The sequence below is a fragment of the Hypanus sabinus genome, chromosome 7 (genome assembly GCF_030144855.1).
Source record: "Hypanus sabinus isolate sHypSab1 chromosome 7, sHypSab1.hap1, whole genome shotgun sequence".
Taxonomy (NCBI): domain Eukaryota; kingdom Metazoa; phylum Chordata; class Chondrichthyes; order Myliobatiformes; family Dasyatidae; genus Hypanus; species Hypanus sabinus.
In genome coordinates this window covers 97,606,155-97,677,002 of record NC_082712.1, presented here as the reverse complement: position 1 = coordinate 97,677,002, position 70,848 = coordinate 97,606,155, and the positions used below count along the sequence as shown (strand labels likewise).

The 70,848-nt window shown below is 54.5% G+C and overlaps 1 protein-coding gene across 5 annotated transcripts; it reads right to left on the bottom strand.

Annotated features, from left to right (window-relative positions):
* Window positions 1–33,395: 33,395 nt before the first annotated feature.
* On the bottom strand, window positions 33,396–66,524 carry LOC132397026 (thyroid receptor-interacting protein 6-like). Of its 5 annotated transcripts, none has more exons than XM_059975257.1 (10): window positions 66,323–66,524; window positions 56,491–56,694; window positions 54,821–54,969; window positions 54,084–54,203; window positions 53,163–53,651; window positions 49,901–50,021; window positions 46,687–46,856; window positions 45,050–45,228; window positions 43,119–43,239; window positions 33,396–34,205 (listed from the first exon to the last, which is right to left on the bottom strand). In XM_059975257.1, exons 2-10 carry the CDS (start codon window positions 56,681–56,683, stop codon window positions 34,074–34,076), a joined length of 1,674 nt encoding a protein of 557 aa, XP_059831240.1. In that variant the 5' UTR covers window positions 56,684–56,694; window positions 66,323–66,524; the 3' UTR covers window positions 33,396–34,073. The 5 variants fall into 5 exon arrangements, with proteins under 5 accessions (XP_059831240.1, XP_059831239.1, XP_059831242.1 ...); XM_059975256.1 differs by having other exon boundaries at window positions 66,359–66,523; XM_059975259.1 differs by lacking the exon at window positions 56,491–56,694 and having other exon boundaries at window positions 66,323–66,522.
* Between the last annotated feature and the right edge of the window lie 4,324 nt (window positions 66,525–70,848).

The following is a 70,848-nucleotide window of genomic DNA, read 5'->3' as shown; positions in this document are numbered from 1 at the left end:
AGTGGACAGAGAGGAGGAACAGGAACTCTCTCAGATCCAGGGGTCAGCGGACAGAGAGGAGGAACAGGAACCCTCTCAGATCCAGGGGTCAGTGGACAGAGAGGAGGAACAGGAACCCTTTCTGACCCAGGGGTCAGTGGACAGAGAGGAGAAACAGGAACCCTCTCAGATCCAGGGGTCAGTGGACAGGGAGGGAACAGGAACTCTCTCTGACCCAGGGGTCACTGGACAGAGAGGAGGAACAGGAACCCTCTCAGATCCAAGGGTCAGTGGACAGAGAGGAGCAACAGGAACCCTCTCTGACCCAGGGGTCAGTGGACAGAGAGGAGGAACAAGAACCCTCTCAGATCCAGGGGTCAGTGGACAGAGAGGAGGAACAGGAACTCTCTCTGACCCAGGGGTCAGTGGACAGAGAGGAGGAACAGGAACCCTCTCAGATCCAGGGGTCAGTGGACAGAGAGGAGGAACAGGAACTCTCTCTGACCCAGGGGTCAGTGGACAGAGAGGAGGAACAGGAACTCTTTCTGACCCTGGGGACAGTGGACAGAGAAGAGGAACAGGAACCCTTTCTGACACAGGGGTCAGTGGACAGAGAGGAGGAACAGGAACCCTCTCAGATCCAGGGGTCAGTGGACAGAGAGGAGGAACAGGAACTCTCTCAGATCCAGGGGTCAGTGGACAGAGAGGAGGAACAGGAACTCTTTCTGACCCTGGGGACACTGGACAGAGAAGAGGAACAGGAACCCTTTCTGACACAGGGGTCAGTGGACAGAGAGGAGGAACAGGAACCCTCTCAGATCCAGGGGTCAGTGGACAGAGAGGAGGAACAGGAACCCTCTCAGATCCAGGGGTCAGTGGAAAGAGAGGAGGAACAGGAACTCTCTCCGACCCAGGGCTCAGTGGACAGAGAGGAGGAACAGGAACCCTCTCAGATACAGGGGTCAGTGGACAGAGAGGAGGAACAGGAACCCTCTCAGATACAGGGGTCAGTGGACAGAGAGGAGGAACAGGAACCCTCTCTGACCCAGGGGTCAGTGGACAGAGAGGAGGAACAGGAACTCTCTCAGATCCAGGTGTCAGTGGACAGAGAGGAGGAACAGGAACCCTCTCTGACCCAGGGGTCAGTGGACAGAGAGAAGGAACAGGAACCCTCTCAGATCCAGGGGTCAGTGGACAGAGAGCAGGAACAGGAACCCTCTCAGATCCAGGGGTCAGTGGACAGAGAGGAAACAGGAACCCTCTCAGATCCAGGGGTCAGTGGACAGAGAGCAGGAACAAGAACCCTCTCAGATCCAGGGGTCAGTGGACAGAGAGGAAACAGGAACCCTCACAGATCCAGAGGTCAGTGGACAGAGAGGAGGAACAGGAACCCTCTCAGATCCAGGGGTCAATGGACAGAGAGGAGGAACAGGAACCCTCTCAGATCCAGGGCTCAGTGGACAGAGAGGAGGAACAGGAACCCTTTCTGACCCAGGGGTCAGTGGACAGAGAGGAGAAACAGGAACCGTCTCAGATCCAGGGGTCAGTGGACAGAGAGGAGGAACAGGAACCCTCTCAGATCCAGGGGTCAGTGGACAGAGAGGAAACAGGAACCCTCTCTGACCCAGGGGTCAGTGGACAGAGAGGAGGAACAGGAACCCTCTCAGATCCAGGGGTCAGTGGACAGAGAGGAGGAACAGGAACCCTCTCAGATCCAGGGGTCAGTGGACAGAGAGGAGGAACAGGAACCCTCTCTGACCCAGGGGTCAGTGGACAGAGAGGAGGAACAGGAACCCTCTCAGATCCAGGGGTCAGTGGACAGAGAGCAGGAACAGGAACCCTCTCAGATCCAGGGGTCAGTGGACAGAGAGGAAACAGGAACCCTCTCAGATCCAGGGGTCAGTGGACAGAGAGGAGGAACAGGAACCCCCTCAGATCCAGTGGTCAGTGGACAGAAAGGGAACAGGAACTCTCTCTGATCCAGGAGTCAGTGGACAGAGAGGAGGAACAGGAACCCTCTCAGATCCAGGGGTCAGTGGACAGAGAGGAGGAACAGGAACCCTCTCTGATCTAGGTGTCAGTGGACAGAGAGGAGGAACAGGAACCCTCTCTGATCCAGGGGTCAGTGGACAGAGAGGAGGAACAGGAACCCTCTCAGATCCAGGGGTCAGTGGACAGAGAGGAGGAACAGGAACCCTCTCAGATCCAGGGGTCAGTGGACAGAGAGGAGGAACAGGAACCCTCTCAGATCCAGGGGTCAGTGGACAGAGAGGAGGAACAGGAACGCTCTCAGATCCAGGGGTCAGTGGACAGAGAGGAGGAACAGGAACCCTCTCAGATCCAGGGGTCAGTGGACAGAGAGGAAACAGGAACCCACTCAGATCCAGGGGTCAGTGGACAGAGAGGAGGAACAGGAACTCTCTCTGACCCAGGGGTCAGTGGACAGAGAGGGGGAACAGGAACCCTCTCAGATCCAGGGGTCAGTGGACAGAGAGGAAACAGGAACCCTCTCTGACCCAGGGGTCAGTGGCCAGAGAGGAGGAACAGGAACCCTCTCAGATCCAGGGGTCAGTGGACAGAGAGGAGGAACAGGAACCCTCTCTGACCCAGGGGTCAGTGGAGAGAGAGGAGGAACAGGAACCCTCACAGATCCAGGGGTCAGTGGACAGAGAGGAGGAACAGGAACCCTCTCAGATCCAGGGGTCAGTGGACAGGGAGGAACAGGAACCCTCTCAGATCCAGGGGTCAGTGGACAGGGAGGAACAGGAACCCTCTCAGATCCAGGGGTCAGTGGACAGAGAGGAGGAACAGGAACCCTCTCAGATCCAGGGGTCAGTGGACAGGGAGGGAACAGGAACCCTCTCAGATCTAGGGGTCAGTGGACAGAGAGGAGGAACAGGAACCCTCTCAGATCCAAGGGTCAGTGGACAGAGAGGAGGAACAGGAAACCTCTCAGATCCAGGGGTCAGTGGACAGAGAGGAGGAACAGGAACCCTCTCAGATCCAGGGGTCAGTGGACAGAGAGGAGGAACAGGAACGCTCTCAGATCCAGGGGTCAGTGGACAGAGAGGAGGAACAGGAACCCTCTCAGATCCAGGGGTCAGTGGACAGAGAGGAAACAGGAACCCACTCAGATCCAGGGGTCAGTGGACAGAGAGGAGGAACAGGAACTCTCTCTGACCCAGGGGTCAGTGGACAGAGAGGGGGAACAGGAACCCTCTCAGATCCAGGGGTCAGTGGACAGAGAGGAAACAGGAACCCTCTCTGACCCAGGGGTCAGTGGCCAGAGAGGAGGAACAGGAACCCTCTCAGATCCAGGGGTCAGTGGACAGAGAGGAGGAACAGGAACCCTCTCTGACCCAGGGGTCAGTGGAGAGAGAGGAGGAACAGGAACCCTCTCAGATCCAGGGGTCAGTGGACAGAGAGGAGGAACAGGAACCCTCTCAGATCCAGGGGTCAGTGGACAGGGAGGAACAGGAACCCTCTCAGATCCAGGGGTCAGTGGACAGGGAGGAACAGGAACCCTCTCAGATCCAGGGGTCAGTGGACAGAGAGGAGGAACAGGAACCCTCTCAGATCCAGGGGTCAGTGGACAGTGAGGGAACAGGAACCCTCTCAGATCTAGGGGTCAGTGGACAGAGAGGAGGAACAGGAACCCTCTCAGATCCAAGGGTCAGTGGACAGAGAGGAGGAACAGGAACTCTCTCTGACCCAGGGGTCAGTGGATAGAGAGGAGGAACAGGAACCCTCTCAGATCCAGGGGTCTGTGGACAGAGAGGAGGAACAGGAACCGTTTCTGACCCAGGGGTCAGTGGACAGAGAGGAGGAACAGGAACTCTCTCAGATCCAGGGGTCAGTGGACAAGAGGAAACAGGAACCCACTCAGATCCAGGGGTCAGTGGACAGAGAGGAGGAACAGGAACTCTCTCTGATCCAGGGGTCAGTGGACAGAGAGGAGGAACAGGAACCCTCTCAGATCCAGGGGTCAGTGGACAGAGAGGAGGAACAGGAACCCTCTCTGATCCAGGGGTCAGTGGACAGAGAGGAGGAACAGGAACCCTCTCTGACCCAGGGGTCAGTGGACAGAGAGGAGGAACAGGAACCCTCTCAGATCCAGGGGTCAGTGGACAGAGAGGAGGAACAGGAACCCTCTCTGATCCAGGGGTCAGTGGACAGAGAGGAGGAACAGGAACCCTCTCAGATCCAGGGGTCAGTGGACAGAGAGGAGGAACAGGAACCCTCTCTGACCCAGGGGTCAGTGGACAGAGAGGAGGAACAGGAACCCTCTCAGATCCAGGGGTCAGTGGACAGAGAGGAGGAACAGGAACTCTCTCTGACCCAGGGGTCAGTGGAAAGAGAGGAGGAACAGGAACCCTCTCTGATCCATGGGTCAGTGGACAGAGAGGAGGAACAGGAACCCTCTCAGATCCAGGGGTCAGTGGACAGAGAGGAGGAACAGGAACCTTCTCTGACCCAGGGGTCAGTGGACAGAGAGGAGGAACAGGAACCCTCTCAGATCCAGGGGTCAGTGGACAGAGAGGAGGAACAGGAACCCTCTCAGATCCAGGGGTCAGTGGACAGAGAGGAGGAACAGGAACCCTCTCAGATCCAGGGGTCAGTGGACAGAGAGGAGGAACAGGAACCTTCTCTGACCCAGGGGTCAGTGGACAGAGAGGAGGAACAGGAACCCTCTCAGATCCAGGGGTCAGTGGACAGAGAGGAGGAACAGGAACCCTCTCAGATCCAGGGGTCAGTGGACAGAGAGGAGGAACAGGAACCCTCTCTGATCCAGGGGTCAGTGGACAGAGAGGAGGAACAGGAACCCTCTCTGATCCAGGGGTCAGTGGACAGAGAGGAGGAACAGGAACCCTCTCAGATCCAGGGGTCAGTGGACAGAGAGGAGGAACAGGAACCCTCTTAGATCCAGGGGTCAGTGGACAGAGAGGAGGAACAGGAACCCTCTTAGATCCAGGGGTCAGTGGACAGAGAGGAGGAACAGGAACCCTCTCAGATCCAGGAGTCAGTGGACAGAGAGGAGGAACAGGAACCCTCTCTGATCCAGGGGTCAGTGGACAGAGAGGAGAAACAGGAACCCACTCTGATCCAGGGGTCAGTGGACAGAAAGGAGGAACAGGAACCCTCTCAGATCCAGGGGTCAGTGGACAGAGAGGAGGAACAGGAACCCTCTCTGACCCAGGGGTCAGTGGACAGAGAGGCGGAACAGGAACCCTCTCAGATCCAGGGGTCAGTGGACAGAGAGGAGGAACAGGAACCCTCTCTGACCCAGGGGTCAGTGGACAGAGAGGAGGAACAGGAACCCTCTCATATCCAAGGGTCAGTGGACAGAGAGGAGGAACAGGAACTCTCTCAGATCCAGGGGTCAGTGGACAGAGAGGAGGAACAGGAACTCTCTCTGACCCAGGGGTCAGTGGACACAGAGGAGGAACAGGAACCCTCTCTGACCCAGGGGTCAGTGGACAGAGAGGCGGAACAGGAACCCTCTCAGATCCAGGGGTCAGTGGACAGAGAGGAGGAACCGGAACCCTCTCTGACCCAGGGGTCAGTGGACAGAGAGGAGGAACAGGAACCCTCTCTGACCCAGGGGTCAGTGGACAGAGAGGAGGAACAGGAACCCACTCAGATCCAGGGGTCAGTGGACAGAGAGGAGGAACAGGAACTCTCTCTGATCCAGGGGTCAGTGGACAGAGAGGAGGAACAGGAACCCTCTCAGATCCAGGGGTCAGTGGACAGAGAGGAGGAACAGGAACCCTCTCTGATCCAGGGGTCAGTGGACAGAGAGGAGGAACAGGAACCCTCTCAGATCCAGGGGTCAGTGGACAGAGAGGAGGAACAGGAACCCTCTCAGATCCAGTGGTCAGTGGACAGAGAGGAGGAACAGGAACTCTCTCTGACCCAGGGGTCAGTGGACAGAGAGGAGGAACAGGAACTTTCTCTGACCCAGGGGTCAGTGGAAAGAGAGGAGGAACAGGAACCCTCTCTGATCCAGGGGTCAGTGGACAGAGAGGAGGAACAGGAACCCTCTCAGATCCAGGGGTCAGTGGACAGAGAGGAGGAACAGGAACCCTCTCAGATCCAGGGGTCAGTGGACAGAGAGGAGGAACAGGAACTCTCTCTGACCCAGGGGTCAGTGGACAGAGAGGCGGAACAGGAACCCTCTCAGATCCAGGGGTCAGTGGACAGAGAGGAGGAACAGGAACCCTCTCAGATCCAGGGGTCAGTGGACAGAGAGGAGGAACAGGAACCCTCTCAGATCCAGGGGTCAGTGGACAGAGAGGAGGAACAGGAACCCTCTCAGATCCAGGGGTCAGTGGACAGAGAGGAGGAACAGGAACCCTCTCTGATCCAGGGGTCAGTGGACAGAGAGGAGGAACAGGAACTCTCTCTGACCCAGGGGTCAGTGGACAGAGAGGAGGAACAGGAACCCTCTCTGATCCAGGGGTCAGTGGACAGAGAGGAGGAACAGGAACCCTCTCAGATCCAGGGGTCAGTGGACAGAGAGGAGGAACAGGAACTCTCTCAGATCCAGGGGTCAGTGGACAGAGAGGAGGAACAGGAACTCTTTCTGACCCTGGGGACAGTGGACAGAGAAGAGGAACAGGAACCCTTTCTGACACAGGGGTCAGTGGACAGAGAGGAGGAACAGGAACCCTCTCAGATCCAGGGGTCAGTGGACAGAGAGGAGGAACAGGAACCCTCTCAGATCCAGGGGTCAGTGGAAAGCGAGGAGGAACAGGAACCCTCTCCGACCCAGGGCTCAGTGGACAGAGAGGAGGAACAGGAACCCTCTCAGATACAGGGGTCAGTGGACAGAGAGGAGGAACAGGAACCCTCTCAGATACAGGGGTCAGTGGACAGAGAGGAGGAACAGGAACCCTCTCTGACCCAGGGGTCAGTGGACAGAGAGGAGGAACAGGAACTCTCTCAGATCCAGGTGTCAGTGGACAGAGAGGAGGAACAGGAACCCTCTCTGACCCAGGGGTCAGTGGACAGAGAGAAGGAACAGGAACCCTCTCAGATCCAGGGGTCAGTGGACAGAGAGGAGGAACAGGAACCCTCTCTGATCCAGGGGTCAGTGGACAGAGAGGAGGAACAGGAACCCTCTCTGATCCAGGGGTCAGTGGACAGAGAGGAGGAACAGGAACCCTCTCAGATCCAGGGGTCAGTGGACAGAGAGGAGGAACAGGAACCCTCTTAGATCCAGGGGTCAGTGGACAGAGAGGAGGAACAGGAACCCTCTTAGATCCAGGGGTCAGTGGACAGAGAGGAGGAACAGGAACCCTCTCAGATCCAGGAGTCAGTGGACAGAGAGGAGGAACAGGAACCCTCTCTGATCCAGGGGTCAGTGGACAGAGAGGAGAAACAGGAACCCACTCTGATCCAGGGGTCAGTGGACAGAGAGGAGGAACAGGAACCCTCTCAGATCCAGGGGTCAGTGGACAGAGAGGAGGAACAGGAACCCTCTCTGACCCAGGGGTCAGTGGACAGAGAGGCGGAACAGGAACCCTCTCAGATCCAGGGGTCAGTGGACAGAGAGGAGGAACAGGAACCCTCTCTGACCCAGGGGTCAGTGGACAGAGAGGAGGAACAGGAACCCTCTCATATCCAAGGGTCAGTGGACAGAGAGGAGGAACAGGAACTCTCTCAGATCCAGGGGTCAGTGGACAGAGAGGAGGAACAGGAACTCTCTCTGACCCAGGGGTCAGTGGACACAGAGGAGGAACAGGAACCCTCTCTGACCCAGGGGTCAGTGGACAGAGAGGCGGAACAGGAACCCTCTCAGATCCAGGGGTCAGTGGACAGAGAGGAGGAACCGGAACCCTCTCTGACCCAGGGGTCAGTGGACAGAGAGGAGGAACAGGAACCCTCTCTGACCCAGGGGTCAGTGGACAGAGAGGAGGAACAGGAACCCACTCAGATCCAGGGGTCAGTGGACAGAGAGGAGAAACAGGAACTCTCTCTGATCCAGGGGTCAGTGGACAGAGAGGAGGAACAGGAACCCTCTCAGATCCAGGGGTCAGTGGACAGAGAGGAGGAACAGGAACCCTCTCTGATCCAGGGGTCAGTGGACAGAGAGGAGGAACAGGAACCCTCTCAGATCCAGGGGTCAGTGGACAGAGAGGAGGAACAGGAACCCTCTCAGATCCAGGGGTCAGTGGACAGAGAGGAGGAACAGGAACTCTCTCTGACCCAGGGGTCAGTGGACAGAGAGGAGGAACAGGAACTCTCTCTGACCCAGGGGTCAGTGGAAAGAGAGGAGGAACAGGAACCCTCTCTGATCCAGGGGTCAGTGGACAGAGAGGAGGAACAGGAACCCTCTCAGATCCAGGGGTCAGTGGACAGAGAGGAGGAACAGGAACCCTCTCAGATCCAGGGGTCAGTGGACAGAGAGGAGGAACAGGAACTCTCTCTGACCCAGGGGTCAGTGGACAGAGAGGCGGAACAGGAACCCTCTCAGATCCAGGGGTCAGTGGACAGAGAGGAGGAACAGGAACCCTCTCAGATCCAGGGGTCAGTGGACAGAGAGGAGGAACAGGAACCCTCTCAGATCCAGGGGTCAGTGGACAGAGAGGAGGAACAGGAACCCTCTCAGATCCAGGGGTCAGTGGACAGAGAGGAGGAACAGGAACCCTCTCTGATCCAGGGGTCAGTGGACAGAGAGGAGGAACAGGAACTCTCTCTGACCCAGGGGTCAGTGGACAGAGAGGAGGAACAGGAACCCTCTCTGATCCAGGGGTCAGTGGACAGAGAGGAGGAACAGGAACCCTCTCAGATCCAGGGGTCAGTGGACAGAGAGGAGGAACAGGAACTCTCTCAGATCCAGGGGTCAGTGGACAGAGAGGAGGAACAGGAACTCTTTCTGACCCTGGGGACAGTGGACAGAGAAGAGGAACAGGAACCCTTTCTGACACAGGGGTCAGTGGACAGAGAGGAGGAACAGGAACCCTCTCAGATCCAGGGGTCAGTGGACAGAGAGGAGGAACAGGAACCCTCTCAGATCCAGGGGTCAGTGGAAAGCGAGGAGGAACAGGAACCCTCTCCGACCCAGGGCTCAGTGGACAGAGAGGAGGAACAGGAACCCTCTCAGATACAGGGGTCAGTGGACAGAGAGGAGGAACAGGAACCCTCTCAGATACAGGGGTCAGTGGACAGAGAGGAGGAACAGGAACCCTCTCTGACCCAGGGGTCAGTGGACAGAGAGGAGGAACAGGAACTCTCTCAGATCCAGGTGTCATTGGACAGAGAGGAGGAACAGGAACCCTCTCTGACCCAGGGGTCAGTGGACAGAGAGAAGGAACAGGAACCCTCTCTGACCCAGGGGTCAGTGGACAGAGAGGAGGAACAGGAACCCTCTCTGACCCAGGGGTCAGTGGACAGAGAGAAGGAACAGGAACCCTCTCTGACCCAGGGGTCAGTGGACAGAGAGGAGGAACAGGAACCCTCTCAGATCCAGGGGTCAGTGGACAGAGAGGACGAACAGGAACCCTCTCAGATCCAGGGGTCAGTGGACAGAGAGCAGGAACAGGAACCCTCTCAGATCCAGGGGTCAGTGGACAGAGAGGAAACAGGAACCCTCTAAGATCCAGGGGTCAGTGGACAGAGAGCAGGAACAAGAACCCTCTCAGATCCAGGGGTCAGTGGACAGAGAGGAAACAGGAACCCTCACAGATCCAGAGGTCAGTGGACAGAGAGGAGGAACAGGAACCCTCTCAGGTACAGAGGTCAGTGGACAGGGAGGAGGAACAGGAACCGTCTCTGACCCAGGGGTCAGTGGACAGAGAGGAGGAACAGGAACCCTTTCAAACCAGGGGTCAGTGGACAGAGAGGAGAAACAGGAACCGTCTCAGATCCAGGGGTCAGTGGACAGAGAGGAGGAACAGGAACTCTCTCTGACCCAGGGGTCAGTGGACAGAGAGGAGGAACAGGAACTTTCTCTGACCCAGGGGTCAGTGGAAAGAGAGGAGGAACAGGAACCCTCTCTGATCCAGGGGTCAGTGGACAGAGAGGAGGAACAGGAACCCTCTCAGATCCAGGGGTCAGTGGACAGAGAGGAGGAACAGGAACCCTCTCAGATCCAGGGGTCAGTGGACAGAGAGGAGGAACAGGAACTCTCTCTGACCCAGGGGTCAGTGGACAGAGAGGCGGAACAGGAACCCTCTCAGATCCAGGGGTCAGTGGACAGAGAGGAGGAACAGGAACCCTCTCAGATCCAGGGGTCAGTGGACAGAGAGGAGGAACAGGAACCCTCTCAGATCCAGGGGTCAGTGGACAGAGAGGAGGAACAGGAACCCTCTCAGATCCAGGGGTCAGTGGACAGAGAGGAGGAACAGGAACCCTCTCTGATCCAGGGGTCAGTGGACAGAGAGGAGGAACAGGAACTCTCTCTGACCCAGGGGTCAGTGGACAGAGAGGAGGAACAGGAACCCTCTCTGATCCAGGGGTCAGTGGACAGAGAGGAGGAACAGGAACCCTCTCAGATCCAGGGGTCAGTGGACAGAGAGGAGGAACAGGAACTCTCTCAGATCCAGGGGTCAGTGGACAGAGAGGAGGAACAGGAACTCTTTCTGACCCTGGGGACAGTGGACAGAGAAGAGGAACAGGAACCCTTTCTGACACAGGGGTCAGTGGACAGAGAGGAGGAACAGGAACCCTCTCAGATCCAGGGGTCAGTGGACAGAGAGGAGGAACAGGAACCCTCTCAGATCCAGGGGTCAGTGGAAAGCGAGGAGGAACAGGAACCCTCTCCGACCCAGGGCTCAGTGGACAGAGAGGAGGAACAGGAACCCTCTCAGATACAGGGGTCAGTGGACAGAGAGGAGGAACAGGAACCCTCTCAGATACAGGGGTCAGTGGACAGAGAGGAGGAACAGGAACCCTCTCTGACCCAGGGGTCAGTGGACAGAGAGGAGGAACAGGAACTCTCTCAGATCCAGGTGTCAGTGGACAGAGAGGAGGAACAGGAACCCTCTCTGACCCAGGGGTCAGTGGACAGAGAGAAGGAACAGGAACCCTCTCAGATCCAGGGGTCAGTGGACAGAGAGGAGGAACAGGAACCCTCTCTGATCCAGGGGTCAGTGGACAGAGAGGAGGAACAGGAACCCTCTCTGATCCAGGGGTCAGTGGACAGAGAGGAGGAACAGGAACCCTCTCAGATCCAGGGGTCAGTGGACAGAGAGGAGGAACAGGAACCCTCTTAGATCCAGGGGTCAGTGGACAGAGAGGAGGAACAGGAACCCTCTTAGATCCAGGGGTCAGTGGACAGAGAGGAGGAACAGGAACCCTCTCAGATCCAGGAGTCAGTGGACAGAGAGGAGGAACAGGAACCCTCTCTGATCCAGGGGTCAGTGGACAGAGAGGAGAAACAGGAACCCACTCTGATCCAGGGGTCAGTGGACAGAGAGGAGGAACAGGAACCCTCTCAGATCCAGGGGTCAGTGGACAGAGAGGAGGAACAGGAACCCTCTCTGACCCAGGGGTCAGTGGACAGAGAGGCGGAACAGGAACCCTCTCAGATCCAGGGGTCAGTGGACAGAGAGGAGGAACAGGAACCCTCTCTGACCCAGGGGTCAGTGGACAGAGAGGAGGAACAGGAACCCTCTCATATCCAAGGGTCAGTGGACAGAGAGGAGGAACAGGAACTCTCTCAGATCCAGGGGTCAGTGGACAGAGAGGAGGAACAGGAACTCTCTCTGACCCAGGGGTCAGTGGACACAGAGGAGGAACAGGAACCCTCTCTGACCCAGGGGTCAGTGGACAGAGAGGCGGAACAGGAACCCTCTCAGATCCAGGGGTCAGTGGACAGAGAGGAGGAACCGGAACCCTCTCTGACCCAGGGGTCAGTGGACAGAGAGGAGGAACAGGAACCCTCTCTGACCCAGGGGTCAGTGGACAGAGAGGAGGAACAGGAACCCACTCAGATCCAGGGGTCAGTGGACAGAGAGGAGAAACAGGAACTCTCTCTGATCCAGGGGTCAGTGGACAGAGAGGAGGAACAGGAACCCTCTCAGATCCAGGGGTCAGTGGACAGAGAGGAGGAACAGGAACCCTCTCTGATCCAGGGGTCAGTGGACAGAGAGGAGGAACAGGAACCCTCTCAGATCCAGGGGTCAGTGGACAGAGAGGAGGAACAGGAACCCTCTCAGATCCAGGGGTCAGTGGACAGAGAGGAGGAACAGGAACTCTCTCTGACCCAGGGGTCAGTGGACAGAGAGGAGGAACAGGAACTCTCTCTGACCCAGGGGTCAGTGGAAAGAGAGGAGGAACAGGAACCCTCTCTGATCCAGGGGTCAGTGGACAGAGAGGAGGAACAGGAACCCTCTCAGATCCAGGGGTCAGTGGACAGAGAGGAGGAACAGGAACCCTCTCAGATCCAGGGGTCAGTGGACAGAGAGGAGGAACAGGAACTCTCTCTGACCCAGGGGTCAGTGGACAGAGAGGCGGAACAGGAACCCTCTCAGATCCAGGGGTCAGTGGACAGAGAGGAGGAACAGGAACCCTCTCAGATCCAGGGGTCAGTGGACAGAGAGGAGGAACAGGAACCCTCTCAGATCCAGGGGTCAGTGGACAGAGAGGAGGAACAGGAACCCTCTCAGATCCAGGGGTCAGTGGACAGAGAGGAGGAACAGGAACCCTCTCTGATCCAGGGGTCAGTGGACAGAGAGGAGGAACAGGAACTCTCTCTGACCCAGGGGTCAGTGGACAGAGAGGAGGAACAGGAACCCTCTCTGATCCAGGGGTCAGTGGACAGAGAGGAGGAACAGGAACCCTCTCAGATCCAGGGGTCAGTGGACAGAGAGGAGGAATAGGAACTCTCTCAGATCCAGGGGTCAGTGGACAGAGAGGAGGAACAGGAACTCTTTCTGACCCTGGGGACAGTGGACAGAGAAGAGGAACAGGAACCCTTTCTGACACAGGGGTCAGTGGACAGAGAGGAGGAACAGGAACCCTCTCAGATCCAGGGGTCAGTGGACAGAGAGGAGGAACAGGAACCCTCTCAGATCCAGGGGTCAGTGGAAAGCGAGGAGGAACAGGAACCCTCTCCGACCCAGGGCTCAGTGGACAGAGAGGAGGAACAGGAACCCTCTCAGATACAGGGGTCAGTGGACAGAGAGGAGGAACAGGAACCCTCTCAGATACAGGGGTCAGTGGACAGAGAGGAGGAACAGGAACCCTCTCTGACCCAGGGGTCAGTGGACAGAGAGGAGGAACAGGAACTCTCTCAGATCCAGGTGTCATTGGACAGAGAGGAGGAACAGGAACCCTCTCTGACCCAGGGGTCAGTGGACAGAGAGAAGGAACAGGAACCCTCTCTGACCCAGGGGTCAGTGGACAGAGAGGAGGAACAGGAACCCTCTCTGACCCAGGGGTCAGTGGACAGAGAGAAGGAACAGGAACCCTCTCTGACCCAGGGGTCAGTGGACAGAGAGGAGGAACAGGAACCCTCTCAGATCCAGGGGTCAGTGGACAGAGAGGACGAACAGGAACCCTCTCAGATCCAGGGGTCAGTGGACAGAGAGCAGGAACAGGAACCCTCTCAGATCCAGGGGTCAGTGGACAGAGAGGAAACAGGAACCCTCTAAGATCCAGGGGTCAGTGGACAGAGAGCAGGAACAAGAACCCTCTCAGATCCAGGGGTCAGTGGACAGAGAGGAAACAGGAACCCTCACAGATCCAGAGGTCAGTGGACAGAGAGGAGGAACAGGAACCCTCTCAGGTACAGAGGTCAGTGGACAGGGAGGAGGAACAGGAACCGTCTCTGACCCAGGGGTCAGTGGACAGAGAGGAGGAACAGGAACCCTTTCAAACCAGGGGTCAGTGGACAGAGAGGAGAAACAGGAACCGTCTCAGATCCAGGGGTCAGTGGACAGAGAGGAGGAACAGGAACCCTCTCAGATCCAGGGGTCAGTGGACAGAGAGGAAACAGGAACCCTCTCAGATCCAGGGGTCAGTGGACAGAGAGGAGGAACAGGAACCCTCTCAGATCCAGGGGTCAGTGGACAGAGAGGAGGAACAGGAACCCTTTCTGACCCAGGGGTCAGTGGACAGAGAGGAGAAACAGGAACCCTCTCAGATCCAGGGGTCAGTGGACAGGGAGGGAACAGGAACTCTCTCTGACCCAGGGGTCACTGGACAGAGAGGAGGAACAGGAACCCTCTCAGATCCAAGGGTCAGTGGACAGAGAGGAGCAACAGGAACCCTCTCTGACCCAGGGGTCAGTGGACAGAGAGGAGGAACAAGAACCCTCTCAGATCCAGGGGTCAGTGGACAGAGAGGAGGAACAGGAACTCTCTCTGACCCAGGGGTCAGTGGACAGAGAGGAGGAACAGGAACCCTCTCAGATCCAGGGGTCAGTGGACAGAGAGGAGGAACAGGAACTCTCTCTGACCCAGGGGTCAGTGGACAGAGAGGAGGAACAGGAACTCTTTCTGACCCTGGGGACAGTGGACAGAGAAGAGGAACAGGAACCCTTTCTGACACAGGGGTCAGTGGACAGAGAGGAGGAACAGGAACCCTCTCAGATCCAGGGGTCAGTGGACAGAGAGGAGGAACAGGAACTCTCTCAGATCCAGGGGTCAGTGGACAGAGAGGAGGAACAGGAACTCTTTCTGACCCTGGGGACAGTGGACAGAGAAGAGGAACAGGAACCCTTTCTGACACAGGGGTCAGTGGACAGAGAGGAGGAACAGGAACCCTCTCAGATCCAGGGGTCAGTGGACAGAGAGGAGGAACAGGAACCCTCTCAGATCCAGGGGTCAGTGGACAGAGAGGAGGAACAGGAACTCTCTCCGACCCAGGGCTCAGTGGACAGAGAGGAGGAACAGGAACCCTCTCAGATACAGGGGTCAGTGGACAGAGAGGAGGAACAGGAACCCTCTCAGATACAGGGGTCAGTGGACAGAGAGGAGGAACAGGAACCCTCTCTGACCCAGGGGTCAGTGGACAGAGAGGAGGAACAGGAACTCTCTCAGATCCAGGTGTCAGTGGACAGAGAGGAGGAACAGGAACCCTCTCTGACCCAGGGGTCAGTGGACAGAGAGAAGGAACAGGAACCCTCTCTGACCCAGGGGTCAGTGGACAGAGAGGAGGAACAGGAACCCTCTCTGACCCAGGGGTCAGTGGACAGAGAGGAGGAAGAAGAACCCTCTCAGATCCAGGGGTCAGTGGACAGAGAGGACGAACAGGAACCCTCTCAGATCCAGGGGTCAGTGGACAGAGAGCAGGAACAGGAACCCTCTCAGATCCAGGGGTCAGTGGACAGAGAGGAAACAGGAACCCTCTCAGATCCAGGGGTCAGTGGACAGAGAGCAGGAACAAGAACCCTCTCAGATCCAGGGGTCAGTGGACAGAGAGGAAACAGGAACCCTCACAGATCCAGAGGTCAGTGGACAGAGAGGAGGAACAGGAACCCTCTCAGATCCAGGGGTCAATGGACAGAGAGGAGGAACAGGAACCCTCTCAGATCCAGGGCTCAGTGGACAGAGAGGAGGAACAGGAACCCTTTCTGACCCAGGGGTCAGTGGACAGAGAGGAGAAACAGGAACCGTCTCAGATCCAGGGGTCAGTGGACAGAGAGGAGGAACAGGAACCCTCTCAGATCCAGGGGTCAGTGGACAGAGAGGAAACAGGAACTCTCTCAGATCCAGGGGTCAGTGGACAGAGAGGAGGAACAGGAACTCTCTCTGACCCAGGGGTCAGTGGACACAGAGGAGGAACAGGAACCCTCTCTGACCCAGGGGTCAGTGGACAGAGAGGCGGAACAGGAACCCTCTCAGATCCAGGGGTCAGTGGACAGAGAGGAGGAACCGGAACCCTCTCTGACCCAGGGGTCAGTGGACAGAGAGGAGGAACAGGAACCCTCTCTGACCCAGGGGTCAGTGGACAGAGAGGAGGAACAGGAACCCACTCAGATCCAAGGGTCAGTGGACAGAGAGGAGGAACAGGAACTCTCTCTGATCCAGGGGTCAGTGGACAGAGAGGAGGAACAGGAACCCTCTCAGATCCAGGGGTCAGTGGACAGAGAGGAGGAACAGGAACCCTCTCTGATCCAGGGGTCAGTGGACAGAGAGGAGGAACAGGAACCCTCTCAGATCCAGGGGTCAGTGGACAGAGAGGAGGAACAGGAACCCTCTCAGATCCAGGGGTCAGTGGACAGAGAGGAGGAACAGGAACTCTCTCTGACCCAGGGGTCAGTGGACAGAGAGGAGGAACAGGAACTCTCTCTGACCCAGGGGTCAGTGGAAAGAGAGGAGGACCAGGAACCCTCTCTGATCCAGGGGTCAGTGGACAGAGAGGAGGAACAGGAACCCTCTCAGATCCAGGGGTCAGTGGACAGAGAGGAGGAACAGGAACCCTCTCAGATCCAGGGGTCAGTGGACAGAGAGGAGGAACAGGAACTCTCTCTGACCCAGGGGTCAGTGGACAGAGAGGCGGAACAGGAACCCTCTCAGATCCAGGGGTCAGTGGACAGAGAGGAGGAACAGGAACCCTCTCAGATCCAGGGGTCAGTGGACAGAGAGGAGGAACAGGAACCCTCTCAGATCCAGGGGTCAGTGGACAGAGAGGAGGAACAGGAACCCTCTCAGATCCAGGGGTCAGTGGACAGAGAGGAGGAACAGGAACCCTCTCTGATCCAGGGGTCAGTGGACAGAGAGGAGGAACAGGAACTCTCTCTGACCCAGGGGTCAGTGGACAGAGAGGAGGAACAGGAACCCTCTCTGATCCAGGGGTCAGTGGACAGAGAGGAGGAACAGGAACCCTCTCAGATCCAGGGGTCAGTGGACAGAGAGGAGGAACAGGAACTCACTCAGATCCAGGGGTCAGTGGACAGAGAGGAGGAACAGGAACCCTCTCAGATCCAGGGGTCAGTGGACAGAGAGGAGGAACAGGAACCCTTTCTGACCCAGGGGTCAGTGGACAGAGAGGAGAAACAGGAACCCTCTCAGATCCAGGGGTCAGTGGACAGGGAGGGAACAGGAACTCTCTCTGACCCAGGGGTCACTGGACAGAGAGGAGGAACAGGAACCCTCTCAGATCCAAGGGTCAGTGGACAGAGAGGAGCAACAGGAACCCTCTCTGACCCAGGGGTCAGTGGACAGAGAGGAGGAACAAGAACCCTCTCAGATCCAGGGGTCAGTGGACAGAGAGGAGGAACAGGAACTCTCTCTGACCCAGGGGTCAGTGGACAGAGAGGAGGAACAGGAACCCTCTCAGATCCAGGGGTCAGTGGACAGAGAGGAGGAACAGGAACTCTCTCTGACCCAGGGGTCAGTGGACAGAGAGGAGGAACAGGAACTCTTTCTGACCCTGGGGACAGTGGACAGAGAAGAGGAACAGGAACCCTTTCTGACACAGGGGTCAGTGGACAGAGAGGAGGAACAGGAACCCTCTCAGATCCAGGGGTCAGTGGACAGAGAGGAGGAACAGGAACTCTCTCAGATCCAGGGGTCAGTGGACAGAGAGGAGGAACAGGAACTCTTTCTGACCCTGGGGACACTGGACAGAGAAGAGGAACAGGAACCCTTTCTGACACAGGGGTCAGTGGACAGAGAGGAGGAACAGGAACCCTCTCAGATCCAGGGGTCAGTGGACAGAGAGGAGGAACAGGAACCCTCTCAGATCCAGGGGTCAGTGGACAGAGAGGAGGAACAGGAACTCTCTCCGACCCAGGGCTCAGTGGACAGAGAGGAGGAACAGGAACCCTCTCAGATACAGGGGTCAGTGGACAGAGAGGAGGAACAGGAACCCTCTCAGATACAGGGGTCAGTGGACAGAGAGGAGGAACAGGAACCCTCTCTGACCCAGGGGTCAGTGGACAGAGAGGAGGAACAGGAACTCTCTCAGATCCAGGTGTCAGTGGACAGAGAGGAGGAACAGGAACCCTCTCTGACCCAGGGGTCAGTGGACAGAGAGAAGGAACAGGAACCCTCTCTGACCCAGGGGTCAGTGGACAGAGAGGAGGAACAGGAACCCTCTCTGACCCAGGGGTCAGTGGACAGAGAGGAGGAAGAAGAACCCTCTCAGATCCAGGGGTCAGTGGACAGAGAGGACGAACAGGAACCCTCTCAGATCCAGGGGTCAGTGGACAGAGAGCAGGAACAGGAACCCTCTCAGATCCAGGGGTCAGTGGACAGAGAGGAAACAGGAACCCTCTCAGATCCAGGGGTCAGTGGACAGAGAGCAGGAACAAGAACCCTCTCAGATCCAGGGGTCAGTGGACAGAGAGGAAACAGGAACCCTCACAGATCCAGAGGTCAGTGGACAGAGAGGAGGAACAGGAACCCTCTCAGATCCAGGGGTCAATGGACAGAGAGGAGGAACAGGAACCCTCTCAGATCCAGGGCTCAGTGGACAGAGAGGAGGAACAGGAACCCTTTCTGACCCAGGGGTCAGTGGACAGAGAGGAGAAACAGGAACCGTCTCAGATCCAGGGGTCAGTGGACAGAGAGGAGGAACAGGAACCCTCTCAGATCCAGGGGTCAGTGGACAGAGAGGAAACAGGAACCCTCTCTGACCCAGGGGTCAGTGGACAGAGAGGAGGAACAGGAACCCTCTCAGATCCAGGGGTCAGTGGACAGAGAGGAGGAACAGGAACCCTCTCAGATCCAGGGGTCAGTGGACAGAGAGGAGGAACAGGAACCCTCTCTGACCCAGGGGTCAGTGGACAGAGAGGAGGAACAGGAACCCTCTCAGATCCAGGGGTCAGTGGACAGAGAGCAGGAACAGGAACCCTCTCAGATCCAGGGGTCAGTGGACAGAGAGGAAACAGGAACCCTCTCAGATCCAGGGGTCAGTGGACAGAGAGGAGGAACAGGAACCCCCTCAGATCCAGGGGTCAGTGGACAGAGAGGGAACAGGAACTCTCTCTGATCCAGGAGTCAGTGGACAGAGAGGAGGAACAGGAACCCTCTCAGATCCAGGGGTCAGTGGACAGAGAGGAGGAACAGGAACCCTCTCTGATCTAGGTGTCAGTGGACAGAGAGGAGGAACAGGAACCCTCTCTGATCCAGGGGTCAGTGGACAGAGAGGAGGAACAGGAACCCTCTCAGATCCAGGGGTCAGTGGACAGAGAGGAGGAACAGGAACCCTCTCAGATCCAGGGGTCAGTGGACAGAGAGGAGGAACAGGAACCCTCTCAGATACAGGGGTCAGTGGACAGAGAGGAGGAACAGGAACCCTCTCAGATACAGGGGTCAGTGGACAGAGAGGAGGAACAGGAACCCTCTCTGACCCAGGGGTCAGTGGACAGAGAGGAGGAACAGGAACTCTCTCAGATCCAGGTGTCAGTGGACAGAGAGGAGGAACAGGAACCCTCTCTGACCCAGGGGTCAGTGGACAGAGAGAAGGAACAGGAACCCTCTCTGATCCAGGGGTCAGTGGACAGAGAGGAGGAACAGGAACCCTCTCAGATCCAGGGGTCAGTGGACAGAGAGGACGAACAGGAACCCTCTCAGATCCAGGGGTCAGTGGACAGAGAGCAGGAACAGGAACCCTCTCAGATCCAGGGGTCAGTGGACAGAGAGGAAACAGGAACCCTCTCAGATCCAGGGGTCAGTGGACAGAGAGCAGGAACAAGAACCCTCTCAGATCCAGGGGTCAGTGGACAGAGAGGAAACAGGAACCCTCACAGATCCAGAGGTCAGTGGACAGAGAGGAGGAACAGGAACCCTCTCAGATACAGGGGTCAGTGGACAGGGAGGAGGAACAGGAACCGTCTCTGACCCAGGGGTCAGTGGACAGAGAGGAGGAACAGGAACCCTCTCAGATCCAGGGGTCAATGGACAGAGAGGAGGAACAGGAACCCTCTCAGATCCAGGGGTCAGTGGACAGAGAGGAGGAACAGGAACCCTTTCAAACCAGGGGTCAGTGGACAGAGAGGAGAAACAGGAACCATCTCAGATCCAGGGGTCAGTGGACAGAGAGGAGGAACAGGAACCCTCTCAGATCCAGGGGTCAGTGGACAGAGAGGAGGAACAGGAACTCTCTCTGACCCAGGGGTCAGTGGACAGAGAGGAGGAACAGGAACCCTCTCAGATCCAGGGGTCAGTGGACAGAGAGGAGGAACAGGAACCCTCTCAGATCCAGGGGTCAGTGGACAGAGAGGAGGAACAGGAACCCTTTCTGACCCAGGGGTCAGTGGACAGAGAGGAGAAACAGGAACCCTCTCAGATCCAGGGGTCAGTGGACAGGGAGGGAACAGGAACTCTCTCTGACCCAGGGGTCACTGGACAGAGAGGAGGAACAGGAACCCTCTCAGATCCAAGGGTCAGTGGACAGAGAGGAGCAACAGGAACCCTCTCTGACCCAGGGGTCAGTGGACAGAGAGGAGGAACAAAAACCCTCTCAGATCCAGGGGTCAGTGGACAGAGAGGAGGAACAGGAACTCTCTCTGACCCAGGGGTCAGTGGACAGAGAGGAGGAACAGGAACCCTCTCAGATCCAGGGGTCAGTGGACAGAGAGGAGGAACAGGAACTCTCTCTGACCCAGGGGTCAGTGGACAGAGAGGAGGAACAGGAACTCTTTCTGACCCTGGGGACAGTGGACAGAGAAGAGGAACAGGAACCCTTTCTGACACAGGGGTCAGTGGACAGAGAGGAGGAACAGGAACCCTCTCAGATCCAGGGGTCAGTGGACAGAGAGGAGGAACAGGAACTCTCTCAGATCCAGGGGTCAGTGGACAGAGAGGAGGAACAGGAACTCTTTCTGACCCTGGGGACAGTGGACAGAGAAGAGGAACAGGAACCCTTTCTGACACAGGGGTCAGTGGACAGAGAGGAGGAACAGGAACCCTCTCAGATCCAGGGGTCAGTGGACAGAGAGGAGGAACAGGAACCCTCTCAGATCCAGGGGTCAGTGGACAGAGAGGAGGAACAGGAACTCTCTCCGACCCAGGGCTCAGTGGACAGAGAGGAGGAACAGGAACCCTCTCAGATACAGGGGTCAGTGGACAGAGAGGAGGAACAGGAACCCTCTCAGATACAGGGGTCAGTGGACAGAGAGGAGGAACAGGAACCCTCTCTGACCCAGGGGTCAGTGGACAGAGAGGAGGAACAGGAACTCTCTCAGATCCAGGTGTCAGTGGACAGAGAGGAGGAACAGGAACCCTCTCTGACCCAGGGGTCAGTGGACAGAGAGAAGGAACAGGAACCCTCTGTGACCCAGGGGTCAGTGGACAGAGAGGAGGAACAGGAACCCTCTCTGACCCAGGGGTCAGTGGACAGAGAGGAGGAAGAAGAACCCTCTCAGATCCAGGGGTCAGTGGACAGAGAGGAGGAACAGGAACCCCCTCAGATCCAGGGGTCAGTGGACAGAGAGGAGGAACAGGAACCCTCTCAGATCCAGGGGTCAGTGGACAGAGAGGAAACAGGAACCCTCTCAGATCCAGGGGTCAGTGGACAGAGAGCAGGAACAGGAACCCTCTCAGATCCAGGGGTCAATGGACAGAGAGGAGGAACAGGAACCCTCTCAGATCCAGGGGTCAGTGGACAGAGAGGAGGAAGAGGAACCCTTTCTGACCCAGGGGTCAGTGGACAGAGAGGAGAAACAGGAACCGTCTCAGATCCAGGGGTCAGTGGACAGAGAGGAAACAGGAACCCTCTCTGATCCAGGGGTCAGTGGACAGAGAGGAGGAACAAGAACCCTCTCAGATCCAGGGGTCAGTGGACAGAGAGGAGGAACAGGAACCCTCTCAGATCCAGGGGTCAGTGGACAGAGAGCAGGAACAGGAACCCTCTCAGATCCAGGGGTCAGTGGACAGAGAGGAAACAGGAACCCTCTCAGATCCAGGGGTCAGTGGACAGAGAGGAGGAACAGGAACCCCCTCAGATCCAGGGGTCAGTGGACAGAGAGGGAACAGGAACTCTCTCTGATCCAGGAGTCAGTGGACAGAGAGGAGGAACAGGAACCCTCTCAGATCCAGGGGTCAGTGGACAGAGAGGAGGAACAGGAACCCTCTCAGATCCAGGGGTCAGTGGACAGAGAGGAGGAACAGGAACCCTCTCAGATACAGTGGTCAGTGGACAGAGAGGGAACAGGAACTCTCTCTGACTCAGGGGCTGTGGACAGGGATGGGGAGCAGGATTCCCCTCCAACCCAGTGGTCAGTGGACAGAGAGGGAACAGGAACTCTCTCTGACCCAGGGGCGGTGGACAGAGAGGGAACAGGAACTCTCTCTGACTCAGGGGCGGTGGACAGGGATGGGGAGCAGGATTCCCCTCCGACCCAGTGGTCAGTGGACAGAGAGGGAACAGGAACTCTCTTTGACCCAGTGGTCAGTGGACAGAGAGGGAACAGGAACTCTCTCTGACTCAGGGGCGATGGACAGGGATGGGGAGCAGGATTCCCCTCCGTCCCAGTGGTCAGTGGACAGAGAGGGAACAGGCTCTCTCTCTGACTCAGGGGCGATGGACAGGGATGGGGAGCAGGAACGGTTTTGTTCTTTTAAAAACATTGTATATTTGAATAGAAAATTGGTTAATATTTTAGCTTTTCAGAGATGGAAACAGTTGATCTTTTAGCTCTGGTCAGACAGTTTTGTATAGAGGGGAATAAGCAGCTGATGAATCTTTGCACTGAGACCTTTCATCAGGACTATGAAGAAGTCAGTCAGGGTCCTGATGAAGCAATTCAGCCCGAAGTGTTCAAGGTAAAATGTATTTTCATTGAACTCCTATGATACTATATGCTAACGAGAAAGATTTCCTTGCAGGTATTTACTGGAAAGTATGCGTAAGTAAATCTCCATGAGGACCACGGGCTTGCTGTGGTCTGGGGGCTTGCCTGCTGCAATGACCTGGAGAGCCTTGTTGTCTGGAGTCAGGGCTTTGTGCTTGGGCTCTTGATGGGGTCACCCATGCCAAACAGGTCAAAGGGCAGAGGTCCACTGGTCCTCTAGCTTCAGGGTCACAACCCTGACTGCTCAAACAAAGCTTTTATGGAAACAGCACTGAAGAATCCTTCCACATCTGAGTGAGACTGTATTCCTCAATCTCATAGTAGTGAGAACCGAGAGGAAGCTACCGACATGATGAAGGAAGTCCTGGTCAGACGGAGGAGCTTCATTGCTGCCTTAATTACCAGTGGTGTAACAGGCAGTGGGTAAGTAAGTTTACATTAGTAAAGATGGACAAACAACCAATGTGTGAAAGAAGACGAATTGTACAAAAAATCCCATCCTAATCTGTTCATTTCCTCTAGCATTTTGCCTAAATTGGCCTATAAGGATCTTAGTAAGGTGTTTGACAAGATTCCCCTTGGTAGTCTCATTATGAAAGTCGGAAAGCACAGAATCCAGGGAATCTTAGCTGCATGGATTCAGAATTGTCTTGCCAACACTTGAGACAGAGGTTGTAAATGGAGAGTATTCTGCCTGGGAGTCAGTGACCAGAGGGATCTGTTCTGGGACCCCTGTTCTTTGTGATTTTTATGAATGATTTGGATGAGGAAGTTGAAGGGTGCGTTAGTGAGTTTGCTGATGACACAAAGGTTGGTGGAGTTTTGGATGTGTAGGTTATCGAAGGTTATAACAGAACATTGTTATGATGCAGAAATGGGCTGAGTAGAGGCAGATGGAGTTCAATCTGGAAAAGTGTGAAGTGATTCAAACTGACAGCAGAGCACAGGATAAATGGAATGCTTCCTTACAGTGTGAAGAAACAGAGGGTATCCTAGGGTCCACATTCATAGATCCCTCAAAGTTCCTGTGCAAGTTGATAGGGTGGTTAAGAAGGCATATGGTATGTTGGCCTTTGTTACTCAGGGGATTGCGTTCAATAGCCGCAGTTCCATAAATCTCTGGTTAGATCGCCCTATGGAGTTAGTTCTGGTTGCCTTGTTATAGTAAGGATGTGGAAGCTTTAGAGAGGGTGCAGAGATTTACCAGGGTTAGAGAGCAAGTCTTGTGATGGGTTGAGTGAGCTAGGGCTTTTCTCTTTGGAGTGAAGGAGGATGAAGGGTAACTTGATAGATGTGTACAAGACGATAAGAGATGTCGATTGAGTGGACAGGCAGAGAATTTTTCCCAGGGTGGAAATGGCTAATATAAGAGGGCATAATTTAATTGATTCGAGGAAGTATGGGGGTGGGTGCAGGTACATTTTTTTTAAACACAGAGAAGTTGGTGGTGGTAGTGGCAGATACATTAGGGGCATGTAGGAGATCCTTAGGCACACAGATAATCAGAAAATGGAGTGACGAGTTAGATTGAATTTTCTTTTTTTTTTGACTGACATACAGTGTACGAGCTTTTGTAACTATATGTGCTGTGTGTGACTGGTAATACTGTATTTTGCACTTTGGTCCTAGAGGAACGCAGTTTCATCTAAGACATATGAGTAGAATTAGACCATTTGGCCCATCGAGTCTGCTCCTCCATTCAATCTTGGCTGATCTTTTTATCACCTCCTCAGCCCCACTCCCCGGTCTTCTCCCCATAACTTTTGATTCCATGTCCAATAAGAATCTATCAAGTTCTGCCTTAAATACACGCAATGACCTGGCCTGTGGTAATAAATTCCACAAATTCACCACCCTCTGGCCAAAGAAATTTCTCTGCATGGACGCCCCTCTATCCTGAAGCTGAACCCTCTTGTCTGGAGTCTCTCATCATGGGAAACATCCTTTCCACATCTACTCTGTCTAGGCCTTTCAACATTCAAAAGGTTTCAGTGAGATTCCCCCCCCCCCCCATCTTTCTAAATTCCAGTGAGTACAGACCCAGAGCCATCAAACGTTCCTCGTATGATAACCCTTTCATTCCCAGAATCATCCTTGTGAACCTCCTCTGGACCCTCTCCAATGCCAGCACATCTTTCCTTAGAGGAGGAGCCCAAAACTGTTCACAATACTCAAGGTGGGGCCTCACCAATGCCTTATAAAGCCTCAACATCACATCCCTGCTCTTGTATTCTAGACCTCTAGAAATGAATGCTGACATTGCATTTGCCTTCCTCACCACCGACTCAACCTGCAAGTTAACCTTGGGACTCCAAAGTCCCTTTACATCTCAGATTTTGGATTTTCTCCTCATTTAGAAAAAAGTCATAGAAACATAGAAAAGCTACAGCACAATACAGGCCCTTCGGCCCACAAAGTTGTGCCGAACATGTCTGTACCTTAGAAATTACTAGGGTTACCTCTAGCCCTCTAGTTTTCTAAGCTCCAGGTACTTATCCATTAGTCTCTTAAAAGACCCTATTGTATCCGCCTCCACCACCGTTGCCAGCAGCCCATTCCACGCACTCACCACTTTCTGAGTAAAAAACTTACCCCTGACATCTCCTCTGTACCTACTCCCCAGCACCTTAAACCTGTGTCCTCTTGTGGCAACCATTTCAGCCCTGGGAAAAAGCCTCTGACTATCCTCACAATCAATGCATCTCATCATCTTATACACCTCTATCAGGTCACCTCTCATCCTCCGTCGCTCCAAGGAGAAAAGGCCAAGTTCACTCAACCTATTCTCATAAGGCATGCTCCCCAATCCAGGCAACATCCTTGTAAATCTCCTCTGCACCCTTTCTATGGCTTCCTACATCTGCACATTTATTTCTTCTACCAAAGTGCATGACCATGCATTTTCCAACATTGTATTTCATTTGCCACTCTCTTGCCCATTCTCCTAATCTGTCTGTCCTTCTGCAGCCGTCCTGCTTCCTCAGTCTAGTGATCTGAAGGTCGCTAGTTCGAGCCTTGGCTGAGGCTGCATGTGTGTCCTTGAGCAAGGCACCACCACACATTGCTCTGCGATGACACCGGTGCCAAGCTCCTAATACCATCAGTGGCGTGGAGAGGGGAGACTTGCAGCTTGGGCAACTGCCGGTCTTCCACAAAAAAAACCTTGCCCAGGCTTGTGCCCTGAAAACTTTCCAAGGTGCAAATCTATGGTCTATCGAGACTAACGGAGGCCTACTACCTGTTTCCTCAACACTACCTGCCCCTCCACCAATCTTCATATCATCCGCAAACTTGGCAACAAAGCCATCTAATCCATCATCCATTGATACGACAGCATAAAAGCAAATGGTCCCAACACGGACCCCTATGGAACACCACTAGTCACTGGCAGCCAACCAGAAAACGATCATTCTATTCCTGCTACCAATCAGCCGATGCTCTAACCATGTAATACCATGGAAACTTAACTTGGAAAGCAGCCTCGTGTGTGGCACCTTGTCAAAGGCCTTCTGAAAGTCCAAATATACAACATCCACTACATCCTTTATCTATCCTACTTACAATCTCCTCGAAGGATTCCAACAGGTTTGTGAGGCAAGGCAAACTGTGGAAATTTATGGTCCACTTCCCAGCTACTGTTGGGAGACCTGTATATAACTGCCATCAGGGTTCTTTTACCTTTGCAGTTTCTTAACTCAACTCACAAGGATTCAACATCTTCTGATCCATCATCACATCTTTCTACTGATTTGATGCCATTCTTTACCAGTAGAGCCACGCCACCCCCTCTGCCGACCTTCCCATCCCTCTGATATAACGTATAACCTTAGACATTAAGCTCCCAACTACAACCATCGTTCAGCCACAATATTATACCTGACAATCTGTAATATTCCAACAAGATAGTCGTGCAGTTTGTGACTGAATGAAAATTAATCTTGAATTTGAGCTCAGGTTAAAAGCTGGGTGCAACATCATGGGCTTAAGGGTCTGTACTATGCGGTACTGTTTTATGTTCTTTCTCCACCATTTACAAATAACTGGTGTTTAATATTTTAGCTTTGCCGGAAGTGATGGTTTAAATTCTGAACATGAGATTCTGCAGAAGCTGCAAGCCCAAAGGAACACACACAAAGTGCCTGAGGAACTCAGCAGGCCAGGCAGCCTATACGGAAATGAACATTTCGGGCCGAGATCCTTTTTCAGGACTGGAAAGGAAGGGGGAACATGTCAGAATAAAACAGTGAGGGAAGGGAAGGGGGACCAATGATAGGTGAAGCAGGGTGAGTGGGAAAGGTCAAAGGCTGGAGTGGAAGGATTCTGATGGGAGAGTGGACCATAGGAGAAAGGGAAGGAGGAGGGGATCCAGGGGGAGGTGAGAAGAGGTAAGAATCCAAAATGGGGGAGGGGATAGGGTTCTTTTTTACCAGAACAAACTGATATTCATGTAATTAGATTGGGGGGTATCGACGGCTCCTCAGTAGAGATCGTTAAGAGCACCAAATTTCTTGGTGTTCACCTGGTGGAGAATCTCACCTGGTCCCTCAACACCAGCTCCATAGCAAAGAAAGCCCAGCAGCATCTCTACTTTCTGCGAAGGCTGAGAAAAGTCCATCTTCCACCCCACCATCCTCACCACATTCTACAGGGGTTGTATTGAGAGCATCCTGAGCAGCTGCATCACTGCCTGGTTCAGAAGTTGCACCATCTCGGATTGCAAGACCCTGCAGTGGATAGTGAGGTCAGCTGAGAAGATCATCGGGGTCTCTCTTCCCACCATCACGGACATTTACACTACACGCTGCATCCGCAAAGCAAACAGCATTATGAAGGACCCCACGCACCCCTCATACAAACTCTTCTCCCTCCTGCCGTCTGGAAAAAGGCACCAAAGCGTTCGGGCTCTCATGACCAGACTATGTAACAGTTTCTTCCCCCAAGCCATCAGACTCCTCAATACCCAGAGCCTGGACTGACACCTTACTGCCCTATTGTCCTGTTTATTATTTATTGTAATGCCTGCACTGTTTTGTGCACTTTATGCAGTCCTGGGTAGGTCTGTAGTTCAGTGTAGTTTTTGTGTTGCTTCATGCAACACCATGGTCCTGAAAAACATTCTCTCATTTTTACTGTGTACTGTACCAGCAGTTATGGTCGAAATGACAATAAAAAGTGACTTGACTTGACTTGATCCTTATGGAATAAGAGGAATCCATGGACCAACATGTCAGAACAGGGATGAGATTTGTAATTAAAATGTTCGGCCACTGAGAAGTTCCACTTCTGGCAGATGGAGCAGAGGTGCTCGATTAATCACCCCCCCTCCAATTTACAACTCATGGAGGCCGCATTGGGGTACTGGGTACAATAGACTACCCCAGCAGATTCTCAGGGGAAGCGTTGCCTCACCTGGGAGGGCAGTTTGGAGCCCTGGAAGGAGGTGAATGGTAAGGTGTAACACTTTGGCCACTTACAGGGATAAGTGCGGGTTGGGGGGGGGGGGAGGAGATTATTGGGGAGAGAAGAATGGACAAGGAAATCGCAGAGGGAGCTATACTTGTGGGGGGGGGGGAGGTAAAGATTCGTTTGGTGGTAGATTCATGGCTTAAACATTTGGATTTGCAAACAGTGGGGGTGGGTAGCGAGGTATTTTGTGGGCTTGGTTAAGGTGTTAGGTGAGAGTTTGCAACCCAAGGGAGACGGGCTGAAGGTCCAGACTCGGAGCACAAGTTTCTCCTGCGGCGGGTGGGGTTGGGCGTGCAAGTTGTGAATCTAGAGTGATGCCTGCCTCCCGGACACTGTGTAGCTTAACCAAGCCGATATAATCCCTCCTTCCCTCCCATCCAACACCCTCCTCCTCTGCTCTTTCTGAAATCCAAGGGACAGTCTCTGAACTCTCTCGCCACAGCCGCTGCCCGACCTGCTGAGCATGAACTAAAACTAGAACGACAAGAGACCGTTCAGGGCCCCAAAAGGTCCTTCCAGGGGAGGCGACAGACACTTCGCCTGCGGGTCTGCTGGGATCATCCGGTGCTCATGGTGCGGCCTCCTGTATGTTGGTGAGATGCAGATTGGGAGACCGCTTCGCTCAGACCTACGGACGGAGGTCCGCCAGAAAAAAGTGGGATCTTTCGGTGGTGCCCCCCTTCACCATTCCCATTTCCCTCTCTCACCCTTTCTCCCACCTGCCCATCCCCTCCCTCTGGTTCTCCACCCCTTCCCTTTCTTCCGTGCTCCTCTGTACTGTTGTTCGTCCTTCGGAGTCGAAGGCGACCACGACTTCTGTCCGGTGGAGGGTTTGTGACTGGTGAGGCCACTCCGGGCCCTGACAGCTCGCCCACCTGCGGGACACATGAGGGTAGGATCTGCAGTGGAAGTGGAGGTGGTTCGAGCCCTGCGCGCGGCACGTTTCCTCTGAGCCTCTGCGGTGCGTCTGATTTCTGCTGCATATGCTCCTTTAGTGGTCCTGCTCCACCAGGTTGGGCGGTCCAGAGCAAGCGAGTCCCAGCGACTGGGATTGATGTTGAGGTCTTTGAGGCAGTCTCTGAAACGTTCCTTCTGCCCTCCAACTGGGCGCTTGCCCTGGCTCAGCTCTCCATACAGCAGCTGTTTTGGTAGTCGACTGTCAGACATCCTGACGACGTGGCCAGCCTATCTGGCTTGGGCTTTCTGTAGGAGGGTGTAGACGCTGTGGGTGCTAGCCCGCTCCGGGACCTCCGTGTCTGGGACTTTCGTACGTGGAGAAGTCTGCGGAGGCAGCTCAAGTGGAAGGGGTTGAGCTGTTTAGCGTGTCTGCTGTAGACAGTCCGGGTCTCGCTGGCATAGAGGAGGGTGGTGAGAACCACTGCTCGGTAGACCTTCAGCTTGGTGGTAAGGCTGAGTCCTTTCCACTCCCATACATTCTCACGGAGTCTCCCAAAGGCGGCACTGTTGCTGGTCTCTGCATCTATGTTCACCGCTCGTGATAGAGTACTGCCCAGATAAGTAAAGCTGTCGACTGCCAGTAGCTTCTGCCCCTTTACTGTGATGCATGGTTCCTGGTAGGGCTTTCCGGGTGCGGGCTGGTACATAACTTCGGTCTTTTTGGTGCTGATTGTAAGTCCGAAGTTGTCACAGGCTCGTGAGAGGCAGTCCATTTCTCGTTGCATCTTCTGCTCTGTGCTGGCGTTGGGGGTGCAATCATCAGCGAATAAGAGGTCTCTGACGACGGTCTCCTTTACCTTTGTAACAGCCTGTAGATGCCAGAGGTTGAATAGCCCACCGCCAGTCCTGTATCTGACGTGTATACCATCCTGACAATCGCGGAAGGCATCAGTCAGCATAGCAGAGAAGACCATGCTAAAGAGCGTAGGGGCAAGAACGCATCCTTGCTTCACACCGTTCGTCACTGGGAAGGCTTCTGACTCGTCACCATCATCCCCCTTAATCTCTTTCACCAATCCTTTTCCAGCTATTTACTTCATCCCTCCCCCTCTCCCGGTTTCACCTATCACCTACTAGCTTGTACTTCTTCCTCCCCTCCCGGTCCCGAAGAAGCGCCTCGGCGCAAAACGTCGACTGTCTATTCATTTCCACTGACCTGCTGAGCTCCTCCAGCGTTGTTTTGAGTGTTACTACCGCACTGCGAAGACTAGTGAGGTATGAACCCGAATCGTGAAGCTTTGCATCCGTAAAGAGCAGCAGAGTGTGACCCTATCACAGTGCCAGCGACCCGGCTTCAATTCTGCCACCGTCTGTGGGGTTCGCGCCTCCTCCCTCTGGCCGCTCCAAAGATCAATGTTTAGTAAGCTCTCACAGTCAGCACAGAAACAGGCCTTCAGCCCATCTAGTCCGTACTGAAAACCTGCACCGGGACCACAGCCCTCCATATCCCTCCCATCCAAGGTTCGCTTAAACGTTGACATCGAGCTCGCAGGCACCGCTTGTGCTGGCGGCTCATTCCACTCTCAAGAACGTTCCCCTCATGTTCTGCTTAAACATTTCACCTTTCACCCTTAGCGCATGATGTACTCCCACCCAGCCTTAGTGGGGGGGGGGGGGGAGAACCCTGCTTGCATTTACCCTATCCATAGCACCCATAATTTCTATCAAATGTCCCCTCATTGTCCTCCGTTCCAGACAATAAAGTCCAAACCAATTCAATCTTATTCAAACACAAAATGCTGGCAGAACTCAGCAGGTCAGACAGTATCCATGGGAGGAGGTAGTGAAGACGTTTCGGGCGGAAACCCTTCATCAGGAGTATATCAGGAGGACGGTGGCAATCTTATATAACTCGGTCCTCCAGTCCCGGCAGCATCCTCGTAAATTTCCTCCGTACCCTTTCAACTTCATTCACATCTTTCCCGTGGCTGGGTGACCAAAACCTGTTACGTCGCCGCCGGAAGCCCTGTACTGTGCTACCGCTGCAAAGCAAAATTCGTAAAATGTATGTAACATTAGTATAAAATGTCAATTACTTCTGTCTCTGCCATCAGAAAACAACGAATTTCACGCCCTCTGAGACGGTGATCATTTGGACTCCACCCCGCCAGGTGAGTGAGGCTCCTTATCCCAGCGGTGGACGCCACTGCAGTCCTCTCGGTGCCTGGAGGGCGAACGTGAATCTTTCCACCCCCTCCGTCCCCGGAACCGCCCCATCTGCGCGGGGCAGGGATTCACTCTGCCCACCTGGCGGCGTGGCGTGCCCGCACACCCGCGGAAATCCCCGGCCGCCGGCGAGAAGCGTCTCTCGTGTCCTTTAACGGGCTTTTTATCAAAATGTATAGTTACCGTGTTACGCTCTTTTTATATAAACATTACACATTTGAACAGAAGTTAGTTAATATTTTAGCCTTTTATCGGGACTCTGGTGAAACGTCGTGTTTATTCTGCACAAATGGCGCCTGACCTGCCGAGTTCCTCCGGCAGTTTGCGTGTTACTGCGGATTTCCAGCATCGAGAGTGGATATTTTCTACCTACTTCCTCCGGCGAAGGGCGGTGGCACGCAGGGTCTCGGCCTAGACACCCGTGACTGCTGGTACCCGCACGGGCGGGCACTTTCAAAACCGAGATAGCACCGCCGGCGCAGAGAGGGACCGGGTTCTGGAGTGTTCCCACCCACGGCTGTTCCTGTCAGCACAGGGGAGAATGGAGGGGAAAGGCAGAGACACACACGGGGAGAGGGGATGGAGGAAGGGGTGGTGAGGTTGGGGAGCGGAGACAGGGTAAGGGGGGAGGGGAGATGGGGAGAGAGGAGGAGTGGGGAGACAGGAGAGGGGAGGGGGCAGAATCCAAAACCTCATCCACGCTGGTCTCTTCGCCCTGTCCAGAGGTCTTTTAAACGTATTTTATTGAGACACAGTATGGAACAGGCCAGCAGCCCGATTTAATCCTAGCCTAATCACAGGACAACCTACTGACCAGTACTGTACACCTTTGGACTGTGGGAGGAAACCAGATTATCCAGGGGGACTGGGAGATTCTTACAGACAGTGGCAGGAATCGAACCCTGGTCACTGGCACTATGCACCCGTGCCACCTACTACCTCAACCACTTCCCTTACAAAAACTGACCCTCAAGTAGTTTATTTTTAAAAATCACTTCCCTTTCACCTTAAACCTGTGCCTTCTCGTTCCCGATTCTCTCAGCATGAGGGAAAGACTGCACGCACTCACCCTGTCTGTGCTCCTTGGGATATTATACAGCCCTACAAAGTCACTCCTACACTTAAAGAGTTAATGCCCCAAGTCTGCCAAAAATCTCGGCTCTCAAATCCCAGCAACATCCTCGTAAATGCCTCCCCCACGCACTGCTCTGTTGTGCCATTAGCATCATACCGTGGCATATTACACTACGTGATCTATGCACCTGTATGCACTAGTACTCCCACTGCTGCCTGTAAGGAGTTTGTACGTTCTCCCCCTGCCCACTGCGTGCTCCGGTTCCCTCCCACAGTCCAAGGACGCACCGGTTGGTAGGTTAATTGGTCATTGTGAATTGTCCCGTGATTACGCTCAAGATTGCTGGGCGGCATGGGTCAAAAAAGCAAAAGGGCCTATTCCATATTATATCTCAATAATTAAATCTGCGGAATACTTCTATTTTCAATGTGTTAGTATTATTTTATGTGATGTTTTGCACCTTGGCCCCAGAGGAACGATGTTTCATTTAGCTGAAGGACAATAACCTTGGCTTTTCTCATCTTCATACACAGTCTGCCAGTGTGGCCTCACCACTGACTTGTACAACTGCAACTCAGGGCCCTGATTGTGACGGCCAGGCTCAGGGAACCACCTACCTGGTCCCCACTCAGTGCCTTGGGCATGCGACACTTCCCCGGGTGTAAGTCATACCCCGGTTCAGCAAGGTGCAGCATTGACTTCTGGCCCCAGGAACCCAGGGAAGGCGGAGAGAGCACAGGCCGCTCGCTGGCCGTGTCAGAGAGTCGGCCAAGTGTGCTCCAGCGAGGAGGAAGGAACCGCCACACAGCGAAAAGCTCGTCTTCTTTACGGTCACGCAGCGAGTCGAACACCTGTGCTTCGAGTTTTTATTACTGATCAGTGATTCAGAGGGTCACACACACACCCAGGGATTGAGCCAGGCTCTGGCCCTGGCACAGGGCAACCCACCACCCCGTCACCATCACCCACACACCTCTCCCCAGTGGCATGGGCCAACAGTGAAGGTCCACTCACCCTCAACAGGAGGGAGGGAGAAGTTCGGGTTGAGGAGGGTTGTAGGGAGGTGGGGGGGGGGGGGAGAGTGGAGGCATGTCCAGTGATCTGAAGACCCCCTTTCCTGGGGTGGGGGAATGGTCCACGGTCTGGAGTATCCAATATGCAGCCTTTTCCTCAGCCCCATGCACCAGACCTCTGACACGAGCTGGTAGGGTTGGGGAAGGAAGCGCTGGTGGGAGGCAGGGGCAAACACCCCTCTGCAGAGGGGCAATGACTGGGCATTCTCTTGGGGAGGGGGTGGGGGTGAGGAATTGCCTCAGCTCAGCTGGTGGGACAGAGGTGTGTTCCGAGAGCCCAGAGTACACGGGATGTTCTGGGATAAGTTTGTTGGGACATGCTTGGCTGGAACAGGTCGGGGGGGAGCAGAGGGCATTGTTCCCACTGCCCCGGGCGAGCAAGGCATCCCGGGGCAGGTTCAGGTGGGTAGGAGGGGGTTGTATTGGGACCCCCCGAGCTTGTGGAATGTCCTGAGCTGGGTTGAGTGGGGCAAATATGGAGGAGGGGGCAGATTAGGGTGGGTCAGGTGCGGTGGGGTATTGTTTCAGGAGCCCCGAGGGAGTACGGCATCCGAGGACAGGTCAGGTAGGGAGGGCTATGACGACCCAGGACAGCAAGGAGGAGGAGTGTTCTGGGAGCACTCGGGATGTCCCGGGGCAGAACCCCGAGCGTTCTGGACATTCCCCGTCAGCAGTCGGTGGTGACGTTGGCCGACAGGTGTTGGATCCGCCGGGCACTGCAGCTCTTGCAGAGAACGTGCCCATCCAGGGGATAACAGCCGCAGCCCTCGCCCTCAGAGGACAGGACAAATCCGCAGTCCTGGGGGTGGCGGAGAGAAACAGAGTAGAGAGAATGTCAGTAAGGGAGGGGTCCTCTCATTCCCTTTCCTTCCACCATGCCCCACCTCACGTCTACACAGCAAGATCTCGGCACGCTCGAGTAAGAGGAGCGCTCCGCGGACGTCCAATCAGCGGCAGGAGCACAGCAGGGCCAGTGGCGGGAGTGGGAGTGCCAGGCGTCTGCTCTGGGTAACCTTCTGTTACGGTCCCTTTTTCCCTCTTACTGTACTTGTGTAGTTTAAATGGCCGTTGTGTGTTCTTCATGCTGGATGCTGGGAGTCCTGGATGACTGTCTCCAGGGAACTCCGTCTGCAGCTCCTTGAAGACCGTGTTAGGGATCTGGAGCAGCAGTGGGGTGGCCTTCAGCTTGTACGGGAGAGGGAGGAGCTCATGGCTCTGCTAGTCTAGGCTGCGGGAGGTGGGTAGCTGGGTGACTGTCAGGAAGAAGGGAAATGGGAACGGGCACCCTGTGGCCATCCCCCTCAATAAGTATGCCATTCTGGAACACCACAGGGACCGGGTTACTGGCACTGAGCAAGGGTCTGTGGCGCAGAAGGGAAAGAGGGGGGCGGTAGTGAGAGGGGACTTGATACAGTAGTGAGGGGAACAGACAGGAGATTCTCTGGGTGTGAACGGGACACTAGGATGGTACGTTGCCTCCCAGGTGCCAGGGTCAGGGACATCTCTGATCACATCCACAACATTTTGGAGGGGGAATATTTTGCAGCCGAATATCTCGGTACATATTGGTACCAATGAGGTCCTGAAAAGAGCTTTGAGAGAGCTAGTTAGAAAACTGAGAAGCAGGACCTCCCAGGTAGTAATTTCTGGATTGCTGCCTGTGCCACGGGCCTGCGAAGGTAGAAACAGGATGATTTGGCAGGTAAGTATGTGCTGAGAAGCTGGTGCAGGGGCAGGGCTTCAGGTTCCTGTTTCACTGGAATCCCTTCTGGGGAAGGCATGAACTCTTTTAAGTGACAGGTTGCACCTGTACCTGAGGGGGGGCAAATATTCTCATGTCAGGTTTGTTAGAGCTGTTGGGGAGGGTTTAAACTGATTTGGTGGGGGGATTGGAACTGGAATGAAGGGGCTCAGGATAGGACAGACGGTAAAAAGCAAAGATACTGTGCAGTCAGACTGTCAGGAAGGGCAGGCATCGATGACAGGACATAATTGCAGCCAGCAGGGTGCATTTCACTGCATTAGGGATGTAGAATCAAAAAGTGCAGCAAATACAGTACGCAAGCTGTGATATCTCAATGCATGGAGTGTAAGAAATGAGGTGGATGATCTTGTTGCACTGTTGCAGATTGCTGGGTATGATGAATCGTGGCTGAAGGATGGTTGTAGTTGGGATCTGAATGTCCAAGGTTACACATTATATCGGAGGGATGGGAAGGTCGGCAGAGAGGGTGGTGTGGCTCTGCTGGTAAAGAATGGAATCAAGTCAGTAGAAAGATGTGACACAGCATCAGAAGATGTTGAACCCTTGTGGGTTGAGTTAAGAAACTGCAAGGGTAAAAGGACCCCGATGGCAGTTGTATACAGGCCTCCCAACAGTGGCTGGAATGTGGACCACAGATTACAACGGGAAACAGAAACGGTGTGTCAAAATGGCAATGTTATGATAGTCATGGGAGATTTCAACATGCAGGTCGATTGGGAAAAATCAGGTTGGTGATGGATCTCAAGACAGTGAGTTTGTTGAATCAAGACGTACAAACAAGCTGGAGGAACTCAGCAGGTCGGGCAGCGTCTGTGGAGATGACACATAAACACGTACAAACAAGCTGGAGGAACTCAGCAGGTCGGGCAGCGTCCGTGGAAACGAGCAGTCAACGTTTCGGGCCGAGACCCTTCGTCAGGACTGGAGAAGGAGGGGGCAGGGGCCCTATAAAGAAGGTGGGAGGAGGGTGGAAGGTGCCAGGTGAAAAACCAAAAAGAGGAAAGATCAGGGGGGGAGGGGAAGCAGGATAGGCAGGAGAGGTGAAGAATGAATGAAAGGGGAAAGCACTATGGGTAGTAGAAGGAGGCAAAAATCATGGGAGAGGTGATAGACAGCTGGAAGATGAGGCAGAGTGAAAGTGGGATGGGGAAAGGGGGAGGGAGGGGATTACCGGAAGTTGGAGAATTCAATGTTCTGGGCTGGAGACTACCCAGACAGTATATGAAGTGTTGCTCCTACAACCAGAGTTTGGCCTCGTCATGGTAGAGTTGAAGTGGGTGACAACCGGGAGATCCTGTTACGGTGGATGGAGCGGAGGTGCTCGATGAAGTAGTCCCCCAATCTGTGTCGGGTCTTACCATTGTCTCCCGTACCATCACTGCCCTATCAACTCCGGAGACCTTCCATCCTCAGCCAAAGAACTCATAATTCCCACACCCTGCACTGCTCGGTTTTACCTCCTCCCCAAGATCCACAAGCCTGACTGTCCAGGTAGGTCCATAGTTTCGGCCTGTTCCTGCCCCACCAAACTTGTATCTGTCTACCTCGACTCCATTTTGTCACCCATAGTTCAGTCCCTCCCCACCTACATCTGGGATACATCCCCTGCCCTCCACCTCTTCAATAACTTCCAGTTCCCCGGTCCCGACCGCTTCATTTTCACCAAAGATGTCCAATCCTTGTACACTTCAATTCCCCATCAAGAAGGCCTCAAAGCCCTCCGCTACTATCTGGACAATAGACCTCACCAGTTCCCCAACACCACCACACTCCTCCGGTTGGTGGAACTGGTACTCACACTTAATAACTTCTCTTTCGGCTCTTCCCACTTTCTCCAAACCAAGGGTGTAGCTATGGGTACTCGCATGGGCCCCAGCTATGCCTGCCTCTTCATTGGTTATGTGGAACAGTCTATTCTCCAAATCTACACTGTACTGCTCCCCAACTTTTCCTCCGCTACATCGACAACTACGTTGGTGCTGCTTCCTGCACCCATGCTGAGCTTGTCAATTTCATCGACTTTGTCTCTTACTTCCAATCAGCCCTCAAATTCACTTGGTCCATCTTGGACACTTCTCTCCCCTTTCTCGATCTCTCGGTCTCCATCTCTGGAGACAGACTGTCCACTGACATCTTCTATAAACCCACTGACTCCCATAACTACCACGACTATACCTCTTCCCACCCTGCCACATGCAAAAATGCTATTCCCTATTCCAAGTTCCTCTGTCTCTGTCGCATCTGCTCCCAGGATGAGGCTTTCCGTTCCAGGACATCACAAATGTCCTCTTTCTTTATGGATTGTGGCTTCCCTTCTGCCGTCATCACTGATGCCCTCACCCGCATCTCCTCCATTTCCCGCACTTCAGCCCTCACCCCATCCTCCTGTCACCACAGGGACTGTCCCCCTTGTCCTCACCTACCACCCCAACAGCCTCCGGATCCAGCACATTATCCTCCGCAACTTTCACCACCTTCAACAGGACCCCACCACTAAGCACATCTTTCCCTCTCTACCCTTCTCAGCTTTTCGCAGGGATTATTCCCTCCGCGACTGCCTGGTCCACACGTCCCTCCCCACAGATCTCCCACCTGGCACTTATCCCTGCAAGCGTAAGTGCTACACCTGTCCCTACACCTCATCTCTTACCACCATTCAGGGCCCCAAACAGTCCTTCCAGGTGAGGCAACACTTCACTTGTGAGTCTGTTGGGGTCATCTATTGCATCTGGTGCTCCCGGTACGGCCTCCTCTACATCGGCGAGACCCGACGCAGATTGGGGGACCACCTCACTGAGCACCTCCACTCCGTCCGCCACAACAGACAGGATCTCTCGGTTGCCACCCACTTCAACTCTGCTTCACATTCCCATTCAGATATGTCCATTTATGGCCTCCTCTACTGCCATGATGAGGCCAAACTCAGGTTGGAGGAGCAACACCTCATATACCGTCTGGGTAGTCTCCAGCCCCTTGGTATGAACATCGAATTCTCCAACTTCTGGTAATTCCCTCCCTCTCCCTTCCCCTATCCCAGTTTCACTGCCTCCTCCTCCAACTGCCTATCACCTCTCTCATGATTCTGCCTTCTTCTACTACCCATAGTGCTTACCCCTTTCATTCATTCTTCACCTCTCCCCTACCCCTTGATCTTTCCTCTGACTGGTTTTTCACCTGGCACCTTCTACCCTCTCCCCACCTTCTTTATACGGCCCCTGCCCTCTCCTTCTTCAGTCCTGATGAAAGGTCTCGGCCCGAAATGTTGACTGCTCATTTCAACGGATGCTGCCCGACCTGCTGAGTTCCTCCAGCGTGTTTGTACATGTTGATTTGACCACAGCACCTGCAGTGTACTTTGAGTTTGTTGAATGCCCATGGGAAGGCTTTTTAAAGCAGAGTGCCATTGAGTCTACAAAGGGATTAGAAATACTGAATTGTGTGTTATGTAATGTACTGGATACGAGTGAGCCCAAATTAAACTTTGATACAGAGAAAGTCTGAAGTAGCAGTATTTCAGTGGAGCAAGGGAAATTACAGAGCTATGAGAGAGGAGTTGGCCAAAGTAAACTGGAAGGAGATGCTGGCAAGGATGACAGCAGAGCAGCAATGGTGTGAGTTTCTGGGCAAAATGAGGAAGGTGCAGGATAGATGTATTCCAAAAAATCAAAGAAATACACAAAAGACAAAATAGTAAAACCGTGGCTGACAAGTCAAAGTTTATGTAAAAGCAAGAGAGGCCATACAACACCAAAAATTAGCAGAGAGGTAGAAGATTGGGAAGCTTTTAAAAACCTACAGAGAGCAAATAAAAGAATCATTGAGGGAAAAGATGAAATATGAAAACAATATCAAAGTTGAAAGTAAAGTATGTAAAACATAAAAGAGTGTGTGGATCTATAACTGTAACCAGAGCTGTGCCTGTCATGTGACAGCACTGCCCTCACCTGGTCGGAGGTCACACCACCTGCCAGTCAACATTTCGCCCCTCCTAACTAATCAATGCACATTTAAACATTGGCCACCTTAATTGGATTAACCTGTCTAGCACCAAGCCGTTGGCCCCCTGACCTAAAAAGGGTGCTACATGTGCTTGGCTCGCTCTCTTTTTGCCACCCGTGGTCACCCTGCTTCAGTCCAGGCTGAAGACTGCAGAACAGCGCTGGAGACACGTGGTAAGGTGTTCATTGAATAGGGTTGTGGGAGCGTTTATTGTTGTCCCTTTAGCAAAGAGCAGTGATTATCCTTGGCCAAAGGGGGCAAGTATTGTAGTTACTTTTCCCTTGCTCGTATGTGTACCTGTACTCTGTCCCCACACCGTTTTCCTGTGTATTGTACTGCAGACCTTACTTTTCCCATGCTCCTCTATTCTAAGTGCGTTTGTACGAATACCATAGCTGCTTGTGTTGTTCCCAAGCCTTTTCTCCCCTTGTGAATAAACTCATTATTAAAACTGTGTCCAGAGCTCTTGCCTTTGAGACCCAAAGAATCTTACTCATTTCCATCACAACAACAACCGCTTGAAATGAGGCTGGAGAAATAATAATGGGGGGGGGAAGGAGATAGCAGATAAACTAAATGAGTATTGTGCATCCATCTTCACTGTGGAAGACACTAGCAGTGTGCCAGATGTTGAAGGATGTGAGGGAAGAGAAGTGGGTGCAGTTACTGTTACAAGAGAGAAGGTGCTCAAAAAGCTGAAAGACCCAAGGGTACACAAGTCACTTGGGCCGGAGGAACTGCACCCTAGGGTTCAGAAAGAGATAGCGGTAGAGATTGTGGAGGTATTAGTAATGGTCTTTCAAAAATCATTGAACTTTGGCATGGTGGCAAGGGACTGGAAAATTGCAAATGTCACTCCACTCTTTAAGAAAGGAGGAAGCCAGCAGAAAGGAAATTATAGACCAGTTAGCCTGACCTCAGTGGTTGGAGTCAATTGCTAAGGATGAGGTTATGGAGTATTTGATGACACAGGACAAGATAGTACAAAGTCAGCATGGTTTCCTTCAGGGAAAATCCTGCCTGACGAACCTGTTGGAATTCTTTGAGGAGATTACAAGTAGGATAGATAAAGGGGATGCAGTGGATGTTGTATATTTGGACTTTCAGAAGGCCTTTGACAAGGTGCCACACATGAGGCTGCTGACCAAGTTACGAGCCCATAGTGTTACAGGAAAGTTACTAACACGGTTACAGCATTGGCTGATTGGTAGGAGGCAGCGAGTGGGAATTAAAGGATCCTTTTCTGGTTGGCTGCCAGTTACTGGTGGTGTTCTGCGGGGGTCAGTGTTGGGACTGTTGCTTTTTATGCTGAATATAAGTGATTTATATGATGGAATAGATGGCTTTGTTGCCAAGTTTGTAGATGATATGAAGATTGCTGGAGGGGCAAGTAGTGTTGAGGAAACAGGAAGGCTGCAGAAGGACTTAAACAGATTAGGAGAATGGGCAAGAAACTGGCAAATGAAATACAATATTGGAAAATGCAATAGCAGAAATAAATGTACAGACTATTTTCTAAACAAGGGAGAAAATCCAAAAATCTGAGTTGCAAAGCAACTTGGGAGTCATTGTGTAAAACACCCTAAAGGTTAACTTGTAGGTTGAGTTGGTGGTGAGGAAGGCAAATGCCATGTTAGCATTCATTTCAAGAGGACCAGAATAAAGAGCAGGGATCTTTATAAGGTGAGGTTTTATAAGGCACTAGTGAAGCCTCACCTCGAGTACTGTGAACATTTTCCGCCCCTCATCTTAGAGAAGATGTGCTGGCATTGGAGAGGGTCCAGAGGAGGTTCACAAGGATGATTCCAGGAATGAAAGGGTTACCATACAAGGAATGTTTGATGGCTCTGGGTCTGTACTGCTGGAATTTTGAAGGATGAGGGGGAATCTCTTTGAATGGTGAAAGGTCTTGATAGAGTGGAGGTGGAGAGAGAATGTTTGCTATGGTGGGAGAGTCTAAGACTAGAGGACAGTCTCGGAATAGAGGGGTGTCCTTTTAGAACGGAGAAAGTGGAGAATCTATGGAATTCTTTGCCACAGGCAGCTGTGGAGGCCAAGTCTTTATGTATATTTAAGGCAGAGGTTGATAGATTCTTGATTGGTCAGGGCATGAAGCGATACAGGGATGAGGCTGGGGAATGGGGCTGAGGGAGAAATGGATCAGCCTGATGAAATGGTGGAGCCGACTTGATGGGCCAAAATGGCCTAATTCTCTTATATGTCCTCATGGTCTTATATCACCCAATATCTGCATAAAAACAACTTTACCCTCACATTCCCCTTAAAACTCCTCCCTTGCACATTAACTCAACCCCTCCCGCCCCCGCCATTATTGGGATCAGTCCGCTCGCAATTGCATATGGTCTAATCCGAGCATTGTAAACCTGCAACATTCTGTCCCAACAAGGACACAGCAGTACCGTGGGCATGTAACACCAGCGATCACCATTCAATAGCCACTTTCCCCGTCACCATACGAGTTTCCTCCCACTCTCTACAGCCGTACGGAGGGCGTGTTACGCTGGTACCAGGAGCTTGGTGACCCCTACGGGCTGCACCCAGCACATCCTCGGATCGTCTTGCAAACAACAGATTTCAATGTACACGTGACAAGTGAATGTTTAAAGCACGTGCGCTCGCTGGGGAGAGCGTGTGAGCTCCACACAGAGAGCACCAGGGTGGGGATACGAGGCAGTGGATCTACCTGCTGGGAGGGAGGTGGGAGGAGTTCAACAAATGCCACTCACACAGACACCCGGATAGTCCCCCACCCGACAAGACCTCCTGCTTGACACCGAGATCGGCTTTGCCAGGTTGTTTGGGAGTCCCTCACTCCACTTTCACGATGCAGAGGGCAACAAGGGACAGCAGACAGGGCCCACAGACACACCTGTCTAACTCCGGCCCAGGACAGGATCTCCACCACCATGGAATATCTGTTAACCCAACAACTTTTTCCTGTGGTCCCATATCCACTCTCATCTCTCTCTCTCTTTTTAAAAATACACTTGAAAAAGCCTTTTCTATCCACTTTGATATTGTTTGCTAGCTTGCTTTCATCTTTTCCTTCCTAATGATTCTTATAGTTACTCTCTGTAGAGAGTTAAGAGCTTCCCAACCCTGTCTTCCCACTAATTTTTGCTTTGTTGTATGCCCTCTCTATTGCTTTTACATTAGCTTTGACTTCCCTGTCAGCCACGGTTGTACTATTTTACCATTTCAGTATTTCTTCACTTTTGGAATACACATGTCCTGCATTCATTTTTCCCAGAAACTCACGCCATTGCTGCTCCGCTGACATCCCAGTCAGCATTTCCTTCCAATTCACTTTGGCCAACTCCCCCCTCATAACACTGTAATTTTCTTTACCGCAATACTGTTAGGTCAGGCCTTCGATGAGACTCAGGAGCAGAATTAGGCCCATCGAGTCTGCGCTACCATCATGGTGATTTATTATCCCTCTGAACCCACTCTCCGGCCTTCATCCCATGACCTTTTACACCCTTACCAATCATGTAAATATCCACAGTGATCTGGCCTCCACAATCATCCATGGTCATCAATTCTACAGATGGCTGAAGAATTTCCTCCTCATCCCTGTTCTAAAGGGGTGACTTTTCATTCTGAGGCTGTGCCCTCTGGCCGTAGACTCCCTCACCACTGGAGACAACCTCTCCACATCCACTCATCTAGGCCTTTCAATATTCCCTAGTTTCAATGCAATCCCCCTCATTCTTCTAAACCTCAGCAAGTACAGGCCCAGAGCCAAATGAGCTTCACGAATTAACCCTTTCACTCCCAGGGTTTTGGATTCCGAATGGCAAGTATCTGAGGGAAAGTCCGCCCGGCTCCTTCCTCAGGAACGGGTTCTAGACTCGACCCTCAGCAGGTTGTACCGTCCGTACGATGCCACATCGGCCCACCCCAGCCCGGCGAGCCTCTCCTCACCTCACACTTGTAACAGTTGACGTGAAAGCTGCGATCCAGGGCCACGATCCGCACCGTCTCCTCCTGACCCGCCTCGGGCATGATTGGCTTGGCGCACACAGAGCAGCGCGGGGCAAACTTCCTGCCAGGGACAGCAGAACGTCAGTCCGGGAGTTCGGAAAACTCAACCCCCCAGCCAGATGTGTCAGACTCAGCACATCGCTTTGGGGAAACACACAAATCCAGGCAGGAACAGGAGGCATTCACACAAACCATAGACCAAATGGCCTCCCAGGCAAAGACCTGCGAACATTCAAGCAAGTTGTAACAGGACCCCACTCACAGCAGCACAGTGTCTGACCCCGGGAGTGTGTGATGGGACGGTGTGGAGGGAGCTTCACTCTGTGTCTGACCCCGGGAGTGTGTGATGGGACGGTGTGGAGGGAGATTCACTCTGTGTCTGACCCCGGGAGTGTGAGATGGGACGGTGTGGAGGGAGCTTCACTCTGTGTCTGACCGCGGGAGTGTGTGATGGGACGGTGTGGAGGGAGGGTCACTCTGTGTCTGACCCCGGGAGTGTGTGATGGGACTGTGTGGAGGGAGATTCACTCTGTGTCTGACCCCGGGAGTGTGTGATGGGACGGTGTGGAGGGAGATTCACTCTGTGTCTGACCCCGGGAGTGTGTGATGGGACGGTGTGGAGGGAGGGTCACTCTGTGTCTGACCCCGGGAGAGTGTGATGGGACGTTGTGGAGGGAGCTTTACTCATGTCTGGCCCTATGAGTATGTGACAGAAACATACAAAACCTACAGCACAATACAGGCCCTTCAGCCCACAAAGTTGTGCCCAACATGTCCCTACATTAGAAATTACGAGACTAACTCATAGCCCTCTATTTTTCTAAGCTCCATGTACCCATGCAGGAGTCTCTTAAAAGACCCTATCGTATCTGCCTCCACCACCGTTGCTGGCAGCCCATTCCGCACACCCACCACTCTCTGTGTAAAAATCTTACCCCTGACATCTCCCCAGTACCCTAAACCCATGTCCTCTTATGGCAACCATTTCAGCCCTGGGAAAAAGCCTCTGACTATCCACAAGATCAATGCCTCTCAACATTTTATACACCTCTATCAGGTCACCTCTCATCTTCCATCACTCCAAGGAGAAAACCTATTCTCATAAGGCACGCTCCCCAATCCAGGCAACATCCTTGTAAATCTCCTCTGCAGCCCTTCTATGGTTTCCACATCCTTCTTGTCGCGAGTCGACCAGAACTGAGCACAGTACTCCAAGTGGAGTCTGACCAGGGTCCTATATAGCTGCAACATTACCTCTTGGCTCCGAAGCTCAATCCCACATTTGATGAAGGCCAATGCACCTTGTGCCTTCTTAACCACAGAGTCAACCAGCTTTGTGTGTCCCATGGACTTGGACACCAAGATCCCTCCGATCCTCCACACTGCCAAGAATCCTACCATTAATACTATATTCTGCCATCATATTTGACCTACCAAAATGAACCACCTCACACTTATCTGGGTTGAACTCCATCTGCTACTTCTCAGCCCAGTTTTGCATCCGATCAATGTCCCACTGCAACCTCTAACAGCCCTCCACATTATCCACAACACCCCCAACCTTTATGTCATCAGCAAATTTACTAATCTAACCCTCCACTTCCTCATCCAGGTCATTTATAAAAATCACAAACAGAAGGGGTCCCAGAACAGATCCCTGAGGCACACCATTGGTCACCGACCTCCATGCAGAATATGACCCATCTACAACCACTCTTTGCTTCTGTGGGCAAGTCAGTTCTGGATCCACAAAGCAAAGTCCCCTTGGATCCCATGCCTCTCAGTAAGCCTGGTATGGGGCACCTATCAAATGGCTTGCGGAAGTGGACGGTGTCGAGGGAGGTTCAGTCTGTGTCTGGCCCAGCACTTACATGTGGAAGTCCTCGATGCAGTGGATCTGACTGGTGGCGTCCACGGTGAAGGGAATGCCGTCGAGACAGCGGTGACAGACCACGCAGGTGAAACACTGGGGGTGGTATGCCCGGCCCATCGCCCGCAGGATCCGGTCCATGATGGCCTTGGAGCACACCGAGCATTGCTCCAGGGTGTTCTGTGACAGGACACGGAGACAGCATTACAAACATCCACGACAGACGTCCGTCTCTCTGGGACGCATCTCTGGTTTGTGATCCACTCCCAACGGGCATGACCCACCCAGTCACACCCCCCCCCCGCACCGCAGGATCCTGACGCAGACGATGCCAATTCCCGGGGTGGCACGTTAGCGGAACACAATACATGATTCCCATCGCTGTCTGTGAGGGGGCTTGCACGCTCTCCCTGTGACCACGCGAGTTTCCCTCGAGTACCCGAGCCCTCAGAGGCTCCGTGGATCCTCGATCCAACCAGCTGCAGGACAAGTCTCTGAGCACTCTGTTTCTGCTCATCTGACTGCTCCCCCGTCTAGAGAACATCGCATGGACTTGTCAGGAGTCCTGGGGTTGGGGCTAGGGCGACGGTGGGGGCATGTGTGGGGAGGGACCAGCTGGACAGACTGCTGGAGGGACTCAGCAAGTCAGGCAGCAGCTATGGAGGGGAATGAAGAGTCGAGGTTTCAGGCCAAGACCCTTCACCAAGGCTGGAGAGGAGGGGGGCAAGAAACAAGAATGAGGAGGAGGGTGGGTGGGGAAGGAGTACAAGCTGGCAGGAGATAGGTGAGGGGAAGGAACTGATGAAGTAACAAGCTGGAATGTGATAGGTGGATGAAATCAAGGGCTGAAGAAGGAGCAACCTGATAGGAGAGGAGAGCAGACCATGGGAGAAAGGGAAGGAGGAGGGGGCCCAGAAGGAGAGAGAGATAACCAGGGGAGAGGAGAACCAGAGAGGGGAATGGAAAGAGATGGCGGGACAGGGGGTAAAACTACTGGAAGGCAGAGAAATTAACGCTCGTGTTATCAGGTTGGAGGCTGCCAGACAGAACACGAAGAACCGCCCCTCCACGCTGGGAGTGGCTTCATCGTGGCAGCAGTGGCAGACATGTCGGAATGGGAATGGGAAATGGAATTGAAATCTGCGGAGACCAGGAACTCCTGCCTTTCATAACAGACAGAGCACAGTCTGTGTCAGGTCTTACTGACGTAGAGAAGGCCGCAAGGGGAGCACAGTCGATGACTTGCAGGTGAAGTCGAGGGCCCTCAGGTGGAACACTGGAGGGAGATAAGTGGGGAAGGACGAGTGGCTGAGGGAGTCACGGAGAGAGTAATCCCTACAGAAAGCAGAGAATGTGGGAGGGAGGGAGGGAAGGTCTCGGGCGCCTGATGGTGTTGACAGCCCCCTGCCCACATCCATTCCCCATTGTTTAAAAGCCCAGACGACACGGGTTCCATATTCGGCGACCCAGTCATCAGCCGGCGGCTGGGGTGGACCAACTCCCGAGGGGAGGATCAGGGAGCAAGTCCAGTGGGAATCAGAAGGTTGGCGATTCTCACCGGCCTCACTGTGTCACTGATGGCCGGGCAGTGCGGGTCAGAGCAAACGGGAGGCGGCCACAGCCGACGAGCCTACTCACAATGTAACAGGACTCGCAGTACGACCTCCTGTCCACGGCATAGAACGGCCGCCCTCGCAAACGGCAGCGGCAGGTCATACAGGTGAAACACTCCACGTGAAACACCTGGTCCATGGCCACACAGCCCGTCCCGTCGCCCACCACGTTCTCTCCGCACCGCGCACACCGTCCTGTCAGAGGCAAACAGGCTTCAGTCCTGGAGGGAGCTTCACTGTGTCTGATCCCGGGGGTGTGTGATGAGACAGTGTGGAGGGAGATTCACTCTGTGTCTGACCCCAGGAGTGTGTGATGGAACGGTGTGGAGGGAGATTCACTCTGTGTCTGACCCCGGGAGTGTGTGATGGGACGGTGTGGAGGGAGATTCACTCTCTGTCTGACCTCGGGAGTGTGTGATGGGACGGTGTGGAGGGAGATTCACTCTGTGTCTGACCCCGGGAGTGTGTGATGGGACGGTGTGGAGGGAGATTCACTCTGTGTCTGACCCCGGGAGTGTGTGATGGGACAGTGTGGAGGGAGATTCACTCTGTGTCTGACCCCCGTTTTTTTTTATTTTACAAAATCCTTTATTACAAATATCGGTGCTATACAATATATACAAAACAGAGGCAAACACAATTACTGCACTACAAATAGACAATAGACATTACACCAGAATGTTGCCATCCCTATCCACGATGGCATTTACACCTCGCGGAGCCCAACTGTCTCGAAACTCCTCCAAGGCTGCTGTGGACTGCGCGTGTTCTTTTTCAATAGTTACCCGGGCACGAAACATACCCCCTAAACATCGCCAGGCAGTCTGCCCGGGGAGATCCTCCCGCCACCCGTTTCCAAGACCCACGGATGGCGGATTTCGCCAGCCCCAGGAGCAAGTTGACTAGGACATCCTCATCCCTCCATGCCCCCTTCCTTACTGGATGTCCATATATAAACAGGGTGGGACTAAAATGCAGCCAGAAGGCGAGAAGCAGCCCACGCAAATATGCAAAAAGAGGCTGCAGCCTCACACACTCCATGTACATGTGGTACACGGTCTCCTCCAGCCCGCAGAAGTGGCATGCGGGTGGGAAGTCCATGTACAAACTGAAAAACTTATTGCAGTGCACCGCTCTATGCAGTACCCTCCAGCCTAGATCCCCCAGGTGCATGGGAAGAACCCCGGCATAAAGGGACTTCCAGTGGGGACCCTCCTCACCTCTGGGTGGAAGGACTGACCGCCATGGCGTGTCGGGACGGTGTACAAGGGCAAGGAAGTGGAGGATGTGGAGTAGCAGCCCATACAGATACCTCCTACTTGCATCCCTGAATGGGACTGTGGGTATCGATGAGAGACGGCTCAAGTTGTGTGGACACGGCTCCCAGAGAAGATTGCGGGGTCTGGGCCCGACCAGCAGCTCGGCCTGAGTCGGTCCACACAACTGAGCCGCACCGACAGCCACTGAGGTAGGGCAAGGGTCGGCCAGGACCCTGCGCTCTGCCTGAGGAGGGGATTCCCGGCCTGAGGCGACCATGTTCCAGACTCTCAGTAGGTCCTGATAGAAGCCGGGCAGACTCTGCAAAGCCGTACAGCTGACGCCCGCCGGTGGTAGCCGCATGTCTTTGTGAAGACAGCAGCCCCTCCGGAGGAAGAAAGTCGCCAACACGTGCCACCTGGGAGGGTGCTCGGCGTACAGGAATCTCTGCAGAGTCCTGAGGCGGAGAGCCGCCAGCTGCGTTCGAACGCACACCAGCGATTGTCTGCCCTCTCCCACTGGGAGACTCAAGACCGCTGCAGAGACCCAGTGTTTCCTGTTGCCCCAGAAGAAGTCCACTAATTTCCTCTGCAGTCTTGCAACAAACGGGGCAGGAGGGGCCAAGGTGACCATCCGATACCACAACATGGAGGCCACCAGCTGGTTTATGACCACCACCCTGCCTCGATAGGAAAGCAACCTGAGAAGGCCTGACCAGCGCCCCAGCCGGTCCATGACTTTCGTCTCCAGGTCCTGCCAGTTCGCCAGCCAGGTCTCCCCAGAAGGACTCAGGTAGACTCCCAGATAGAGGAGACGCCTAGTACTCCACTCAGAAGCTCTCATCTCCTCTGGCAGGGAGTCCACCTGCCACTGACCCACTAAGAGTCCGGAACATTTCGCCCAGTTGATCCTGGCGGAGGATGCCGCTGAGAAAACGTCTTGGCACTCGCGCATCTTCCGCAGGTCATTAGGATCTGTCATCATGAGGAGTACATCATCAGCGTAGGCCGAGAGGACGACCTCCATGTCCGGTTCACGCAGAACCAGACCTGTCAGTCTTCGCCTTAGGAGGCTCAGGAATGGCTCGACACAGATCGCGTACAATTGACCGGACATGGGGCATCCCTGACGTACTCCTCTCCTGAAGGGAATGGGCGCTGCCAGTGATCCATTGACCTTAACAAGGCACTCTGCGGCAGAGTAGAGGAGCCGAACTCGGGCCACAAAAGTGACCCCGGGAGTGTGTGATTGAACGGTGTGGAGGGAGATTCACTCTCTGTCTGACCCCGGGAGTGTGAGATGGGACAGTGTGGAGGGAGCTTCACTCTGTGTCTGACCCCGGGAGTGTGAGATGGGACAGTGTGGAGGGAGGGTCACTCTGTGTCTGACCCCGGGAGTATGTGATGGGACGGTGTGGAGGGAGGGTCACTCTGTGTCTGACCCTGGGAGTGTGTGATGGGACGGTGTGGAGAGAGATTCACTCTGTGTCTGACCCCGGGAGTGTGTGATGGGACAGTGTGGAGGGAGATTCACTCTCTGTCTGACCCCGGGAGTGTGTGATGGGACGGTGTGGAGGGAGATTCACTCTCTGTCTGACCCCGGGAGTGTGAGATGGGACGGTGTAGAGGGAGATTCACTCTGTGTCTGACCCCGGGAGTGTGTGAGGGACGGTGTGGAGGGAGATTCACTCTGTGTCTGACCCTGGGACTGTGTGATGGGACAGTGTGGAGGGAGATTCACTCTGTGTCTGACCCTGGGACTGTGTGATGGGACAGTGTGGAGGGAGATTCACTCTGTGTCTGACCCTGGGACTGTGTGATGGGACAGTGTGGAGGGAGTTTCACTCTGTGTCTGACACCAGGAGTGTGTGATGGGACAGTGTGGAGGGAGTTTCACTCTGTGTCTGACACCAGGAGTGTGTGATGGGATGGTGTGGAGGGAACTACCCACTCGCTCCCCCCTCCCCCCGGAAGGGAACTCACCAAAATACTCTTCGGACGGCGGATTGTTCATGTCGTGGACCAGTTTCTTGGTGATTCGATCGAGTTCCTCCTCTGGCCGGCTGATCTGCTGCTGAGTTCCGCCAGGAACTGCGTAGGAGGCCTGCAGAGAGCAGAGGGTGACTCCCTGTGTCCTCCCTCTCCCACCCTCGGGCACACTCTTCCCCCAAACCTGGCTCCCTCTTCTGCAAGGCCTTGGGAAAGCTCATCCCCCATCCCAGTCACTCTGCTCCGTTCCCGTCTGAGCTCCATCCACCAGGCTTGTCACCCCCTCCTCCTGTTCCTCAAACACCCGAGGAAACTTCCTGTCCCCGCCGACCCTCACCCGTCAGCTTCTTCCCCTCGGCCATCCGGTTTACGGTCAGCCTCAGAATCAGGTTTCACATCGCCGGCATATGCTGTGGGATTAATTGTGTGTGTGGCGGCAGTACAGTGCATACACAATTATAGAAAAAACTGTCAATATACACCAGGTGCAAAAATGGAAATTAAAAAATGTACTGAAATACATCTGCTCAATGGCCAATCAGCAATGGGAGGGCTGAGGGGAAGAAGCCGTTCCTGAATCACTGAGTGCGTGCCTTCAGGCTCCTGTACCTCCTTCTCTACAGTAACAAAAAGAAGAAGTCCTGGGTGGTGGGGTCCTTAATGACAGATGCCGCCTTTTTGAGGCACCGCTCCTTGAATCTGTCCTGGATACAACAGAGTCTGGCACCCATGATGGAGCTGACTGAATTTACAACTCTCTGCAGCTAATTTCAATTCTGTGCAGTATCCGCCCCCCCCCCCCCCCCCCCCCCCCCGGACGTGAAACAACCAGTTAAGAATGGTCTGTAGAAATCTGCAAATATCTGCGACAAACCAAATCTCCTCAAACTCCTAATGAATTCTATCCGCTGTTGTGTCTCCTTTGTAGCTGGATCGATATGTTGGGTCCAGGATAGATCATCAGAAATGTCAACGCGCAGTCATTTGAAATTGTCATGAATATCGTCTCACTGCTTCGGCACTATATCCTGTCCTTTTAATATATTCTATGCACTGCACTGCTGCCACAAGACAACAGATTTCACGATTTGCAGAGATAATAAACCAGTTTCTGACTCTTATCGGGATGCATCACGGCCTGTACGGCAACTTCTCTACCCGTGACCACAGCTCGGTCCGTCACTGAAACCAGCCTCTGCTCCACACTCCTCACTGCCTTGTTAAAGCAGCCAGCAGAATCAGACCCCACCCACCCAGGAAACCCTCCTCTCCCCCCAGTGGAACAGAACATACAGAGGCACACACCAGCAAGCTCCAGGGCAGTTTCCACCCCGACGATAGCAGGTTCTTCAGCCGACCGCTCAGAGATTAAATGATGGAACTTTTGATCTCGCAATCTGCCTTGATGTGGCCCTGCTCTCTCTCTCTCGAAGTGTAACACTTTATTCTGCATCATTTCCCCTTTTTAGTACCTTAAAGTACAGATGAATGGAAAGATCTACACGGAAGACAAAGCCTTTCATTGTACTTCGCTACACACAACAGTAAGAAACTGATTTTAACCAGTTCACCAATTAACTAAAACCCGTGCATCCTAGTTATCAAGTCACAGAGCACTACAGCACAGGAACATGTCTTTCGGCCCATCTAGTCTGTGCTGACCCATTATCCTGCCTCGTCTGGTCGAGCTGCACTACATTCTCTGCCAAGAGAAACGGATACTTCGAAGGAATCCATCATGGGTAAACCCCGCCCCACCATTAAGCACGAAACGCTGTCACAGGAAAGCAGCATCCATCGTCGGGACCCCCACCACCCAGGCCAGGCTCTCTTCTCACTGCTGCCATCAGGAGGGTGGTACAGGAGCCTCAGGGCCCACACTAGGGTCAGGAACAGTTACTACCCCTCAACCATCAGGCTCTCAACCAAAAGGAAATAACTTCACTTTCCCCATCACTGAATTGCTCCCACAACTTGTGGACTCACTTTTCAAGGGTTCTTCATCTCATGTTCTCGATATTATTGTTTATTTATTATTCTTTCTTTTTGTATTTGCACAGTTTGTTGTCTTCTGCACTCTGGCTGAACACCCAGGCTGGGTGGTCGTTCATCGATTCTGCCATGGTTATTATTTGATAGGTTTACTGAGGATGCCCCCAGGAAAGCGAATCTCAGGACTGTACATGGTGACATATGTACCTTGATAATAAACTTAGTTTGAATTAATCTGTCTGGAGAGCACCGAACCAGAAGTTTCTCACTGCATCTTGGTACACCTGACAATTGTTTTACTATTATTCTTGTTATTAGACCAATAATCAATTTGATCCTAGTAACCACGCTCTTCTGGCAGCCATTACGTCAGCCCAAAGCTCCAGCATCCCCCCGCTGGTCCTGGAGATCCACGAGATAACCCCAGGGATGAAAGGGTTTACGTACGAGGAGTGTTTGATGGCTCTGGGCCTGTGTTCACTGGAGCTTAAAAGGATGGGGTGGGTTGGGGGGAAATCTCATTGAAACCTATTGAATATTGAAAGGGAAGACAGAATGGACAAGGAGATGTTTCTATCAGTAGGATAGTCTCCGATCCAAGCGCATGGCCTCAGAATAAAGGGACGTCCCTCGAGAACAGAGATGAGCAGGAATATCATCAGTTGGAGAGAGGTGAATCTGTGGAATTCATTGCCAGACAACTGTGGAGGCCAAGTCACTGGCATACTTAAGGCAGAGATTAATAGACTCCCGAGTGTTAAGCGGGTTAAGGGTTACAGGGAGAAGGCGGAAGAATGGGTTTCAGAAATCAGAAACCAGAGTGGAACGTGTTGCTGGGGTGACAGTACAGGCTGATACACTAGGGGCATTTAAGGTAGACAGATGAAGGGGAAGGAGGGAAGGGTTCGATTGATCTTGGAGTGGATCAAAAGGCCAGCACAACATTGTGGGCTGAAGGCTGAACACTCTGCTCTTCTATGACCTATGTTTGAGTGCCAATGTTTGAGTGTGGCACCCGTTCTGGAACAGAGGCCGAGGCCTACAACTGACAGCACGTGTGCCCTCACTTCCATGAGCACCAATTCTAAATGTTACTTTTATTGCTTCTTTTTGTACTTTGGGTGTTTAACGGTCTTTTTAAAAAAAGAAAACAGGGTTCTAATGTGTCTCTGTTTTGTGCTGCCTGCAAGGAGACAAAACTCAAGGTTGTACATTGCATACAAACTTTGATATCTCAGCCCCCCCCCCCCCCCATGCTCCTTACCTTAGCTGGATGTCCAGCAGAGGGAGGGGCAGGTGCAGGTGGCAGCTCCTCGCCGTAGGCCCCCTTCTTACCAGCGAGGTGGGAGGGGTGCCCTGGCACCCTGTAGGAGGGGAGGTCGGTCCTGCGCAGTGCCTGCACCCCCTCGGGTCCACGCCGGGGGTCCGGCCCCGTGGGGTAGTGTGCGGGGGTGGGGAACCAGCCAGAGGAGGTAGTCTCGGGGGCGGAGGCCTGACGAGGCGGCTGGGCATAGGTGGGCACAGGCTGTGCCACCCTCACCTGGACGTGCGGCGGCGGCCCAGCCGAGGTGGAGGTGGAGTAGGGGGCGGCCACCGGCTGGGGGAGGGAGCGGGGGGCGCGGGTTGCCGCGGCAACTGCCGGCTGACCTAGCGGTCTGTAGGGAGGGGTGTGCTTGGGCGGAGCAGGGGGAGGGACAGGGGCGGTGGTGGGGGGCGGCTGGGATGTGAAGGGGGCTGGGCCACTGTCGTAGTTCTGGAAAACACGGAGAGTCTGTAAGTTGTGGACCCAGCCACGTGACTTCCCTCTGACCCATCACCACGCTATCCCCCTCCGACCCTCCAACAGTCATCGCCGACCCCGTGATTCAACCCCAGTCACCTCTGACCTGTGACTCGAACCCAGTCACCTCCAACCCCGTGATTTGACCCATCACCTCTGACCCCGTGACTCGAACCCAGTCACCTCCGACCCCGTGACTCAAACCCAGTCATCCCATGAACGCCACCTCTGACCTCTCAGCACCCCATGACCCGAGCTCAGTCACCCTGACCCTACAACCCAGCTACAGTGAACCCCCGACCTCAATCCCAGACACCCCTCTGACCTCACAACTCCATGAACCCGTGACCCCAGGCTCACACCAACTCGACCCCGTTGACCCAGCTGAAGCACCACCTCTCTCACCTGCCGGGGCCTGGGCCCGAAGGGGGAGTTATTCTGCATGTCAGCCAGCATGCTGGTAAGGCAGTCTATCTCCGCATCGATACTAGAGGGCCGGTTCATCACCTTCTCCCGGGGTCGTGTCTGTGGGAAGACCAGAGGAGGGGGGGTCACACACAGCAAATGGATGGGGGTCTGGGCTTTGACGTTACCGTAGTGACAGGGGTGATGGGACGCTACGCACTTACAGGAACAAATCAGAGGGCAGGGATCCTGCAGGAAAGTGATTTATCCCTCCAACAACACCTGGCCTCTCCCCATCTACGGGACAGGAGTGTGACGGGACATTATCCACCGACTCTGACCCCAGGAGTGTGTGATGGGACGGTGTGGAGGGAGATTCACTCTGTGTCTGACCCCAGGAGTGTGTGATGGGACGGTGTGGAGGGAGATTCACTCTGTGTCTGACCCCGGGAGTGTGTGACGGGACGGTGTGGAGGGAGATTCACTCTGTGTCTGACCCCGGGAGTGAGTGATGGGACGGTGTGGAGGGAGGGTCACTCTGTCTGTAAGTGTGATGGGACGGTGCGGATGGAGGGTCACTCTGGTCCGGGTGGGGGCTGCTCCTCCTCTTGCGAGGTGCCCACTGTCCGGGACAGAACAGCCCCCACTTGTTCAGCACCACATCCACCCCCTCCCTCCACACCAGCCAACCGGAATTCTGCCGGAAGTGGAGCTGGGCGTTGCCAGCGTATACTCACCTGGATCTCAGGTGCCGCCTGTGGCTGCGTTTGGTTCCAGGGGGCGAGGGTCCCGTCTTCCCTCCCTGCTGGGTAGCGATGGTCTCCGGCCACAACCAGCGATGGGCGTGACAGCCGGGGGTCGTCCGAGCAGCTGGCAGGTACCGGCCCTGGGGGGGGTGCAAAGGAGGCAGTGACAGAAACGAGAGGAGCACCCCCTCTTCCTTGAGGGTTGGGGTGGGGGTAGTCGGTAACATCCTCGCGCCATGGTTCAAGGTCAGACTTCCCTACGTTTGGAGGGTGGGAGGGGAAGGGCTGAGGGCCCTACCTGACTTTGTCCCGTCTCCAGATGCTGCTGGAGGATCTGGTCAATCAGGAAAAGTGTGAGGTGATTCACCTTGGGAAGGCAGGGACCATGTTAACGGCAGTGTGGGGGTACAGAGGGGTTACGAGGTACATGTCCAAAAATCCCTCACGCAAGCTGATGGGATGTTTATGAAGGTGTGTTGGTCTTCATCAGTCAGGGGGTCGCGTCCAAGAGCCGCGAGGTAACGTTGCATCTCTATGAAGGTCTGGTTCGACAACACTCGGGAGTATCGTGTTCAGTTCCGCTCCCTCATTACAGGAAGGATGTGGAGAGGGTGCAGAGGAGATTTACCAGGATGCTGCCTGGATTAGAAAGCGTGTCTGATGAGGAGAGTTTGAGTGAGCCAGAGTTCTTCCCCTTTGGATAGCAGGAGGAGAGGTGACACGATAGAGGCGTACAAGAAGATAAGAGCTTTGATAGAGACTTTTCCCCAGGGTGGAAATGGCTAATAATTGAGGCAGAAACATTTAAGAGACTCTTAGGTAGGAAGAAAAAATAAAGGGCAATTTGGGAGGGAAGGGTTGAATTGATCCTGAAGTGGTTAAAGGGTTGGCACAACATTGTGGGCCGAATGGCCTGTACTGTTGTGTGTTCCATTCGCCCAGGGCCTGCGTTCACCTGGATGAACATGTCCCTGTCCGGACACCTGGGGGATACCCAGCCCTGAGGCCAGGAGTTGGGAGAAAGGGGCCTGTCGCGGGACAGTGGCTTGTAGCCACCCCATCCTTTGGGTCAGTGGGGTGAGTAGAAGTGACTATTACTGATATTTTACACTGTGGACAAATCCTGGGGGTGGGGGGGGTAGAAAACAGGAGATGGACGGGGGCTTTTGCCTCTCTTGAACCCACAGCCCTTGTCCAGGAGGCCCATGGCAGAGACTGGCGGCACATCCCCTTCCCCTGGGGCGGAAAGTGAGCGAGGGGGAAGATGGATCCTCATTCCCTCCAGCCCCTTCCTCCAGGGGTCCTGACAGGGCCCCCCCAGCCCCACCCAACTCATAGGGGCCCGAATTCTCCCATTCCCTGGAGTTCCCACACCAAGCATGCCCACAAGCCTACCCTCCAGATACCCTCCCTTCCCACCAGACTGTAGCCCCCCTCCCCATTTATCTGTCTGGGACAGGTAATACTCCCCCCACCTCGTAGGATCCCTCCCCCCTCCCCACTATATTCCACCTGCCCGAGGACAGGGTTATTACCCCTCTCCAGGCACTTCTCCCCCTCCTAGCCCCTCCCTTGTTTTGGCACCTCTGTAATACCCCTCCTGAGGGACCCTCCCCACAGCTCCTCTCCCATCTCCCTGGCAATTCCCGCCCGTTTGGTACCTGTCTGAGGGGAGGGGTACCGTGCCCTCCCCGGCCCAGCGCTCAGCCCCCCGTTCTGCTCCAGCGCCGGGCCGGTGTTACGGAGGGGGGAGGTGAGGCCCAGCCGTTGCTGCTGTCCGAAGGCGAGGGGGGGGCCGGGGCCCTCTGCCGCACTGCCACTGGTCCTGGGGGAGTGCCAGGTGGGGCCCGACATCGCCGGAGACTCTGTGTGCGGGGTGGGGAGGGAGAGCAAATTAAAACCAGCAAGGTGGGGGGGGTGGATGGTGAGGAGAGCAGTGGGGAGGGGTGACGAGGGGAAATGGAAGAAGAAAGGGGGCAGAGGGGAAGGGGGAGGTGGATAATATAAAGAGAACCAACAAGATGACGGATCTGAGATGATCCTCCCATCCCCCAGCCTCTCTCTCCCTCCCTCCCTCCCCTTTCAGGCTCACGGATGGGAGGGGTGCTGGGGAGAAAGAATAATCAGAGACACGTGCGGACATTTCCCACCCAGCCCGGGACGTTCTGTGTACTGACACAGGGTCCCAGAGGGAGCAGCCATTCTGGGAACACAGAGCCACAGTTTTACCTAATATAGCAGCCGGGGAAGGCAGCCTCCACTCCGAGCTGTTCTCAAGCAACAGGAACCAGGTGGATGGAAGTGCGGAACCTGGCAATCAGAAGTCACGATTTCGCTCTCTAACCTGCAACCCGTGTGCCAGATCTCACTGGGGAAAGGCCATTCAACTCCTCCTTACAGGGGACAGCAGGAGATCACTGGAAGTAGCGGGCAGGGTCCCAACTCCACTCGTTCTCAGGTCCCAGCTGCCCGGAAGCAAAGCAATCCCTGACAGACCGGCACTCGGTCAGGGGAGGGAGCCGGTGGAGTTCGGACAGCGAATACAGGTCACTTGGCCTATCCGGCCTGCTCTGCCTCAATCACATACCATTTGTGTCTTTTTTTAAAAAAACTTAACTCCATTCTCTTGCTTCCTACAAAAAAGTAGTGGCAAGGCCCAGTCCGTCGAGGGAAAGCCCTGCCCACCGTTGAGCATGTTTACGTGGAGCTTTGTGGCTGGCAAGCAGCGGCAAGGCCGTAATGTGGCTCAGGACCCACACCACCAGGTTATTAACAATACCAAGTTATTACCCCAAAGGGGGCAACTTCCCTCAGCTTTACTTGCCCAGTCTTTGAAATGTTCCCACCACCTAGGTACTCAGTTTCAACGATTCTCCAGCTCACATTCTCCGTAATTATTGCTTTTGAACTTATTATTATTTCCTTTTGTATTTACACAGCTTGCCTTTTGCACATTAGCACTGCTGGCCCATCCTGCTGGGGGCAGTCTTTCATTGTGTGTCTTGTATTGACTGTGAATGCCCACAGGAAAATGAATCTCGGGGTAGTATGTGGAGATACACATGTACTTTGATTAATTTACTCTGAACTCTGAGCTTTTCTCCCCATTACCCCTAACCCTCCCCCCCCCCCACACCAATCAAGAACCTGTCCACCTCTGCCTTAATGACTAGGCCCCAAAATCCATCTGTGGGAATGACTTCACTCTCCGGCTGAAGAAATCCCTCCTCATCTCTCTACAGTGCCACGAAGGAACAAAGGCTGGGAAAAAGCTGTTTCCTGAGAGTCCGCTGGGATTGTGAGCAGCTGACACAGAGTTTTGAAAACCCGGAAGGTTCACAGGAAAGCAGGGTTCAGGGTTCTGCCCGGGCTGAGTCTGTGCCTGGCTTTGTGAAGGCAGCAGCAACCCCCACCCCAGGGAAAGCACGTTGCCAGCATGTGCCACCTGGGGAGCCCAGCGAGCGGGGTCCTGAGACGGAGAGGCACCCAAAGTGTACGGACACACACCAGGGAGTTCTGCAGAGACCCAGTGATTCGTGCTGCCCCAGAAGACCGCTAACTTCTGCATCGTTGTGGCAAAGGCAGTGGGTGGGGTCACACTGATCACTTGGCACCATAACATGGAGGCCGCCCGCTGGTTGATGAACACCACCCTGCCTCGGTAGGAAAGCACCGCGAGGAGGCCCTGACAGCGCCCCAACTCTCTTATCCAGCCGTGGCCAGGCCTCCCCAGAGGGACCCTGGTGGAGGGGATGAACAGTCCTCCCCCCACTGACCCACGAACAATCCAGAACGTTTTGCCAGGCCAAGGCCATTGCCAAGAAAAACTCCCGGCACTCGCGCATTCCCCACAAAACACTGGGATTAGTCACCATAAGAGCAGTTGGTTAGCATTGGCAGAGAGGACAAAAATCAGATGTCACGAGTCAGTCAGATGTTTGTGTCTGACCCTCTTTGTTACAAATATCGGTGCTATACAATCTATACAAAACAGTGGCAAACGCAATTACTTCACTACAAATAGATATTACACCGGAATGTTGCCATCTCTATCCATGATGGCATTTACACCCCACGGGGCCCATCGGTCTCGAAGCTCCTCTAAGGTTGCCATGGACTGCACGTGTTCTTTTTCAATATTTACCCGGGCATGAACATACCCCCTAAACATTGCCAGGCAGTCTGCCCGGGGAGATCCTCCCACCACCCGTCTCCAAGACCCATGGATGGTGGAATTTGCCAGCCCCAGGAGCAAGCTAACAAGGACATCCTCATCCCTCCATGCCCTCCTCCTTACTGGATGACCATATATAAATAGGGTGGGGCTAAAGTGCAACCAGAAGGCGAGAAGCAGCCCACGCAAGTACGCAAAAGGGGCTGCAGCCTCACACACTCCAGGTACATGTGGTACATGGTCTCCTCCAGCCCACAGAAGTGGCATGCGGGTGGGAGATCTGTGTACAAACTAAAGAACTTATTGCAGGGCACCGCTCTATGCAGCACCCTCCAGCTGAAATCCCCCAGGTGCACAGGAAGAACCCCCTCGTAAAGGGACTTCCAGTGGGGTGGAAAGACCGACCGCCATGGCGTGTGGGACGGTGTACAAGGGCAGGGAAGTGGAGGATGTGGAGTAGCAGCCCATACAGATACCTCCTACTTGCATCCCTGAATGGGACTGTGGGTATCGATGAGAGACGGCTCAAGTTGTGTGGATACGGCTCCCGGAGAAGATTGCGGGGTCTGGGCCCGACCAGCAGCTCGGCCTGAGTCGGTCCACACAACTGAGCCGCACCGACAGCCACTGAGGTAGGGCAAGGGTCGGCCAGGACCCCGCCCTCCGCCTGAGGAGGGGATTCCCGGCCTGAGGCGACCACGTTCTAGACTCTCAGTAGGTCCTGATAGAAGCCGGGCAGACTCTACAAAGCCGTACGGCTGATGCCCGCCGATGGTAGCCGCATGTCTTCATGAAGACAGCAGCCCCTCCGGAGGAAGAAAGTCGCCAACACGTGCCACCTGGGAGGGTGCTCGGCGTACAGGAATCTCTGCAGAGTCCCGAGGCGGAGAGCCGCCAGCTGCGTTCGAACGCACACCGGCGACTGTCTGCCCTCTCCCACTGGGAGCCTCAAGACCGTTGCAGAGACCCAGTGTTTCCTGTTGCCCCAGAAGAAGTCCAATAACTTCCTCTGCAGTCTTGCAACAAACGGGGCAGGAGGGGCCAAGGTGACCATCCGGTACCACAACATGGAGGCCACCAGCTGGTTTATGACCACCACCCTGCCTCGATAGGAAAGCACCCTGAGAAGGCCTGACCAGCGCCCCAGCCGGGCCATGACTTTCATCTCCAGGTCCTGCCAGTTCGCCAGCCAGGTCTCCCCAGAAGGACTCAGGTAGACTCCCAGATAGAGGAGACGCCGAGTGCTCCACTCAAAAGCTCTCATCTCCTCCGGCAGGGAGTCCACCTGCCACTGACCCATGAAGAGTCCGGAACATTTCGCCCAGTTGATCCTGGCGGAGGATGCCGCTGAGAAAACGTCTTGGCACTCGCGCATCCTCCGCAGGTCATTGGGATCTGTCATCATGAGGAGTACAGCATCGGCATAGGCCGAGGGGCCAACCTCCATGTCCGGCTCATGCAGGACCAGACCTGTCAGCCTTCGTCGTAGGAGGCTCAGGAATGGCTCGACACAGATTGCGTACAATTGACCGGACCTATGATGGTCACTGACCTGACGTACTCCTCTCCTGAAGGGAATGGGCACTGCCAGTGATCCATTGACCTTAACAAGGCACTCTGCAGCAGAGTATAGGAGCCGAATTTGGGCCACAAAGTGTGGTCCGAGCCCAAAGGCCTGCAGAGTGCCCACCAGGAAACTGTGGTCTACCCGGTCAAATGCCTTCTCCTGGTCAAGAGAAAGAAACGCTGCCGGGGACCCAGTCTCCTGGTGCAGGTGGATCAGGTCCCGTACTAGGTGGACATTGTCCTGGATGGAGCGGCCCGGGACTGTGTAAGATTGGTCAGGATGAATCACCTGTCTCAGTACTGAAACAAGACGGTTGGCCATTGCCCGGGCGAAGAGCTTGTAGTCCACACACAAGAAGGAGACCGAGCGCCAGTTCTTTAGCAGGCGGAGGTCTCCCTTCTTGGGCAGTAGGACCACAACAGCTCTTCACCATGAGGGGGGCATTTCCCTGGTGGCTAGGCTCTCCCCTAGAACAAAGCTGTAATCAACCCCCAGGACATCCCAAAAAGCCTGATAAAACTCTACACTCAGACCATCTAAGCCAGGGGATTTACCCCTCCGGAGTTGCCGAAGGGCAGTAGACAGCTCCTCCTGAGTCAGGGGAGCGTCCAGTGCTCTGGGCTGACCTTTGGTAAATCTTCCCAGACCTTTTTGCACGCCTCTGTATTCGACGGATCTGGTGAGAATAAGGACCGACAGAAAGTGCGGACTTCTTCGATAATTTCGTCAGGGTCCGTGGTGGAGGAGCCATCAGCAGCCAGTAGCTCCACCAGCTGCTTTTGAACTCCCCGCCTCTTCTCCAACGAGTAGAAGGGTGAGCCGCGGTCCAAATCTTGCAGCATTTGGATCCGTGACCTCACATACCCACCTTGGGACTGCTGAAGCTGCAGATTCCCTAGTGCGATCTTCTCCTAGTATTCCTGCCACAGCTGTTGGTCTCCAGCGGTCGGACCAAGACGGGACTCTAGGTCAAGCAACGCTCTCTCAAGCCGCTCAATCTCAGAGCCCCGCCTCTTTGTCGACCCCCTAGTGTACTCCCGACATAAAAACCGAGATCCCACCACAGCCGTAGGGAGCAGAACTCCGTCTCTCTCTCTCTCTCTCCAGGTGACCCAGAACGAATCCTGGAATCGGCTGTCCTCCAGCAACCGGTTGTTAAAGTGCCAATACCCAGACCCCACCCGAGGCTGCACAGGAGTAAATTCCATCCACACAAGGTGATGATCTGAGCACGACACTGACCGCATGGAGGATGCTGACACGTGGGAGATGTAAGCCCGAGAGATATACAGGCGGTCTATCCGGGAACCCCCCTCTCTAGATCTTCTGGAGAAGGCGCTAGAGTCAGGGTGGAGATTCTGCCAGCTGTCCACCAAGTCAAAGGAGCCGACTAGCTCCTTTAACTTTTTTGTCGATGCTGGGTCGCGTCGGATGCCCGAGTGGTCCTCCACAGCTAGGGTAAGTTTCATGTTATTTCTGACCTTCCTTGCCCCAAGCGTGCTAGTGCGGGAAGCAGGTCCTTGTTGGGGATGAAAGGCTTTACGTGACCGAGGACGATGCGTTGTGTGGGAGCTGTCACCAGCTCCATCTCTAAAAAAAAATGTTTTCCACTGTGATCCCCCTACTGAGAGCCCGATGCACCAACTCATCACTCCTCAGATAAAACACCGCCTTCCCGAACTCTTTCTCAGTGGCCAAAACACCATCTCTCCCCAACAAGTCCTCCATAGCCTCCGCACACTTTTCCAGCGTAGTTCCAGGACGCAAAATACATTGCACCCCGCATTCCACTTTCTCCGACCGAAACGGCGTTGTCCAAGGCTGGAGAGGCAGCCGCCTTTGCATAACTCTCCGAAGGCCTGCGACTCCCTGTAGACCGGTCCGGCATGTTGCTTCTATATCCAAATCGAGAATGATACGGTGGTGCTGGTTATAAAGTCTCGGAGTGAGTTGAGTAACTGGCGGGAAAAGTTTGTACTCAACAGCACCTTGCTGGCTCAGTGCCAGAAATTCCAACGCCAGGAAAGGCTCCGTTAGTCCTGCAGAACTTCCAGGCCATGAGAGGTCGAGACATCTCAAACGATGCTTCGGCTCCTACACCAAATGCAAGTCACGACGATAAAGATGGAAGGAGGTTGTTCCGATGTCAGTGGGGCAACAACGGCGTTTGTCTCCGGTTTTTGGCGAGTTGCCAGTGGCTACAGCTGGGTGCTACACAGTTCGCCCAGTCCAAACTGGCAAAAAAAACTCCAAACGAAGCTTCCACACTAAACCAGCCGCTCACTTAGATGTTCAAGAGACATTTCAAACCAACTCCAATGTAACTCACAACCTTAAACTGCAGTTTTCCCTCGATTTCTCCCAGCGCATTCAGAACAGCTCCACTCTGTGTCTGACCCCGGGAGAGTGTGATGGGACGGTGTGGAGGGAGATTCACTCTGTGTCTGACCCCGGGAGTGTGTGATGGGACGGTGTGGAGGGAGGGTCACTCTGTGTCTGACCCCGGGAGTGTGTGATGGGATGGTGTGGAGGGAGATTCACTCTGTGTCTGACCCCGGGAGTGTGTGATGGGACGGTGTGGAGGGAGATTCACTCTGTGTCTGACCCCGGGAGTGTGTGATGGGACGGTGTGGAGGGAGGGTCACTCTGTGTCTGACCCCGGGAGTGTGTGATGGGATGGTGTGGAGGGAGATTCACTCTGTGTCTGACCCCGGGAGTCTGTGATGGGATGGTGTGGAGGGAGGGTCACTCTGTGTCTGACCCCAGGTGTGTGTGATGGGACGGTGTGGAGGGAAGGTCACTCTGTGTCTGACCCCGGGAGTGTGTGATGGGACAGTGTGGAGTGAGATTCACTCTGTGTCTGACCCCGGGAGTGTGTGATGGGACAGTGTAGAGGGAGATTCACTCTGTGTCTGACCCCGGGAGTGTGTGATGGGACGGTGTGGAGGGAGATTCACTCTGTGTCTGACCCCGGGAGTGTGAGATGGGACAGTGTGGTGGGAGATTTACTCTGTGTCTGACCCCGGGAGTGTGTGATCGGACAGTGTGGAGGGAGATTCACTCTGTCTCTGACCCCGGGAGTGTGTGATGGGACGGTGTGGAGGGAGATTCACTCTGTGTCTGACCCCGGGAGTGTGTGATGGGATGGTGTGGAGGGAGATTCACCCCGTGTCTGACCCTGGGAGTGTGTGATGGGACGGTGTGGAGGGAGATTCACTCTGTGTATGTCACCTTCCTGTCAGCTTGAACCAGTCTGTCCATTCTCCTCTGCCCTCTCCCATTGAGAAGGTATTTTCACCCACAGAACTCACCAGATGAGTTTTTTGTTTTGGTCGCCATTGTCTGTAGTTTAGTACTGAAGATGCCAGGCGCTAAGCTGTTTCTGAGGTGATCAAACCTCCCCGCGAGGCGCCAACAACAATTCCACAGTCTCTCTCTGATATTTCGTCTGAACAACTCAACCTCCTCTTCTTGTAAAGTTTAATGGCGGCTGACAGACCAACATAAAGTTCATTACCACCACCCAAGTTGGCATGTGAAGCAAAGACAGGAAGCAAACCCCCCAAAAGAACTCAAATAATATGAAGTAGTCCAATGCTTTTCAGAAAGTCAAATTCTCAATCACATACATTACGATGACAATTATATTCTAACAAACTTTCAATGTTAAACTGTGTCTATCCCAAAGATCTCAATTTAGGTGTTTCCTTTGTACCTCACAGGATCAGCATTCAAACAACATATGCTGCACCGCTTCTTGACATGTGCACACCCTACAAATACCCGTATCATGCATATTAATTCTGAACAAAGAATTATTCAACCTAGAAAGTCCATGCGTGCTATAATTTCTTCCGTACTTTCATACCCATCTCCCAGTTGAGTTACCACCATCCTCTGAATTTTATATAAATTAGCTCCTTTCTTGTCCTTATCCCAACTTTGTTGCCACCGTGATTGAATAGAGTTTTTAATTATGGTTTTCATCTCCCCCCTTACGCAAAGGCTCCACTACATTTCCATCCTTAACTTTAAGTAATTGCTTGGGAAGAATATCTGCCATCGCATCTCCTTCAACCCAAACACGGACAGGAACCCATATGAAATGTATACACAGGCCTGGACCCTGCAACCTCAATAGATGTTGTCCAGTCTCAAGAAGAATGTCTGCCCTACAATTTGAAGTAGCTGTTTTAATAGATGTCAAGACCAAGAGTGAATCAGAGCACAGAAGTAGATAATCAGGGCATTCTTCTCCGACCCCTAGGGGGTACACTGGGACTATATTCCACATCGAACAACCCAATACTTTGTACCCAGTCATTCCCCGTCCACTGAAAACCAAAGACTTTACAAATGAACTGCTCCCAACACCTCGATATTGGATGACCCAATATCTGGTCGTTTGTGTGAAGCTGATAAACCATTGGTGACTGTGATCTGTGTAGGTATAAAGGCAACTCACCCATTTCACCAGTCACGTCTGACCAGCACCATTTTAAGTTCAAACAATGTAAATCTGGCATTCAGGCAGGAACTGGAACATTCATTTTGCTCAGCAATCTGAGGACTGCTGGCCAAAACCATTTCTCTAAAAAAAACCTCACTTCTTTACTTAAATTGGCCAAACTACATACTGACATATGTTTTTGTTAATAATTCTGCTTTCTCAGAGTCAGTAACTGCAACCCTCTCCCCGCCGTACAATGCATTACGTCTTCCAACTGTCCCACTTTCTGAATCAGCTGAACCTCTTGACCATGCCTGCCCTGGGTAACTGCCAACTGACTGGCGGATACATGACGAGAGGGTGCACGGGGGTACACAATGAGAGGAGATATGGATGGGTGTCGGTACCCTGGAAGATTGCCAACACTGGACTGGTGAGCACAACGTTTTACAGTACAGGCGACCCAGGTTCAATTCCTGCTGCTGTCCGTAAGGAGTTTGCACGTTCTCCCCGTGATTGCGTGGGCTGCCTCCCACCACAGAGTCATTGCCAGCAGTGCAGCTCCGTAGTGGGGGTGGGTGGGTGCTATCTCAATAAATTAAAATATAGAGTTCACAATAGGTGATTTGGGGGGGGGGGGTTGCTTTTCTGAGTTTATCCCAAGTCTGTCACTTTTTCCACTCTGGAACAGAGAAGCAAGGCCCTTCAGCCCATTGGGGCAAGGCTGACCCATTAACTAACGGGACATTACAGTAACATCTCCCATTTTGGGGGAGGGGTGTTAGCAAAAATGATCCTAAGACACGGGGGGGGGGGGGGGATGTTGGCTTCAAGATACCGAAGTGAAGGATATTTCTGAGCAGGGATACAGGGCGAAGCTACAAATGGGAAAGACGATCGGAGGGAGGAGATGGGGTAAGAGTGCGTTGGGGGTGCAGTCAGCTTTCGTGTAACAGACGTGTGGATCTGGTGCGGGAGGAGGGCGAGCAGGTAGGGTTGGGTGTAGAGGGTGGGGAGGTGGGAGAAGAGGTGCAGGAGGGCTGAAGAGGGCAAGGGAGGTGGAAAGAGAAGAGATGCGCTCGGGAGCGTGGAGGCAGAAAGGGCTGGAGTGGTTTGCAGGGGAAGGGAGACCTTCCGGGCTTCGATCACGGGCCGCTCCGCTACGCCCACCGGGCCTGCGTCTCCAGCTTGGGGGAAAGAGAGGCGCTGGCGGCCGGGAGGGGGGCGGTGGGCCCGGGGCCTGGGATGCCCTCTCTCTCTCTCCCGCCCGCGTCCCCGGCGCCCACCCGATACCCCCCGTACCTGCTCCCCTCGCCCGCCGGACCGCGCCCCCAGTACCTGCTCCCACCGCCGCTGCCGGGGAACTTTCTTTGGAACTTTATGTAGCCAACCAGCCGCTGACGTCATCGGATTCCAAAGGGGTGACGCGCGCGGGAAATCGGCCAGAGCTGGAATCTGGGATAGGAACTGGGAGAGAGAGGAGGGGGAGAGAGAAGAGAGGGGGAAGAGGGAGAGAGAAGAGGGGGGAGGGAGAGAGAAGAGGGGGAGGGAGGGAGAGAGAAGAGGGGGAGGGAGAGAGAAGAGGGGGGAGGGAGAGAGAAGAGGAGAAGAGAGGGAGGGGGAGAGAGAAGAGAGGGGGAGAGGGAGAGAGAAGAGAGGGGGAGAGGGGGAGGGAGGGAGAGAGAAGAGGGGGGAGGGAGAGAGAAGAGGGGGGAGGGAGAGAGAAGAGAAGAGAGGGAGGGGGAGAGAGAAGAGAGGGGGGAGGGAGAGAGAAGAGAGGGAGGGAGAGAGAAGAGAGGGGGAGAGCGAGAGAAGAGAGGGAGAGGGAGAGAGAAGAGAGGGAGGGAGAGGGGGAAAGAGAGGGAGAAAAGAGAGGAGGGGAGTGAGGGAGGGGAGAGGGAGAGAGAAGAGAGGGAGGAGGAGAGAGGAAGGGAGCGAGGGAAGGGAGAGGGAGGGAGCAAATAGAGGGAAAGAGCAGAGGGGAGGGAGAGGCAGGGGAGACTGGGAGAGAGGAACAGAGAAAGAGAAAGGTGGGTAAAAAGGGATGGGGATAAAGAGGTGGATGGGGGGGGGGGAATACAGATTGGGAGAGACCTGCAGGGGGTGGATAGGGAGAGGGAGGAGATAATGAGGAACAATAGACCAGGATTGAGGGAATGGAAGGGAGGGGTAGATAGTGAAATAAAAAGAGTGGCAGAGAGAAAGGATGGAGACAGAGAGGGCAATACAGAGAAACTGAGATACAGACTCACAGAGGGAGTGAATTTAAACTTTGAACTGTAGGGAGGGCTGGGGAGAGAGCAGGGATGGGAAGGGGAGGGTAGGAAAGAGAGTGGAAATTGACATTTAGAGAGCAGGTGACGGAGATATGGGGGTGAGGCACATGGAGAGGAAGGGGGAAGCAGAGTGGAAGGTAATTTTGGGGGGAGTGTGGGTTAGAGATTGTGAGAGGGATGGAGAGTCCGGGAGAAAGAAAGAGGGAAAGACGGGGGGACAGAGGGAGAAGAAAAAGAATAGAAAGGGGGAACAGTGGGAGAGAGGGGTATGGAGGGAGATTGGACAGGAGACGGGAAGGTGTGAGGAGAGAAATGGGTGATGGGTGAGAGGTAGGAGATAGTTGGGGAGATGGAGATCAGTGGATAGGTGGGTGATGGATGGGGAGATGGGTGGGTGATGCAGAGATGGGCAATGAGTAGGGAGCTGGATGATGGGTTGAGAGATGGGGAGATGGGGATCGGTGGGATGATGGGTGGGGAGATGGGGATCGGTGGGATGATGGGAGGGGAGATGGGGATCGGAGGGATGATGGGTGGGGAGATGGGGATCGGAGGGATGAGAGTTGGGGGGATGGGGATCGGAGGGATGATGGGTGGGGAGATGGGGATCGGAGGGTTGAGAGGTGGGGAGATCGGGATCGGAGGGATGATGGGTAGGGAGATGGGGATCGGTGGGATGATGGGGATCAGAGGGATTATGGGTGGGGAGATAGGGATCGGTGGGATGATGGGTGTGGAGATGGGGTTCGGTGGGATGATGGGTGGGGAGATGGGGATCGGTGGGATGAGAGGTGGGGAGATGGGGTTCGGTGGGATGATGGGTGGGGAGATGGGGATCGGTGGGATGAGAGGTGGGGAGATAGGGATCGGTGGGATGATGGGGATCGGAGGGATGATGGGTGTGGAGATGGGGTTCGGTGGGATGATGGGTGGGGAGATGGGGATCGGTGGGATGAGAGGTGGGGAGATGGGGTTTGGAGGGATGATGGGTGGGGAGATGGGGTTTGGAGGGATGATGGGTGTGGAGATGGGGATCGGAGGGGTGGGGAGATGGGGATCGGAGAGATGAGGGGTGGGGGGATGGGGATCGGAGGGATGATGGGTGGGGAGATGGGGATCGGAGAGATGAGGGGTGGGGAGATGGGGATCAGAGGGATGAGGTGGGGGGATGGGGATCGGAGGGATGATGGGTGGGGAGATGGGGATCGGAGGGATGAGGGGTGGGGAGATGGGGATCGGAGGGGTGGGGAGATGGGGATCGGAGGGGTGGGGAGATGGGGATCGGAGGGATGAGAGGTGGGGAGATGGGGATCGGTGGGATGATGGGTTGAGAGATGGGGATTGGTGGAATGATGGGTGGGGAGATGGGGATCGGAGGGATGGGGAGATGGGGATCGGAGGGATGATGGGTGGGGAGATGGGGATCGGAGGGATGATGGGTGGAGATGGGGATCGGAGGGATGATGGGTGGGGAGATGGGGATCGGAGGGATGAGAGGTGGGGAGATGGGGATCGGAGGGATGATGGGTGGGGAGATGGGGATCGGAGGGATGAGAGTTCGGGAGATGGGGATCGGAGGGATGAGAGGTGGGGAGATGGGGATCGGAGGGATGATGGGTGGGGAGATGGGGATCGGAGGGATGATGGGTGGGGAGATGGGGATCGGAGGGATGAGAGTTGGGGAGATGGGGATCGGTGGGATGATGGGTGGGGAGATGGGGATCGGAGGGGTGGGGAGATGGGGATCGGAGGGGTGGGGAGATGGGGATCGGAGGGATGAGGGGTGGGGAGATGGGGATCGGTGGGATGATGGGTGGGGAGATGGGGATCGGAGGGGTGGGGAGATGGGGATCGGAGGGATGAGAGGTGGGGAGATGGGGATCGGAGGGATGATGGGGATCGGAGGGATGAGAGTTGGGGAGATGGGGATCGGAGGGATGAGAGGTGGGGAGATGGGGATAGGAGGGATGAGGGGTGGGGAGATGGGAATCGGAGGGATGAGGGGTGGGGAGATGGGGATCGGAGGGATGATGGGTGGGGAGATGGGGATCGGAGGGATGAGAGGTGGGGAGATGGGGATCGGAGGGATGAGAGTGGGGAGATGGGGATCGGAGGGATGATGGGTGGGGAGATGGGGATCGGAGGGATGATGGGTGGGGAGATGGGGATCGGAGGGATGATGGGTGGGGAGATGGGGATCGGAGGGATGAGAGTTGGGGAGATGGGGATCGGAGGGAGGAGTGGTGGGGAGATGGGGATCGGAGGGACGATGGGTGGGGAGATGGGGATCGGAGGAACGATGGGTGGGGAGATGGGGATCGGAGGGATGAGAGTTGGGGAGATGGGGATCGGAGGGATGATGGGTGGGGAGATGGGGATCGGAGGGATGATGGGTGGGGAGATGGGGATCGGGGGGATGATGGGTGGGGAGATGAGGATCGGTGGGATGAGAGGTGGGGAGATGGGGATCGGTGGGATGATGGGTGGGGAGATGGGGATCGGAGGGATGAGAGGTGGGGAGATGGGGATCGGAGGGATGATGGGTGGGGAGATGGGGATCGGAGGGATGATGGGTGGGGAGATGGGGATCGGAGGGATGATGGGTGGGGAGATGGGGATCGGAGGGTTGAGAGGTGGGGAGATCGGGATCGGAGGGATAATGGGTAGGGAGATGGGGATCGGATGGGTGGGGAGATGGGGTTCGGTGGGATGATGGGGATCGGAGGGATGATGGGTGGGGAGATGGGGATCGGAGGGATAATGGGTGGGGAGATGGGGATCGGAGTGATGAGAGGTGGGGAGATGGGGATCAGTGGGATGATGGGTGGGGAGATGGGGATCGGAGGGAGGGGGGGTGGGGAGATGGGGATCGGAGTGATGAGAGGTGGGGAGATGGGGATCGGTGGGATGATGGGTGGGGAGATGGGGATCGGAGGGATGATGGGTGGGGAGATGGGGATCGGAGGGATGATGGGTGGGGAGATGGGGATCGGTGGGATGATGGGTGGGGAGATGGGGATCAGTGGGATGATGGGTGGGGAGATGGGGATCGGAGGGTTGAGGGGTGGGGAGATGGGGATCGGAGGGATGAGAGGTGGGGGGATGGGGATCGGTGGGATGAGAGGTGGGGAGATGGGGTTTGGAGGGATGATGGGTGGGGAGGTGGGGTTTGGAGGGATGATGGGTGGGGAGATGGGGATCGGTGGGTTGAGAGGTGGGGAGATCGGGATCGGAGGGATGATGGGTGGGGAGATGAGGATCGGTGGGATGAGAGGTGGGGAGATGGGGATCGGTGGGATGATGGGTGGGTAGATGGGGATCGGAGGGATGAGAGGTGGGGAGATGGGGTTCAGTGGGATGATGGGTGGGGAGGTGGGATTTGGAGGGATGATGGGTGTGGAGATGGGGTTTGGAGGGATGAGAGGTGGGGAGATGGGGATCGGTGGGATGATGGGTGGGGAGGTGGGGTTTGGAGGGATGATGGGTGGGGAGATGGGGATCGGAGGGATGATGGGTGGGGAGATGGGGATCGGAGGGATGAGAGGTGGGGAG

Coding starts and splice junctions, on each gene's coding strand:
- LOC132397026 (XM_059975257.1), bottom strand. CDS start 56,683: ATGTCGGGCCCCACCTGGCACTCCCCCAGGACCAGTGGCAGTGCGGCA. Junction 54,204..54,820: donor AGGCGGCACCTGAGATCCAG/GTGAGTATACGC, acceptor GTCTTCCCACAG/ACACGACCCCGGGAGAAGGT. Junction 50,022..53,162: donor CTGCTGGACATCCAGCTAAG/GTAAGGAGCATG, acceptor TGCTCTCTGCAG/GCCTCCTACGCAGTTCCTGG.